This window comes from Cupressus sempervirens, chromosome 10 (assembly GCF_028749045.1).
Source record: "Cupressus sempervirens isolate cs-2001-9-10 chromosome 10, ASM2874904v1, whole genome shotgun sequence".
Lineage (NCBI taxonomy): Eukaryota > Viridiplantae > Streptophyta > Pinopsida > Cupressales > Cupressaceae > Cupressus > Cupressus sempervirens.
The window spans coordinates 510611010-510683098 of record NC_143127.1 but is presented as its reverse complement, the minus strand read 5'-3'; positions in this window follow the sequence as shown (position 1 = coordinate 510683098).

The following is a 72089-nucleotide window of genomic DNA, read 5'->3' as shown; positions in this document are numbered from 1 at the left end:
TGGCTTAGATTTGGTGACTCTTTTATCTTTAACATAATGCAACAACTTGGCATTATTAATCTTTTGATGCTTGGCACATATTGCATTGCTCAACATCAACTGTAAAATCACTTAGCATCAACTAAATTTTGACATCAACTAAACTTTAATTAGCATCAACTATTTTGCTCGGCATCCACTAGAATTTTCTTTCACTCAGCTCCAACTAACTTTTTGCTTGGCTTGCACTGACTATGGTCAACACCTACTGTCTACTCGGTCAAGCTTGATAGAAAAACTTTGTTTAACTTGTTCTTCTAAAATTTCTAAGTGTAGCCAACAATTTTGTAACCTTAAGTAGATTATCAATACATCATGTCATCACTGTCTTAACTGATTCTTGTATTTCATTATATAATCATAACCCAACCTTTCCTCTAGGTTCTATTGTTACCTCTTATTGATCAAATCCTCTTCATCAATCAACTAAGTGATAGTACTTGAATCTTATAAATAGTTGTCTTACCAAAAAATAACAGGTTTGACATTAGTGACAAAATAATGACTGAAACACATAGTCTTCTTCAATAATTCTCCCTCTTAACAATCTCTCTTTTCAATTAGATTTCAACAATGCCGAGCAAGATATATAGTATATGTCGAGTAACTAGTAACTGCTAAGTCACTCAAGTGTTCAGTAGATAATAAGTGTCAAGTCATTCAGATGCTCAGTGATTAGTGGATTTTGAGTCATTCAGAAGTTGAGTTACAACATTGAAGAGATAGTGGATGCTGAGCATCAGACACTTCAAGTTCTGAGTAAACAACTTTGGAAATAGTTATTTGTAATCATACAAACTTCTATGTAAACTATTTTTGAGCTAACTTAAGGATTGTTTTGCGATTCTAGATGATAAGGACAAATCTTTATTGAGGATCCCTATGCTAAACATGCAACCAATCAGTTGAAGGGATGTTTTAAGCAAAAAAATGGGTGAATCACAATTGTTGATTCATACCTAACCCTAAGTCACCTAGGTCTTCTTAAGGAGGAAAAACCCTAAACTTTGTATGAATGTGGAAGGAGAACAATAGAGAAGTTTGCATGCGCAAATAGAACATTCATGGTGACTAAGGAGTTGTGAATTGAGATAATTGTAGAATCAGTTAGAGGAGAATAGAGGAAATAAATTAGAGGACAGAAGAGATACATCTGATCAATGAGGATCAAGTACACATCAGGAAAGGGGTGATCTATTATGTAGCAGTAGAGTGCTAATTACAGGATCATTGCTAATACATTCTAATAGGTGAATCAGTTAAATCTCTTAACAGAGTAGTCTTAATAGACTATTGTAAATCCTTTAACAAGGTGTTTACTTCATTTTAAGTTAAAGTCCTTTAATCAGACACATTTTTAATAGGGTGTTGTAAATCTTTTAATAGGGTAAGATTTAACAATCTTGTAAGCCTTTAATAGGGTAGACCTTTTACAGGGTAGATCATGTCTCATGATCAAACATTGTAGCCTTCATTGGATACACTTTATTACTACAGTAGTAGAGATTTGTGGGTGTCATCCCCAACCCAATTTTACCTTCTCATTGGAGGGTCTCTAGGTAACCAAATATCTTGTGTCATACATGTGTTGAATGTTATTTTCTTTCATACTATGGTTGAATATGTTTATCTATAACTTCTTGTTTGTGTAAGTTCTCCTTTAACAATAATGTTGTACTTCTCAAGTTTTTTATACTCTAACTTTGTAGTCTCAATTTCAAATCTCATCTTGGTAATTTTGGATTTTAGATCCACATTCTTAGATCTCAAATCAGACTAACTTTTCTTTTCATATTCCATCATGCTCATCTTCAAATTCGCAATTCCAAGTTCATGTTTTAGAATTTCATTCTTCTTCTTAATCCTTGAAACTGCCTCACTATCCTTAATCTGATCATGTGACTCTTTCTTTTTTGATCTAGATTATTCAATCTACTCTTTCAATTTCTAAATGAAATCTCGTGCCTTGCTAAGTTTCATTTTTAGTTTATTTCTTTCCTTTGTAATTATATCGAGTTCCTCAAGATTCTTTTGTAATTGATCCATATCCATAGCCATCTTACTCAAGATGCTAGACCTCCTCTAAGTAAATGTTCTCTCATACCAATTGTTAGAAATAGGGAATACTAAGACATGAAGGGGAGGGAAGTGGGGGGTGAATCAATGTTCCATGAATTTTTTTCCAAATATGGATATTATTAACAATGTTTAAACTTGCATATATGATCAAACTAAAAAGTAAATATAACCATAACACAATGCAACTCATAACACCATTATGTGTTAGCTAGGGAAACCTTGTCAAAGGGAAAACCTTGGTGGGGATGGTACCCACAAAATGATTCACTAATCAAAATTATCTTGTGAAAGATATTTGTTAGAGTAATTAGATATTTTCTAATTAACTCTATTTAACTTAAGCAAAACTTTAGACATGTAATAATTAATTCTTTTATTAATTATTAACATGCAACCTAGGTTTTACCCTTTTAGGTTTTTGATCTCCTTTATAAGGATTGATCTCTTTATAATAATTCATTCACTTTTGATAGTAGCAATCTCTCTTTTCACTCATCAAGAATGTCTCATCTATGGATTTGAGAATTTTGGCCTCCATAGCATTTTCTTCTCTCTTTCTGTGACAGGTGTTTGCATGTAGGTGATTCTTAAAAGTTGTGGGGTTGATCTTTCATCAACTTCAACATGGTATCATAGCTCCAAATCTTCATGCCCTTGTTCTATTTATAAGAGCTTTGGTTTGGTTTTCAGATCTCAGTTTTATATTTTAGAGAGTTTTAGCTTTCAGACCTCACGGTCCTCACCGTTGGATTCATAGCATCAAAAAAATCCTATTTCCATATAAAATTTGTCCAATTTGAACACAATTGAAATCAGGGGCAAAATTATATCTCCCATATTGGGCACATTTCTAAAGGCAATGATTTTATCATTTTTTCTATGGAAATTGATATTTTGGCACACAAATCGACGATTTTGGTACGAAAATCTATATTTTTTGGTACAAAAACTAAGATTTTTGGCACACAAAATCAAGATTTTTTGGCACAAAAAATTGAGATTTTTGGTACATCATTGAGATTTTTGGCACACTTCCCCATGCACTTTTGGTACAGAATAAGCATGCTTCTCAAGCACAATTTTTTGTATAGAGCTTGCACGCTTCCTAAGACATTGTCTTGTACGAATTGACATGCTCCCTGATGTGGTGATTTTTTATTTTGCCCTTTTGGCTCTTTTTTGGCCTACTTGAGGTTTTTTGGCCATACCTTGCTCATTTGGACTCTATTTTTTGCAAACAAGCGATCGTTAAAAAGTTGATTCTGAGCCCATCATGATGGTGTAGTTTATTTGGACTTTTGATTTTGTTTGGTTTCCATTTTATGCAGTCAAAGTCATAGGTTCATTTGCACTCTAGGAGACATATCTTGAGACATTCTATTTTTCAGATTCTGCTCCAGGCACATCCCATTCAATTTTTTTTTCTTTTTTGCATTCTAGTGGATATCTTGGTTGTTTTAGGTTCAAAAATCAATTTTGTTGTTTTAGATGATTTTTCATGGGTTGTATTGTCTCTTGTATCAATGTTATGTCTCTTTTTATCTTTGTTAACATCTTTTTGTAGTATTTTTGCAAACGCACTGAGATAAAGTGTTACTCTATTGCATTTCAAGATCTTGCACATCTTTGTGTTTTGTTCTACTTGCACTACATTATAAAGTGCCTTGGGAGTTTTCATGTTGGCCATATTCACCATCTTCCTTTATTAAGTGAGTGTTCCTTCTACGACATTAGCCTCATGATGTGTTGATGACACGTGCCATTATAGGTGTTTGTACTTCTTTTGCACTCTCGATGTTCCTAGTTCTTCTTTCTATAAGAGATATTGCATTCATTTTTAGTGTTCATGTCTTACCTCTTAGTATTATAGGGAGTTATGTTGGTTCTATTGCTTTCTTTGTTCGATGGGGTGGGCTATGTATTCAATATTTGATCCTATGTACAAGGCAATTGTAGTTTTTGGATACCAATGCATTTCAGTGAGATGGATCATTTACCATATAGATATTCTTTCATTCCTATTTTTGGAGGCCATGAAGAAACCTTCGATCTTCAATTGATCAACTCTTCAGACTTAGTCTTCTCTACCTAGTCATGTTCTATACAGTGGAGGTTCTTCAGATCAACAATTTAGCAATGTTTGCAGCTTCATGCTTCAGTGGTGTTCTTCATGATCATCTTTTGTTCCTATCTTCTAGGAAATTCCCTAGTTTGGAGGTTTCTTTAGTCCTTCACTAGTTCTTTCAACATTATTTCCATCTCTTTTTGAAGTAGGGTTTTTCCCATGTGGTTTTCTCTATTTGTCCTCTTTTTAGAGATATGGTTGTGATTGGGTACCTCATTAGACTTTGTTGTTAGGACCCAAATCTACCTTCAATAGTAGTTTCTAGGTTTTTAGCTACTCTCTAAGTTTATCTTAAGGGGGGGTGTTAGAGTAATTAGATATTTTTTACTTAACTCTACTTTGCTTAAGCTAAACTTTAGGCATCTAATAATTAATTCTTTTATTAATTATTATCATGCAACCTAGGTTTTACCCTTTTAGGGTTTTGATTTCCTTTATAAAGATTGATATCTTTGTAATAATTTTTTTTTCTTGATAATAATAATCTCTCTTTTGTTCATAAAGAATGTCTCATTTATGGATATGAGAATTCCAGCCTCCATAGCTTTTTTCTTCTCTTTCTATGACAAGTTTTTGCATGCAAGTGATTCTTAGAAGCCGTGGGGTTGATCTTTCATCAACTTCAACAATATTAACTTTGTTGGGAGTTTATTAAATCGATATTGTGTATCTATCCTTGTTAAAGGACTAGGCCTCATTAGAAGCCTCAACTATGTTAGGAGTTGATATTACAATACAAATGTATGCAAGAAGAGCCCACTGCTCAAACTGTTGGTATTTGAAAATGTTACCCATTTCCAATTACCCTGATGAGAACAAAGCACATCTAGGGGCAGCTAACTCCCATTTTCAACATGCTCATTCAGACACCAGGCCAACTATAAGGCTATACTCCTTCTGCACTTCAGGCTCTGCAAAACCTAGGCGGGTGAACCTATAGATTCTTTATATGGTACCAGTTATCAAAGCATACACTGAATCTATTAAGCAGATTGAAACCCCTAATATCTCCTAATGGCTTATGAAACAACACAAATTCTACAATAGCTAGGTGCAAAACAATGAAATTCATAGGCTGAGTGAGGGCATTCTGTTTATAGCTCTTCAACATGAAAGGGAAATTCATTTGATTAAAGATGTTGATTCAACAAAACCTCAAAAATGCAACAGTATAACCAGTGATCCTATAACTGATTAGTGCCTAATCCATTGGGCAATTCCATGAATTCAAAACATACATCTGTGATGTCAGGGCGTATCACATATACCCAGACATCAGATCTATCCAACCACCTTGTAGACATCAGTGTTCATTCAGGTCTCATTCTCACAAAATATCCTTCTCAAACAACCAGTAACCTTGTTTATACATATTGACCATTTACTTGGCCCTTTGGTCCAACAGCAAAATACATCAAACATACAACCTGAAAGGGATGCAAATGGGTCTCAAATCTTTGTTCCAAAACCACATAAGATTTATAGAATGCTGAGACAGGAGACAAGAACCCAGAACAAAACTAGTGAAATTATTGCTCATATGTATTCATTTCCTTGAAACTATACATTCAGATGCATAAGATTAAAACATGAAACAACCTAATATCTCAGAACTATCTATATTATCTCTACAATGATGTTCACATGAGAGTTCTGCTGAAGAAAATGGTGTCACAGTCGTGGAAACATGTCAAAATACTGGAACCAATGGTCTCACAGTGCAAAAACTGGAATCCCCAATGGTATCACAGCAATGAACTTTTTCTTTTCAGATACTGGAACCCTTACAAAGTATCAGAGAAAGAAAGATATAGACAAGAAAGAAATCCCAGATCTATTCTGAAAATGACAAGTGTCCACTTGAAAATCAATCTTCTGGCAACTGAAAAACTTCTTTCTTCCATCCCATCTTGATCTGATTTTGTTTCATAATTTTTTGCAACTGATTTGCACAATATCTCTATTGAAATGATGAAACATTGCTGAGTCACCACAATATCTGATTTACACATTGAAAAGCTTGGCAAAAATTTTGTTGAATTGAGTGAATGTGAGAAAAGTGAACTCCAACTGCATTCTTGCCAAGTTTTACTGATCCCTTAATTGGATTTTCAATTTTTTACCCATTCCATTGAGGAAGCCCCAAAATTCACGTTTCTAGCTATAGCTCAAACCAGGAAGCACCTGTACAAAAACTAACTTCAAAAATGGAAAATTTGGATTCTCACGATTCCAACGGTATATGATAAGGCATATCTAGCCTATGAGAAATGCCTGAAATCTTTGTTTGAAAAACAGTTCCCTGCATGTCAATTTCTTGGCAAAATAATTTTAAAATGAAAATTTTAAAATCATTTTATTTTTCCTAGCCCTTCCAAATTCAAGTCAACTCTAGGTTTGACCAATGCCACGTGTCACTTTCTGATTGGCTATTATCTCCAGGCGGGACCCACGTTGCATTTTGAATCTTGCCGGATTTTCAGAATTTTTCGGTGACCTTGCTATGTTGCTAGCCGGATTTTCCAAATTTTTTCGGCAAGCGTCATAGCGACCTGCCGGATTTTTGACTTTTTCGGCCGCCTATATGCTGCTGACATCATCATTTGGGCATGCATTTTCTTTCAAAATTTACTTCATTCCTTCTAGCCGACTAGGACCCACGTGCACCTACCTTGCCTTTTCAAAGTGCTTTGTCTTGTTGACACTATATGTTTGAGTGCAAAAGCATATAAAGACTAAAAATACTTCCCACCTGCTCAATGTGGGATAATGTTCCTCAATGGTTCTTGCTCTTTGTGTTTGCTGTGATTGCTAAATGCATGAGTTTTCTTATTCCAAACGTGAAGCTCCATCTTGCTGATCGTTTTTGCTATGAATCTACAGACTTTTCATTGTAATGGTCATTTCTTATGCACATGGTCATTTAAAATGCTGCTACTCCCTTCAAAAATGTGGCTGCACCTTTAGAGAAGCCATGGGCTTGAAAAATGAGGGTTCTTTGCTTCCTTTTTTATGCACATATGGTCTTTTATTGATTGGTTGCTGCAAAAACGTGAATCACATGCTGCCTTGAGCTTTGTTTCACCAACAAATTTGTTCATTTCTCTAAAAAATGTGGATGCTTCTTCCTCTGTGGATGTTTGACTCTTTTCCTGGTGATGCCTCTGTTATGGCATGAAAGCCCTCTATTTTGCTCAATGCATCTGCACATTTTCTTAGTTTTCTTCTTGTGTTAAAACATTATGTTGTCAAAACAAATAGCCCCTAACATTTATTTGATTCTTTTATCATTGAGAAAAAGTCCAATCTCATACATTTACTGAACTAAGATAATGGCAATGACTACAGTGAAGCATTGTAATGATTGTATGTAAAACAATCAATTTAAAATTTCATTTTAAATCATTTCCGCACTAGTGTGAAATTTGTGTCTGAAGGCCCGCCAGGTGGCCGTAAAAACTAACTCAATCAAGTAACCAGGCCATGAAAATCGGCATGAGTGTTCAATCCTGCATACTCTATCACACTGCAAATTTTCAACCCATAGATTCCCAGTCGAAAGATTTTAATTGCCGAACATCCATACTTCAATTACTCTGTAGGCAAACAATGTTAAAAAACATAAACTGGGCTCGGGTTCGGCATTATAAACTAGGTTATTGATCACTTGGGGTTTTGAAAACTAGGATATAAGTTCTTTTCCATGAAGAGGATATAATTCCATGTTTTGGGCTCATGAAGAATCACAGGGCACATTTGTTGAATTTTCGAAAATAGGCACTTGGAAATTTTAACTGGCAAATGTGTCAAAAAGTGATTTTTGGCAAATGTACGAACATAAGAAAGTATGCAAATGGATTCATCATGACTTAAGAATTGGCATACTTCAAGGATTTCTAGGACACAACACAATGGTACAATCCATTTAGGCTAGCCAATCACAGGATCAAAGTTATAACATGCCGAACAGGGGTACGGATCAATCTGGATACCTTAGCCGTAACAAAACAATGCAAACTGGGTTTTTGATCATGTTAGCAAACTGATCAAATGGATTCGACATGATCTCAAAATTGGAACATATGAAGTGTCTTACCCCTAGAACACAATGAAAAAAGAATTTTTTCATTTGGGTCAACTGGGTCAAAGATATGATTGGTCGAACAGGGCTTCCCAGAATTGTGAACAACTAGTTAAATGCACAAAACAGTAAATGACCAACTTTGTGGGGTGCAAAACCTAGTCAAACGGATTTGAAATGACTTGAAAATTGAAACATAGGTTCTCTATTATGGACACTAAACATCCCCAAAGTGACTAGTCATGACACAGTCCTGGGTAAAAGATATTCAGATGCAAACTGGGCCTCTGATCGCTATTTGACACTTGGTAGAATTGCAAATTTTGACACTAGCTCAAAATGGGACTTCACATAATGATTCAGGATGGCAAAATAACATTGTGGATCATATGCATATGTCAAATGAAAGGTGTTAAGCCACTCAAACACCATCTAGGCCTCAAGCTACCAACTGACCACATGCATAAAAGGCACTTTAGGACATGATTTTCCAAAATTTTCAAAATGTGACTAAAAATGAAGCATGCAATTTTCAGTCCCAACACAAACAATAAAATACAATTTTATAATGCTATCAATAGAAATAGATACAAAAACCTTTATACAGTGTTGATATCTTCAATATCTAATCTTCTCTTTGATTCCTTCTTCAAAATTGATCATACAACCATACTGCTCTACACTAGTGTAAGCCTTCTTTCAGCACTCAAGATTGAAACTTTGAAAATCAACCCCATGGAAAGAAAAATTGTCTTGGTGTTTTGGTTGGGTTTTAATGCTAATGATGATTTTGTAGATTATGACTTGTGAAAGAGGCAATGCCTCAATATTGTGTTGAACTTGAACTTTGAACCACAAAGTTCAAAGTTTGAAGGTTGAGATGCATGATTTAGGGTTTATTGGTCCCTAATTCAAAGTTCAAATTTCAAAATGGTAGTTTTGGTGCAAGGACAATATCTCCAAATTTAATCATTGGATTTCTCTCCATTTTGGATATGTTGTTGAGAGGCAAATTTTTGAGTTTGTCACTAGAGTAATTGGAAAAAATTTATTGGGTGTGAAAGTTATTAACATTTGAGTATATGCCTATTAAAATAGATTGACAACCTTAATTTCATATTGATCTTGAACCTTGAACCATCTAGTTCAAGTTCACAGGTTCAAAATGTAGGTTCGATGTTCAAGAGTTTAGTAGTTTAAAAACTCAACTAGTTCAATAGTTTAGAGTTATTTTTCAAACTTTTAGGTCAAGTTGTCATATTAAACTTGAACCTTGACCTATATATTGAAGTTCAAAGTTCAAGTTTGAAGGTTCAAGTTTGTATGTTCAAACTGTTTAGTTTTAATAACAACTTGTAATAACAAATTTTCTAAAAATTGAAAAAATTGGTATCAATACAGACATCATAACTTTTAATCCAACCATTGCATTGAGTTAAATTTTGGATATGTGTGGCCAAACCTAATTTTCTAAATTCTATCCAAACGGTGTTTCCAGATTTGTTACAAATCAAAAGTTATGGATTTATGAGTACAACACTATCTAAACTATTAATGACAACCACATGTGTGACAAAATTGTGATAAAAAGTGGAATAAAATGCAAAAGGCTCAGCCCAAATGTATGCAAATTTATAAATAAAGTAATTTAAAACTAATATAGGTGACTTATCTATATTTAGAACAATAGATTATAAGATCACCTTTATAGAATTGTAAAAAGGGGAGACCAAAGATTATAAAGATTATTATTAAAGTCTCAATTCCAAGATTCAATTATTCAAATTGAAAAATATCATCAAGAAGGAAAGAAGATGAATATGTAATAGAAAGATAGAGAAGGAGATTTCCCCCCCTTTTTTTCAACAATCATATGGCTATAGAGGATTTAAAATAGAGGAAATCTGTGTTAAATGTAATGGGGAGTAAAGGGAACTAATATGTTTTCTTTCCATTTATTTGGGTAACTTGGTGGTGTTGCAACAACATTATAATCATATGGTTGTTATGTTTTCTATTTGGAATGATGAGTAAAAGATATCTATCTGATCTTAAGGTTTGAATATCTTTTTCTTGGATTGTAATTGATCTTATGACCATTTATCTTATCTTTCAAATGTTTTTTATATATCTTTGTCAAGTAGATAAATCTATTGGTTTATGTAGTTAGATTTTGTAGATTGAAGCACTCAAGTTTCCTCAACCTCTCTATTATAAGGAGGAATTAGTGAATAATCCTATGGTTATTTGTTGGCTTTTCTTTCATTATTCATATCTGCAAATACATTCATTTCATACTGATAAAATGAATGTCAGCAATCTTCATGTCTTCAAGTTAAAGATATAATCCAAATCTAATTCATTGAATATCTTTTAGAAGGGAGCTTAGCCTTTGTATCAAAACTTAGAGAGCACTTTGCCATAGCCATTGCAAGTGACTCAATTGTTAGTCACAGGTTGTGCCTTTTTATTCAGGTGTTCTTGAGTCATTTAGTATACATTTGCAAAAGGGATAAATCTATTTACTAACAACTAGCATCACATTCACATCTATACTGATCATAGAAAGTGTGCATTCAAACATTATATCATTACAATACAATACCACACTTTGCTAAACAAAAGTGTTCTTCCTTTATATCAAATTCTTTCATTCTTTTGGCATTGTTGCTTGATACTTTGTTAAATATTTAGAATTATTTTTTGTCACATGTAGGTTAGCATCTAGGATGTCATCCCAACATTGTCAAGTAATTATTTTGGTAGACCAAAACAATTTCTTAACCAAAAAGCCTTTATTCTACCTTTAACTCTATTTTGTCCTTATAAACCATTTCTAGTAAATCTATAATAACATTTTCTGTACATAGCCAAAATTTAAGATCTATTTATCACGTGTCATATAAATTATGTTTTTACTTCTTATAAGTACACATAAGATCAAGTGCCTCTAGTAAACTGCACTAAACAAAATAAACTAACTATACAGCTTTCTATTTATATGTACTTAGAATTTTTTCTAAATTATTATGCCTCTAGAATTATTCTTTCATTTTTCCTTCTCATGATAAGGTATATGTTTCCATAAATGACAACCCCAACATACTACCTTAGCCAAAATTCCAACATTACTTTCCTCTACCCCTATTGTTGCTTTCTTGTCTCCTTTTGATCTTTTCTTCCACTTAAAGGAAAGTTGATAACACTTTTCCACTGTATTGGGCCTTAGAAGCTATAACTCTTCTTGAATGTTCATCCTTAGTCAATTTAAATATCTTGCTTCCTTGATACATTTAGGTTCTTGGATTTTGGATCTAAGAATTAATTTATGAAACTATTTTTTATAAGCATTAACATCTATATCTCTCTACTTTAACTTACGTCTCCTTTGACCAGGAGCACTCAGAAATGAAGGAGGTGGCAGGCAGACTGTCAGAGCTAGAAATCAATGCGACAGAAATGTTAAGAGAGATCTCCTGAGGGCCCTAGCTTTTCTTGGTTGGCCTGGCATTTTGTCTTCTCTCCTTGCTTTTTACTGGTTCCTATCTTTTTTGTGGGGAGTGTTTTTTTTTGTTTGCTTTTAGTATCTGTTGCTACTTTAAGCATTCTTTTTTTGTCTAAACTATTTATTATATGGGTTTTAGGGCCATGTTAAACCCTGTTTTTCTTAATAAAAAACCTATACCTCCTTTGATGTAGTTAAACCTCATAGTCCTTAGGGATATAAGTTTCCCTAATCATACTAACCATCTTATTTTAAGAGATAATCTTGTTCTTTCCTTCACAAACCCTTTCTTTCTAGATAAAATTACACCATTTAAGGGTTGCACCCTTCATCTTGGACTTAGCCAATTTGACTTGTTTTCCCTTTGAAACCTTTTCACACTCAAATTAGTTCTCTAATACCTCAATCCACCCTAAGACTGCCTCTGCATCCATTTTACTAGTTAAGATAGGCAACTCAATGAATTTTCCTCTCAAATCCTTCAAATCTTGAATAAATGGCCTCTCATATTTAGGCACTTTGTCCTGCTCATCATATTCTTCTTTCACTTCTTTCTCCTCAACCAAGCTTTCCATTTATTCCAACTTATTTTCCAATTCTACCAACTTCTATCTCAACTCCATATTATCTCTCTGATACAACTCATCTTGATCTTCAACCTTTTTAGCTAATTATGTATTGGTCACCATTGTGTTCATTCTTATTGAAAATTATTAATTAGTTATAGAAAACATAAATCTTCCTCACTATTAGGATTAACCACGAACATAAATAAAAATTGCATGCAAATATAACCAATATTAGAAAATAATAAATCACATAGAAGAGAACACAAGACACAAGGATTTAATGTGGTTCACCTAATCCTTGGGCTACGTCCACCAACAAAAAGTCGAATATTATTATTATCCAGTGATTACAATCAACAATCTCTTAAAACTCAATACCACCACAAGAAGCTACAATTTCATCATAGATTATGAAATCCCTAACCCTAAGCCATTTTATACAAGCTTTTGCCGCTTAGAAAATTAGGGCTAGAATAAGTTGTCCAATAGAAAAATAGTAGCTGCCACTTTTTACAATAGTGAGTCATTTTTTACTTCAGTGGTGTTGCCCCTGAAAACCACTATGGGGGTGTTACCCCTCGACCCCTTGAATCCATCTTGGGGGTGTTGTCTCCAAACCTCTATAGAAATAATCTAAGGAGAAACTGCACCAAATAAACCTCCAAGTTTGATTAGGCTCCACATCACAACAATCTCCCACTTGGAGACTGATCAAACTCCACAAAAATAATCTCCCACTTGGAGACTAATCATAACACCACTAAACATGTAGCTCTCACTGGAATATCTAACCATCCTGGACTTTGTTTTTCTTTTATTCTCTTCATTCTAGAAGACCAAACAAAGCTAAAGAGGAGTTCAACTTCTCCCTTGTTACTACCTTGTTAAACATATCTGTTGGATTATCATATGTATGTATCTTCTCCAACTTTAACTATCCATCATCCAAAACTGACCAAATGAAATGGTACCACAATAGTATGTGCTTTGTCTTCGAATGTAGAGAAAAATTATTGGCAAGATGAATGACACTCTAGATGTCTATAAACAAATAATTATCCCTTTATGGGTGTCCCAATTCTTCCATGAAGAACTAAAGCCATATCATCTCCTTGGCTACCTATGTAGCAACAACATACTCTGCATCTATAGTGGATAAAGCATTAACCTTCCTGCAACCAAGAAATCTAACTCACCATTGTCCCACCAATAGTAAATACATAACCTATAATACTCTGCCTGATATCAATATCCCCTCCCAAATTTGAGTCAACATATCCCTGCAAATTGTCATCTTGGCAGAATGCCTGGGCAGAATCATCCAGATGAAGATCCAAGACAGGAGTTTGAAAGGTCTAAGGCCTTCTTCGAGACCCTCTACTTTCACCCACCATCAATTTGTGGATGACACTATCTTGGGGGGTGAAGCCTCTGTCTGGGAGGCCAGGACTTTCAAAAGCAATCTAGAATCCTACACCAAGGGCTCAGGAGAGGCTATCAATTTGGATAAGAGTTTGGTTTTCTTCCTCAACACCCCTTTGGAGAGGCAGAGGAAAATTGCTCGCATCCTAGGATGTGGCATCGGGTCCTTGCCAGCGACTTATCTTGGGCTACCTCTTGGAATGAAACCTTTGAATTCCTTTTGGATCAACATTATAGACAATTTCAATAGGAAACTTGTAGGTTGGAAAGGGGCCATCCTCAGTCAAGCTAGCAAATGCTCTCTAGTTAACTCTATTCTCTAGAACCTCCCTACCTATGCCCTCAGTCTTTTTAGGATTTTGATTAAGTTTTCAAAAAGAATGGAGAGGATTCAGATGGATTTTCTCTGTACTAAGACTAATGACCACAAGAGATACCACCTGGTTGCTTAGGACCTAGTCTGCCAGCCCAAAAGCCAGGGTGGTCTTGGTATTAGAAAAATTTCTCACCTCAATCAATCCCTTTTAGCTAAACATCCTTGGTGAATCTTCCAAAGCACAGGTGTTTGGAGGGATATTCTGGCTGTGAAATATCTAGGTAGACTATCTTTTAATTCTATATTTCAAGGGGCTGAGCTATCGACAAGATCCCATATTTGGAATGGGATCTTGAAGGCCCTCCCCCTTGCTAAATCAAAAGCTAAATGGAAAGTTGGAATGGGAGACAAAATCCTTTTTTGGTAGGATAGTTGGCTTGTCAGGAACCCCTCATTAATCACCTCATATTTGGTAGGTGGGCTGATCAATGTATTAGCAGATACAGTTTGATGGTAAGGAACTACAAAAATGGTAATGAATGGCACAATCTGGCTAAACTTTCGCAGGACCTCAAGCATTTAATGTCCTCTCTGAATGCCATCTTCATCAACTAGAATGACGACTCTTTAGTTTGGGGAGATTCTTGAAGGGGCCTTTACTCTGTGGCCATCGGCTATCTATCCCTTGTGAGTAAAGAGGAGAAACCTATCTAGGCCAAAGCCTGGATCCTTGGGCTTACGCCTAAGATAAACATTTTTTTTTGGCTCCTTATTCAAGATAAAATCCTTACCCAAGATAATTTAGCCAAGAGAGGCCAAATCTTACCTAATAGATGCTACCTCTGTAAGCAAGATCTAGAAACGGTTAATCATCTGTTCATCCACTATCCCTTCCCCTCCAGGGTGTGGAGCCATCTAACTACTAAACTGGACTTCAACTGGTGCCCTCTAGCTTGCATGCAGGATTTCTTTAGTTAGTGGAGAGGCCACCACCAAGGTTTGAATTCTCAGTTATTGAGCTCTTGGATCCTCCCACACTTCTGCTGGGGAATCTGGAAGGAGCACAACAATAGGATTTTCAGAGACAAAGAATCCCCTGAGGTTATTATAGTTGAGAAAATCAAAAACCTTATGATAGAGAACTATGCCATAACCAGAGAAGGAGACATAAAGGTTGGAGGGAATAGTAAAGCCAAGAAAGAAGACATGATCAAAAGAAGACATGAGGCTACTAGGTCTTTTCCTCCTGAGTACTAGCATAAAGCCAACTTCAATGGGGCAGCCAAGGGGAATCCAGGTCCATATGGATGCAGAGGTATCATAAGAAATAGTTCAGGAGGTGGCATTACTGCTATCTCTTCCCCAATTGGCCACCAAACCAATCATCTAGCTAAAGCCAGTGCTGCTAGGTTCACTGTTAAGCTGGCCCTGGCCTTAGGGATTGAGTAGCTATGGCTTGAAGGTGACTCTTTAAATATAATAAACTACCTTTTAGGAGTCACCAAACCCTCTTAGACCATTGAAAGCATTATTGAGGACCTAAAATCAGACTTAAGGAAATTTAAAAACTACCACGTCAGCCATGTTTATCATGAAGCAAACACGATCGCTGACTGGTTCACCAACGAAGTGGTTGCTAGCAACTCAGTGATGACGTGGGGAAGCAATAATGACTTTTCAATGGTGGTGACTGAGCTAATCCAAAAGGAGCGAATCCACGGCACCAACATAATGTCCTTTTAATGATGTTAGGATTTGCAAAATTGTACTTCAAAAAGGAAATTATTAGGAGTTATGCGAAACCCCCTCTGCTCCATAATCACATGTACAGAAGACACGAGTTGAAGAAAGCCAAAAATATACCCATAAACATGAAAAAAATTATTTTCTCTCGTAGCACCTTTTGCTACTCTGAACTCGACAATACTGCTAGTGGTTTAGGGTTAGTTGAGCAAAAAACTATAATGGTGGGTGAAAGGATCAGAAGAGAGCCATGGGGCAAAGTGGAGAGATGGAAAGAGAAGAAGAAAGTTTGGAGAAAGCTCTAGAAGGGAGGTATAACCAAATTCATAGAGAAGCTTCATGGATTTGATGTAGAGGTTACTAAAACCATGGTTGATTCCTGGCAAAATGGCAGCGTCAAAATTGATGGTGTTTCCAACCAAATCACTGAGGGTCTTATTGCGGAGGTGAATGGCTTTTCTCAGGATGGCTTGAACTTCTATAGGGACAAGAAGATGTCTTCCAACACTATCAATGACTTTGTCAAGGATGATAAGGAGAAAAGAAAATTGGTCAAGATTGACACCTACTACGACATTGACTCCATCAAAAAATTCTAGAGGTATGTTCTCAGGATTATCATTGAATATGTCACTCTTGACCCCAGGTTTGATAGAATCAAGACCCATCATTTTGTTCTATTAAATCATTTTAGACACAAAGTGAAAATTTCTTTTCCTTTTTACATTTTCACCTGCATGGCCAAGAATATAGAGGGATTCAAGAAATGCCCTGTCAAAAATCCTTCCCTCCATGAGGGTCTCCTACTTCTAATTTATGAGTTCTTGAAAACCCAAAGTAGAGGTAAAACCATTGGAAATTTGGGTAGTGCCTTGGAGGACACTACCAGTTCTGATTCTAGGGATAAGCTTATAGTGAAATCAGAGAAAATTGACACCCCGAGCAAAGCTATCCCTGTTACCCGTGATCCCCGCATCCCTAGCAGGAAGAGCCCCAGATGTCTTCCCCCTATCCCCCCCTCTCCTCATCCTAAGGAGATGAAAGAGGCCAGTGATGATGACGTGGAGTCTAATATGGAGTTTGAGCAGGAGGACTCGGAGATGGGGAAGGAAAGTGAGATGGAAGAAGATAAGGGGAGAGAAAATGACAAGGAGGTGGTGACCCCTATGGACCCCAAGGTTAACCCCAAGAAAAGAAAAGTGAACCAGGCCCTACCCCAGGATCATCCTAGTGACCCTATTGATGTGCCCCCTAGCCCCACCTTGCCCAATTCACCTCAGGAAGTTCCCATTTTTCCCTCAGAGGAGATGATTGAAATCATGGTTGAAAAAAGGGGGGAGGTAATCAGAAAGAACAAGAGGAGGGCCTGGAGGAACTTCGATGGGGACAAGGTCAGTTTGGGTATTGTTAGAGAACCTACTAAAATCTAGGTGCTGGAGGACCTTGACAAAAGTACCCACTACGATGAACTCATTGACCGAGCTCTTTTGGTCATCTCTGACAATGTGCAAGAAACTGACTTCAACTTCTTGAATAATGCAAAGAATAGCCCGATTGACAACTTTCGTTCCATCAAGTGGCTTTTTCAAGAAATTGAGGCTCTGAAGGACATGAGCAACCAACCCAACAACCAGGATTTTGACAAGGACCAGGAAGCTAGAGGAAGCAAAGACTAGGTGGGGAGCCAGGAGAAAGATAGAGGCCAGGTCTCCAGTGACCATCAAGATGACAGACTCACCCAGCTTGAGCAGAATGTCCAAAGGCTAGATTCTATCCACCAAATTATCACCAAATAGATAGTGGACACCCTTCACACCTTGAATGAGACTATTGTCAATCTGGGAGACTATCTGACTACAATTGGCCTTGAAAGGGATGTAAAGCAGAACACAGAGCAAGGATTCAATTGGGTTAAATTTTAGAAAGAGGCTAGTGACTAGGTGAATCAGGGGAACCAGATGAACACTCCTACCAGGATTCAAGAGGGCACGACCAATCAGAAGGATAATGATGCTGCAGAAACCCTGTAGGCCATGGACATGGATGGACACTAGCCTATTTTCCTGGCTTTTCTTTTTTGTCTCTGGCCTTTGTACTTTAGCTTCAGGCCTTCTTTTGTCTCTGACCTTTTGTGGCAATTTTTTGTTTGTTTAGTTTGTTTCATCTCGCTCTTTTTGCTGTAAAAATTTGGGTTTCAGGATCCTTGTAAAACCTATTTTACCCAATAAAAAACATAGCCCTGCAAATTAGTAGTAGAGCCCCCAAAATCTAAACACTTACTAGATGTTCATCTCAAATATCTGAGAATCCATTTAACTGCATTCCAATGCTCAATCCCTAGATGACTCGTATACTTGCTAACAACTCCCACTACATGCAATATCTAGCCTAGTACATACCATGACATACATTAACCTCTCTACAGTTGAAGAATAAAGTACCTTGGACATTTTAGCCTCCTCTTTTGGTGTCTTTGGACAAATCTCATTAGTCAATTTCAAATGATTGGGTAAAGGTGTGTTGACAACTTTAGCATTCTCCATAGAGAAATGTTGCAAAACTTTCTCAATATAATCAAATTGAGATAATTTCAGTTTTCTATTCTTTCTATCTCTGCAAATTTTCATACCAAGGATTTGTTTCCTTGTCTCCAAATCCTTCATAACAAATGAATGTGTTAATTGTCATTTCATCCCCTTAATGTGATCCATGTTAGACCTAGCTACAAGCATATCATCAACATATAAACATAAAATAATGTTGCTATCATCATCTAACCTCTTAAAATAAATACAATGGTCATATAAACACTAAGTATAACCATGCTCATTTATAATATTGTCAAATTTAAGATACCATTATCAAGGTGCTTGATTCAAGCCATATAAACTTTTCTTCAATCTGCACACTAAGTTCTCCTTACCCTTGACCTCAAATCCCCATGGTTGTACCATATACATCTCTTCATCCAAATTACTATGAAGAAAAATTGTTTTAACATCAAGTTGCTCCAAATGAAAATCTTAAGTAGCCATAATACTTAAAATAATACAAATAGAATTCATTTTAACAACATGAGAAAATATCTCATCAAAATCAATGCCTTGTTTCTATGCAAATCCTTTTACAACTAACCTAGCATTAAATATTTTCTTACCTCCATCCTCTTCTTTCAACCTGCAAACCCATTTATTCTATAAAACCCTTTTACCTACATGCAACTTGCATAAGTCCCATGTTTGATTTTTGAGTAGAGAGTCCATTTCTTCTTTCATTGTAGACTCCCACTAAATCTTTGTATCCACCTGCACAACTTCATCATAACATTTAGCTTCACCAACATCTGTTAATAAAATATAATACAAAGAGGGAGAAAATCTTTCTAGAGGTCTATTTATCCTTGTTGACTGTCTAAAATTCATTGGGGTGTGTGGTATTTGCTGTTGCAGAGTATGAGGAACTGTTGGAACATCATCTTTTGGAGTATCATCCAACACTAGATAATCATTTTCTTTCTTCTCATGTTGCTACAACATATCTTTGTACAACACTTTCTCATTGAATATGACATCCTTACTTCTTACAATTTTACAATTTTCAAAATCCCAAAGCCTATAACCAAATTCATCAATGCCATATCCAACAAATACACATTTCTTTGACTTAGCTTTCAGCTTGGTTCTATCTTTAGAGTCAATATGTGTAATGTTTCATAACCAAAGGTTCTAAGAAAATAATAATTCACCTTCTTACCAATCCATGCTTCCTCTCGAATACCACAACCCAAAGGAGTAGAGGGACATTTATTGATCAAATATGCATCAGTATTGATAGTCTCATCCCACATGTTTAAGGGCAGCCCAACATGCAGCCTCATGCTCCTTGCACACTCCATTATTGTCTTGTTCATGCATTCAACCACTCTATTTTCCCGTGGAGTCCTTGGAACAATTTTTTGTCTATGAATATAATTAGAGGAACAATAATCTTCAAACTCATTGCTGCAATACTCACCACCATTATTAGATCTAAGAAATTTTAATCTTTTACTAGTTTCATTTTCAACCAAGCATTTCCATTTCTTAAAAGTTTGAAATACATCATATTTTTGTCTAAGGAAATAAAACTATACTTTTCTAGCTGCATCATCAATAAATGTAATATTATAATGAGATCCACCAAGGAAAGATACCAAAGCTAGTCCCCATACATCTGTATGCACAAGTTCTAATTTCTCATTTCTCTTTTCCTTCCCACTCTTCACAAAACTCATTTTTTTTTCCATACACACAATTTTCACAAAAATCCATATTGACACTTTTCAGACCTAGTACAACTTTTTCTGAATGAAGTAATTGCATACCTTTCTCACTTACATGCCCAAGTCTATTGTACCATATCATTGTATCATAATCTATAACAACTATTTGTTCTCCCTCCTCAACTATAGCAACTATTCCTAAAAATTCATTTCTCTCTGAAATAATTAAAATAGAAGGAATAATATGACTTGTACAAAGATATAAGGTGCCTACTTTCACACCTTTTTCTACCACAAGAGAACCTTTTGAAACCTTCCAAATTTTCTCATTAAAAGTAACTATGCAACCCTCATCACCCAATCACCTTGCTAAAATTAAATTCCTACTCAGCTTTGGAACATGTCTTACCTCTTACAGTAGCCAATGATTCCCATTCAACAACTTAATCTTAACTTTTTCTTTTCCAAAAATCTAACAGGGTTCATTATCCCCCAAATAAATAAGCCTAAAATCCCCTTGGACATAATCTAGGAAATAACCTCTATGGGGAGTAGCATGAAATGAAGCTCTTGAATCTAAAACCCATGAATCATCAACACTTTCTAAGAAAAGAAGCAAAGCATCCTCTTCAGATTTACTACTTACCACATTTGTATCCTTGTTTCCATCTTGTTTGTCTCCTTATTGTTCTTTCAAGTCTAACAATATTTCTTCATATGGTCTGGTTTTCCATAGTACCAACAATCTCTTGGTCCTCTGGATTGAGACCTCTTCCCCTTTGATTTTCCTCTTGATTTTCCATGATTTCTAGAATTACTTCCTCTCTCAGTCATTCTACCTTTGCTTTGTGCATTCAAAACACTTCCTAATGTAGATCCACCTAAGGTTTTCCTATGAGTTTCCTCACTAATAATAACATCAATCACATCATCAAATTTTAGGTTAATAGATCCATAAATAGAATTACTCACAACTATTACCAAGCCATTCCAACTTTTAGGCAAAGAACACAAAATCAAGAGAGCCCTAATTTCTTTATCAAAATTAATATTTAGAGAAGATAATTTACTAGTAACTATATTAAACTCATTTAAATAATTTACAATAGATCCACCTTCTATCATCTTCATATTAAATAAACATTTCATGAGAAATACCTTATTTGAAGTAGAGGGCTTTTCATACAACTTTACTAGGGTTTGCATCAACTCCTCCATCATCTTTAGTTTTGTAATGTTAAATGTCACTAATGGTGTTAGGCATAATCAAATACTTCTAAGTGCCTTTCTATCCAAAATTTCTCACTCCCCATCTATCAAAGTTCCTTGTTTCTTGGCTTTTCTTTCCAATGGCTGCCATAAATCCTTATGATAAAGATAGTCCTTCATTTTCATTTTTAAAAACTAAAATTTATGCCCATTAAAATTCTCAACCTTCAAATTACCCTCATCTACCATCACTTCCACTCAACCGTGGGATCTTCCTACAGAGGATAGCTAAAAAATGATAACAATTTGGGCTAAAAAAATGACAATAGTCTGGCTCTTATACCACTTGTTACAATTAACCATAGACATAAATAAAAATTACATGCAAATGTAACCAATATAAGAAAATAATAAATCACATAGAAGAGAACACAAGGATTTAATGTAGTTCACCCATTCCTTGAGCTACGTCCACCAACATCAAGTCCAATATTATTATTATCCAATGACTATAATCTGCAATCCCTTATAGCTCAATAATGTCATAAGAAGCTACAATATCATCATACATTATGAAATCCCTAACCCTAAGACATTTTATACAAGCTTTTGCCTCTTATAAAATTAGGGCTAGAATAAGTCATCCAATCGAAAAGTAGTAGGCAATGCCTTTTACAATAGTGAGTCATTTTGGCTTCAAGGGTGCTACCCCCAATAACCCCCATGGGGGTGTTACCCTTTGACCCCTTCTTTAGGGTACCCTCAAACCCCCATAGAAATAATTTAGGGGAAACTACACTAAATAAACCTTCGATTTTGATTAGGTTCCACATCACAACACTCACCAATTAATGTCTCTAGCTTTGATACCACAAATGATGCAAATATCAAACCTTGGAAACATCAAGAGGCTAACTCACTCAACTGGGATGCATCAAGGGACCAATGCACTAGTTAAGGTGAATATGTTGAACCAATATGCTTCCTTTGGATCCATATTATTATCTCACTTTGAATTCATATAACCAACTAATTTTTGGGTACATTCATAATAACTTATGACCTGGCACATCCTTGATGATCCCCAAGTTGAATTCTACTCATAGGAGAAAAAATTGAAAACATTTTAGAACTGATGAACTAAACTAAGAGATGTTAATAAGGACATTATAGCAACATGTTAGATTCATCGATACAGGCCCATAACTTTGTAAATGCATGTATGACTTTCTAGTTGCATGGTTTTCTAAAAGTCTTATAAAACCAATGTTCTACCTATAAATTTTGATCGAGGAAGAATTTAGGGAAACTAAGAGAAGTTTGGAGCACCCTTTTTGGAGTTCTTTAATACTTATAAGCCTCAAGATCCAAGCATGGATCAATAATGTAAACATTTTAGGCTTGACACTCAACTAACTCTCCTATTATAACTTTTCTTAGTTGTCTTTGGAATTCCCTAAATGACCATATAAAATAATCAGAGATTAGGATACCCTTTTTAGGATTCTTGAAGATCACAAGGTCTAGACTCTCATTTACATGATGGGTATGATTGTCCTTACAACATGCAAGCATTCTAAGAGGCCTAATGTGTTTGGTCAATGAAGGAGCTACCATTCAGACTTATAATTAAAGATTCTAACCACTTGTATAATATCAAGGATCATGAAATGAAACTAAATCCATGATTTGGGCTCTTAAAACATCCTACAACAAAGATAAACTTGTTGTCTCCATTTATGCTCTAGGTAACCACATAAAGTTGCTCACATAGGGCCTTCAATTTTTTGCACATGCCTACATAATAAGAGATATAACCTACATGAAATGAAAGGGAATACATAGAGCTTGAGATCCCCCAAAGTCTATAATGAAGTACTAGAGGATCTTCAAGAAAACTCCATCTAAATGATAAACCCTCAAAATGACTAGGGTTCTGGAGTAAAAGACAATACAAATGAGACATCTTTGTTAATATCACATCCGAAAAATTCAAACCAATTGCATTAGGAAGACATCAAATAAACCTAACACATGAATATGCTGATCCCAATAAAGGACCCATTAAAAATCCATACAATGGAAGAGAACAAAAAAAACATAATGGAAAATTACAAAAAAAACATTCTATTGCATTCCAATATCTCCTTTCCACCATGAATCCCATCCTTTTGATATATCTTTGTAAAAAATTGTTAGAAACTACAATTGAAATAATTTTTATGTTGTCATTGATGTCAAAATTTATTGGTAAGATAGTTTTCTACTTGATTTGAGTGCCATATCTAGATGATTGTTGAAGATGATTTGAGAAGTTGGTTATAATGAAAGTACTTAGAGGAAAGGTTGATTTATGAGAAGAAACTACAAATGGGAAATTGATTAGTTAGACACTGAAAAAATAAAGTGATTGTTTAATCATAATACAAGTGAATAATATAGTTACACTAAAGCCTTGAAGAAGTGATCAAAGAGTGACCAAATGCATAGGCTTGACCGAGCAATAGAGAAGAAGATTAAGGAACTTGAAGTTTGTGCTTAGTGATGCTAGTGTTGATTGAGACATAGTATGTGCTAAGTAGTAGTGTTGATTGAGTTGTATTGATTGAGTATTAGTATATGTGCTGAATAGAATGTTGGTAGCAACCAAGTAACCTAGTAATGATCGAGTGCCAAAACACAGTATTGGTCGAGGGACAATATTTTGAATGTTCATGAAGAAATCATGATTTCCAGTCGACAAAATTGATTTCTTGGAATATTTAAAACATGTTGAAGATAAAGATAAATGACCTAGAACATTTAAATAAAGGGAAACTATTTTTGTGCATTTTTATGCAAGGATTCGAGAAGTTTCTAGAAGAGAAAAGAAGAGATGAAATTTTGGAAGGATTTGATGAATCTAACCTAAACCTAAGATCTGTGGTGGTGTTTAAGTGGAAAAATATCACAATTACCTATTTAAGGAGGTACAAGGGATAATCTAATAGGGTAGGGATAGTTGGATTCTATTGATTTACTAACTTAAGCAGGAGGCTAAGAAGAATTTAGAAGAGGTGAAGAGAGATTCCTTGAAAGGTTGCCAAGTGAATTAGAGACTGAGGTGAAAATGAAGGCCAATCAATGGATCAACATGTGAACCAAACAATGATCTATATTTACAAAGTGAGTTGTATTTTCTAGATCAAAACCTGCTATTACTTTCTAACCATTGTATTAGTATTGAAATCCTTTAATCAAGATTGACCTAAAAGTCATATGTAAATCCTTTAATCAAGGTGGCATTCTCATGGAATGTTTCTAAATTCCTATAACAAGGCCATTGCTTGTAAGGTAATTAAATCCTTTAACAAGGTCAATTTTAACTGTGTAATTTGTAATCTTTAATAGGGTTGGCTCCTAACAGAGCTCACTTCAAAAGAGTGAAAAGATTGGTGACATGTTGCTGGTGGTTTTTCCCAGATTGGGTTTCCATGTTAAATCCTAGTGTCAAACTTGTGTGGATGTTATCTATGATGCTTTACTATTAATATTTACATTTTATAAGTCTATTATATTTAGGATAGTGGACTACTAGTTTATGTTACTAAAATTTTACAATAGAGGCCAAGCCAATGGATGTTCAGATTTAAAGTAGTTTAAGTGTTTGTTCAATTGGTACATCTAGAAATTGAGTATATGATTCACCCCCCTCTCAGTTATTGTAAACATTCTAACCAAAATATCCAATAATACATCAAAAATAGTTTCATAGCAACTCCATATGAGCTCAATGCATAAAGACAAAGATTTTGCCAAGTTTTACTTGAGTTACATAAGGTAATCATGCAAGATTCCTTGTTTTGGAAACTGTGATGAAATATTGCACTTAACAACAAAATTTCTTTGATTTGATGCTATTTCTATCCTTAGACTCATGCCTATCTCTAGAGATGATTTTAAAAAATAAATTAAATAAAAATAAATAAGTCCTAAGTGGCTAAAGATAAATTGAGCTTATAGGGATGCCACATTGTCTTTGCCACCACACATAGGATTTTATTTAAAACCAAAACACTCTTGTAAAAAAACCTTCACACACCAATAACTAAATGTTTTAGATGCCTTATATCCTTTGATTTAGAATTTCATTCTTGGTTTGATCCAAGTCCTCAGCTTGTGCTTGTGCACCAAAGATTTAGGATTTTTCAAGTTAATCTTCTTCATAGATAAATTGTATTTCCCTCATTGAAGGGAAACCACAAGAGTCCACCATCAAGGAAGAAGATCATACAACAAGAATCATCTACATACATTCAATATCCAAATATCTAAGTCTCCATTACTTCAAGTCATCTTTCTCTCTCTTCATCAAGTATTGTAAAAACTAAAATATCCATTAAATAAGGTTTTATCTTTTATGATTTTCTTTTGTATTTTTGTGTGGACAGAAATATATTACATTGTCATTCCTTATCACATTCAAAGAGGAATTCACATTTCCTAGATATATTACATTTCATGATTTAGATCTAGTCTATACTCTATGTTAGTACCTTTTTTATTTCACTTAATTTAAATGATGATTCCAAATTGAGGTTTGGCTAAGGAGAGATCCTCTCTATACAATAATTCTACTTTTTTTGTGTCTACGTATAAGTACACTTGCACTAGATTAGATCTAGGAAATTTGTAAACTTCTAGATAGTTTGTGATTCAAACCATTAGAAGTGTAGGAAAATTTTCAGCCTAGGTGACCTCTTCCTAGGAAGAGGTTTTCCAATATGACCTTATCCATCCAAAACAACACCAAATAAAATCATCTAGATCAATGATATCCTTTGGTTCTTATTTTTGGAATTCTTATTGAACTCTATATTTTATGTTAGACTATATATTTTGTAACTTATAATTATTGTTTATTTTTCCTCTATCTTACGTTACTAAGTCACATTCCCCTAAACAACCCTTCATTTAGTAAATAATCATTTCTCTCACTCATAGTGAAATTTTTGTTGAGCCTAGTGGGACATATTTCTTTTGAAGGTGCTATATGAAATAATGTCATTGTCAATATACTTAAGGTCCAAGATTACTAAAGGGAGTGAAAAAATAATCTATTAGATTCATAAAAATTAACCACTTATCAAATAAAGATCAATCAAAATAGATCTTAACCATTCAACCATTCACCATATGCATGCAGTGTAAACTTATAAAAATATAAGTAAGATAACTAATAAAACATCTATGCAAGTAATACAAGGACACCGATATTTTCATGTGGAAACCTTGGTTGAAGGGAAAAACCATGGTAGGAATTAGTACCCACAAGTATTTGTCACTCTTTTAAAATGCATTTGGTTAAAGGCTTATCCCCATCAGGAGCTTACAACAATGCCATGTTAGAAGAAGACCCCATTAGGAGTCACTTGGTTAAGAGATTTTCCTCTAGCCCTATTAGGAGCTTTACCCTAATAGGAGTAATCTCATAGGAGGATTTATAACTCAAGATAATGAGATACCCAATTAAGAAACTTAATCTTTAGATCTATTAGGATCTACTCACCCTATTAAGAGTGACTTGGTTAAGGGATTTATACTTGAGAACCTATTAGGATCTAACAAGGAAAGTGATATGTGTATAACACTTCACAGTTGCTTATACAAATCTAATTCAACTCAACATCATCTTTTGATTGGAGGAATTCAACTACTGGTTTAACCACACACACCATTCATGGCTGATACACCTTTTATTGCAATCTTATATCTTATAAATACACTCTTCAATCTTTAGGGTGGTCATTGCTAGCCACAACTAATATTGTAATTGATAGTGGGAGATTGTTAGATTATGATGATATGAATGTCTGTAAAATAGTCATATAAGTTGTTATATTGTCCTTGATGTCAAAGTCTTAGCTATAGACATTATGCTAATTTAGTAGAGTACCATATCATTAGATTGACGAAGAAGATTTGAGGATAGTATGATGAAGATATAAGTGATATGTAGGGTATTCAATAGGTACTTGAATGAGTTGGACATTGGTAATGTAATATTGGTTGGATTTTTTTACAAACATGTATTATTGGAATGTATTGAAGAATTCAAGCTTAACTGAGTGACAAGGGTAATAAAGGGAGTTTGAATTCACTGAGTGACTACATTTTTGTTCAAGTGATTAAAAAAGAATAAGAGAGAAGCATAGTATTTCCTGAGTGAGTCAGTATTAACCTAGTGATATGTTTCCAAAGTAAATGTTATGTTTATCGAGTGATAACTAGATGAACAAGATTGGAAAATTGGAATTTGAGGCCAAATTTTGATTAAATTTTGGAAAGTTCGAGATGGCCTAAGATATGAGTCAAAATTTGTTACAATATCAATGATTGGGAAAATTCAAGAAGGATTTGATGATGGAGATTGAATAAAGATAAGGATGTGTATGAATTTCTATGAAAGTTAATTTTGTTAGTGTCTAAATTCATTACATGAAGCTTTTTAATCTAGAAATTTAGTATGAACCTAAGATCGATGATGGTGATTTAATGACAAAAGATGGAAGGTTCTAGAAGCATTGAGAAAATTATTTAAGGAGATAGTCAAGACAATTTTAGGCTGTTGGTTGTCGTGTTTGTTCCTAATCATATTGATGGAGTATTAAGTTATTTTAGACGCAAAGTTGAGGATGGTAAAATAAGATTATTGAGCCAGGTGAACTTAGCAGTGAAATAAGAAAAAAATGTTAATTAGCCAAGTCAAATAGTACAGAGTGAAAGGAGATCTAAGAGAGAGATAAGAAAAAGACAAGAGCAAGAACAAAGATTTGAACAAGAAAAGATAATTTCTATTCTTAATAGATCATTTTAGATGATAATATTTAACCATTGTAGCAAAAAATCTCAAAAGTACTCAGTAGACCTAACAAGTTTGTGAAATCCTATATGGTAACATTGATTAGTGGTGTTTGTAAGTCCTTTAAATCAGGCTAGTCTTTATTCTGGAACAAGGAGTGATAAGGTCTATATGATATCTTAGTGAAATCCTCTAATAAGGTCACATTAAAAATGTGTATGTAACATTTAACAAGGTTGGATCCTAGAAAAGCTCACTTCAGAAAAGTGAAATTTTTGGGTTGTTGGTCCTAGGTGGTTTTCCCTACATATGGTTTCCACATTAAAATATTAGTGTCAAATGTGTGAATGTTATTTGTGTTGAAAATTATTTTACATGTTTTTATAGTTTATTGCAACTCAATAACAACTAGGTAATAATTGGAAAATATATTGATCCTTGGTAAAGCAAGGAGTAGTTAGTTAACAATTTGAGATAAAATGATTGAAAAAGTTAAGTGTTAAGTTGAATGACTACACCAAGTAGCTATTGATAATGTTTATGATGTTTTTTTGGTACTAAAATTGTTTGAAGGAATTGCATGATAACTGGGAATGATCTGACACTTGATAAGTTAGTTTGTTAGATGACTTCATTAGAATCGAGCAATTATGATAACAATATGGTTTACAATGGGAAACACATTTAAGTCTTCACTAGCCATAAACCATTCAAAGAAAGAGAAGAAAAGTAATGAAGAAAGTGAGTCTAAAATGAAGATGATTTGGATGAGCTTGAAGCATTACTTGTGAGAAGGTTATCAAGAGGTAAAGGTAAATGTAAAGGTAAACTACCCCCGGTCTGTTTCAAATGTAATGAGGTTGGTCATTTTTCTTTTGAATGTCCTAAAAAAAAAAATTATAATAGAAATGATAGAAAATACAATAAAGATTTCAAGTACAAGAAAAATAGGGATTACATAGATAAAGGAAAGAAGTAATACTACATTGCTAGCGAAGAGCATACCAAGTCTAGTTCTGATGATGATAGAGAGGTTGAAATGGTTTATGTTGCAATCAAGGAAGATCAAAATGGTGAAAGGTATGAAAATGAAATTGCCCTAATTTCACATGATAGTAAGAATTACTCATGGATTATTGATAGTGGTTTCTCACATCACATGACTGGCGATTTAAGTAAGTTTGATAATTTTGAAGAAATTGATGATGGTGGAATTATTAAGCTTGGCAATGACATTCCATACCCAGTGAAAGGTAAAGGATCACTAATGTTGAATGATAAGATAAGCTATGGTAATGCATATTAGGTTCAAGGACTTAAATATAATCTTTTGAGTGTTGCACAATTGAATAACTTAGGCCACAAACTAGAATTTGAGGAAAGGAAGGAAAGATCTTTGATGATGAGGGAAATCTAATTGGAACAAGAATGCAAAAAATGATAAATAATTCTACCTTGATCCTACTATTGAGACATGTTTATTTTCTAGAATTGAGGATGTGTGGTTATGGCAGACAGGGTTATGTCATCTCAGTAAGATGACAAATCTTAGTTTCTATAACAAGACACAAACTTCAAATAATATCCTAGAATTGATACATAGAGATTTGTGTGGTCTAATTGAAATTGATAGATACTATGGTGATAGATACTTCATATTGTTTGTAGATGATTATTCAATAATGATGATTGCTATATTCATGAAAGTTAAATTACATGCTTTTGATATGTTCAAATGGTATATAGCTAGAGTTGAAAAGGTAACTAGAAAATCTTTGAAATTTTGAAGATCTGATAGAGGTGGTGAGTTTATGTCTTTTGAATTCACTAACTTTTATGTTGAGAATGGTATTTTTTATGGTCTCACAATGCACGACCCATTTTGAGTCATAAAATGGGGACCCCCTATTCAAAATTCTCTACGAGACATCTAGTCTGAAGCCTTAATCATTTTGGACCCTCCCCAGGCTCTAGGTCAAACCTCGATTTCTCACTGAAAAGGATTAGGTAGTCGGACAAAAGAAAAAATCAAGGAGTAGACTTCATGTGTGCCAAGTGTGCACAAGTGCACTTCACCCTACTCTAAGGATGCATACATGCACATGTGTGCACCCTTAGAGGTACGCACTAAGCTTCCCCCTTGAAGCCTATAAATTCCCCCTCTTTGCACAAATGTGTTGATGCGTATGTGTGCAGTTGCACACATGCACACCTATTCAAGGTGTGCATGTGTGCTAGTTCATGACAACACACTTAGCCACTTAAAATGAAAGCAAGGTGCATACTAGCACACCCTGCACAATTGTACTAGTGCACAAAATTGGCTATTGGGGGGGAATTTCACTTTTTGGGTAGTCTGGCTAGTTTTGACATAATTTTTTGTCAGTCTAAGTCCCGTGGAGCCCTCTTCTACATCATTCAGCACAAGATGACTAATGTTTGCTTCTTTGTGTAGACAAAATGGCATCCTCATTATCCATAGAAAAAAAAATCCATGGTATTGCATGTGCATTTTCAAAACAGGCACCTTGGGATTTCAAATAGAAGAAGCAGAAGGAGTTCAAGTCTATGACAATGTTGGGCTATAAAGAGGGTATAAATAATAAAAAAGGGAAAAATAAATACACTAGAGTGCTCCTAGACCTCATCTGAGAAAAATCTAGAAACTATTTTCAAAATTGAGAGCTTTGATTTTTTTGGTGAATTGAACACCTTGCACAATTCCCTAAAGGTGTGCATGTGCACAAGTGCACATGTGCATAAGTACATAGGTGGGAAGGTGCATAATTTGAATATTTTGTGAATAAATTATCTCCAGAAGATGTGTAGGTGCACAAGGTATGCAAATGCGTATTGTAATTTTGAGATATGCATAAGTTGAAGGACTCTAGAAGGTGCACATGTGTGAAGGTGCACAGGTGCACATTTTACAAGTTTTGAAGAGAAAAGTACATAGGTGCACAACTAGGTCTAAATCATCAAAAGGATAAAAATAAGTACACAAGAGTTATTTAAAATCCCATTTGAGAAAAACCTAGAAACCATTTTCAAAACTGAGAACTCCAATTTTTCGGTGAATTGAGTTGAGCACCTTGCACAATTCCCTAAAGGTGCACAAGTGCACAATTTGAAGATTTGGTGAATGAATTGTCTCTAAAGGTGTGCAAATGTGCATATCTAAAACATCTAGAGGCCCCCTGAGGTCCTAAACATTACCATGGCTTCCTTGTCTTTTGCAGCAGCTAAGATCACACTCAAACCCATGACATTCAAGTTCCAGGAAATTCCCAAGAAGTCACACTTCATGATTTCCATAGGGAAGTGATGGAAAAGTTTGAAGCTTTAGACTAATGATCTCCTCAAGAAATCACCTCTTCTATCCAAAAGTTCAAAGGGAAACATCCATACATCATTTTGGTATAAAGGGGAAGAAAACCTAGATGCTAGAAATCAAGTTTTGTCCCTTAGAACATTTTTTGGATTTTTTTGTCCTGTCACCAAGGTGTGTAAATGCACAAGTGTGCTTTTCTTAGAGGTGCACCGATAATTTTCAAGAAGCAGTGTGTTGATAGTTAATTTCTAGTTGCTATTTTAGAGCATTCCATGCATATAAACACGGGTGAAGACCTACTTTGCACCATTTAGAGAGTCAATTTGTATATAATTAGATTTGTTTTATTATTTTTTAGCATGAGTTGCATTTTAAGAGCTCTAACTCCTAACAAAAGGTGTTGGAATTATAAGAGGAGTAATTGAGAGGGGACGGGTGAATTAGTTACCACAAAATAAATCCTAGATCCCTTAGATGTCAGTACAAAACAAATTCTATGAAACCTCAACTTTACTAAAGCTCAACAAACACAATGACAAAATGTTGTAACTCGATAAACACTGAAATAGCTTGGTAAATGCTTAACATGCAAATCTTAAGATATTAACTGTGATTAATATTACTTTAAGTTAGTTTCAAACACATAGGAGAAATAGCATGAACACACTTCAAACCAAGATTTAATGTGGAAATCTAATTTGGAAAAACCACCAATTGCAACTAGTTATTGATTTTCACTCTTCTAAAGTAAGCCCTGTTAGGAGACAACCTTGTTAAAGGTTAGAAAATACACTGTTAGGTGTAACCCTATTAAAAGATTTAATCACCCTATTAGGAGTGGCCTTGTTAGAGGTCTTTAAACAATTCAATAGAAATGTCACCTTGTTAGATAATTTACAAATAGCTATTAAGCCAACTCTGTTAAGAGATTTAGATCATTGCTACAGTGGTTAGAGAGTAACAATAAGATAACCTAATTCCTGATGTAACTAAATTTTTGATTATAGATCTCAATTTTGGCTTGTATACTTGATCCTTCTTGATTGAATGTATCTTTTCATCTCAACAAGGATATTCTTCTTATCCTTCTAATTTGCTTCCTCTTGGCATCATCAAATCTTCAATTCTTTTCCACACATTCAATCCTCAACTTGACCTTATATTTATATCTTTCATATTGTCAAGTCAGCTTGAATACAACTTACAATAATTAATATTCATCTTCTTAGTCGGCTAGAACCAACAGATAATTCAATTGAACTCAATATGCCAAAAAAAAAAAATCCTTTGTTAGCCAACCTTGCTTGGTAGACACTAACTCAGAAATAATTTTCCTATGTTAACCAAGTGAAATCGGTTAATAGTGCAAATTTAAAAAGTTCATTTGGTAACTGAGTGAGCTCAGTTAACACTAGTTCCATCCAATATTTCCTTCATTAACTAAGTGAGCTTGGTTAACACTCAACTTTCACAAAATTTCCTTTAATGCTCGAGTGAATTTGGTAGACACTATCTTCTAAACTAGGAAAACTTTGTAATGCTCGACAGACACAGAAAACTATCCTCAATGCCTAAGTGAGCTTGACATACACTGATTGGAAATGATATGACATTTTGTGTAACATCAAAGACAATACATAATTGATCCTTTGTTTTCAACAATCTCCCTCTTTGGCATTGATGGCAACACAACATGTCATAATGCAATTAAATTTTTAGAGCAAGAATAAAGGAACATATCCTTAGTTTCATTTTGATTCTCATCCATGAGAACTCCCTCTATCAGTGTGAAGTCCTTTACGTTCAATTTCTCCCTCTATTAGAAAACTTCTATCTTCAACATCTTCTTTTGATAGCAAACTCTATCTTTGATATCAGACCAAGTTCATTCTCCCTTTTTGACATCTCTTTCTCTTTTCCTTTATAAAATTTCTATGAGATATGATATCAGACTTCTCCTTCTTTGATATCTCATGCCAAAGACAATATTCAGTGAATATTAGTGTACCTCATGTACTGATTCATTTTTAATATGCCCTTTGTCAATACCACACCAACTAATTGATCTTTAACATGTTTTGGTTGATGCATCACTAAACTTCATCTAGTGAGCTTTAGATAGGGGAATGACCTCTAGCTTACCTCTTAGATACAAAAATTCATCCTTAGGTAATGGCTTGATGAATATGTCTACAATTTGTTCTTTAGTATTCACATATTCTAATCTCACTTCTTTATCTTGTACCAATTCTCTCAAAAAATATAATTTATAGTAATGTGTTTTGTTTTGGTATGCATCACTAGATTCTTTCATATATTAATTGTATTGGTGTTATCACAGTATATAACCATTGGATCATTGATCTCTATCTTCATACCTACCAAAAATTGTTTGAACCAAACAATGTTGGAATAATTAACTGTTGCTACCACATTTTTTGCCTCTACTATGGACAGAGAAATACAATTATGTTTATTGCTTGTACAAGACACTAGTCTTTTATCAAGAAAGAATGCTCCACCATTGGTGCTATTTCTATCATGAATACTTCCTACCCAATCAATATCCATGAATACTTTTAAATCCAAATTGCCTCCTATTTTGTACCATAAACCATAGTCTTTAGTACCTTTCAGATATCTCATGATTCTTTTGATTTCCATCATGTGATTTTCTTTGGAATTTTTTGAGAATCTTGCCACCATACCAACTTCTAATGCAATATCAAGCCTTGTATGCACTACAAACTACAACTTTTCAATCATTGATCTGTATGTGGTTTGATCTACCTCTTTGTAATCATCATTTTTGGAAAGCTTATGTCCAGTAGACATAGGGGTTCCAACTGATCTTGAGTCTTCCATTCCAAATTTCTTTAGTATCTCCTTGATATATTTAAATTGAGTAATATAGATACCATTGATGAGGCATATTAATGTCTCAAATTTGATATTTTTTTTATATAGTTTGAACTTACTCTTTGAGCCTTGTGAAAAACATTTCCAACATATTTGTCTTATGCTAGATGAGGCTAGAACTTATTAAACTTATGGATAATGGATATGACATATTGTTCTTAATATTATATATAAAGTGCAATATTTCATATAAATATTTTAAGCTATGTTCTAATATTTGAATAAGAGTAGAAATGTTGTTGTGCATATGTGTTCGAATGTTTCTAATTTTCAAGAAATGGAGAAGTGGTGCAAAGAGTCGTGAACAATGTATTAAAGGAGTAATGAAGATCGATCATAGCATGAGAAGCATAGGTTAGTTCTGAGTGTTAAGCTATGTCTACGAGAAGAGTTATTCTAGGAGACCCGACTTGCTACATTATCTACGGACTATTATTTTGTTGCTCAATCAATGTTTTAAAATCATGGTTGACATTCCACCTTTTTCTTCTGATAATGTTTGCTCACAGTTTTTATGTTATCTTTGTAATAAGTTCCAATCCTCTATATATATAAGAAAAGAGGGGAAAATTTAGGGAGTTAGTCAGAGGGATTTTGAAGTTTCTCTTTTATGTTCTCTACTAATTATTCAGTCATGTAACAAAAGAAGAATTCTAATCAGAGAGTGATTTTGGAATACCTATTGTGTTCTTAGTTAGTTGAAGCCAACCAGGGGGGCCCACTTGGGAGGTGGAATATATTTAGGTAGAGTAGATTCATTTCTTGCAATTTCCTATTTTAAGATAGATTTACTGTATTAGTCCTGCAACATAGTTACTGTGAAAGTTCCTATAACACTTGTGGAAAATGATCATAGTGGATGTTTGAAATGTTAACTAGCTTATAATTCCTTTTCCAAAGTTTTCTATAGTTATCTGTTGTTACTCCAAGCATGTTTACTATTTTGTATCAGTAGTATAGATTCATTTCATGCATTTTACTTTCCTATAGCATAGGTGTTAAGACTTAAAGGAACATAGTGCACATACTGTGCTGACCCATTTCAAGTTCTATGTCCCTGGGTTGTCAATTCAAGTGTAGTTCACGATGGAATAGATAATTCTCAAAATAGACATAGTATCCTCAAGAGGAATAATAGTGTGATTATCTTTATCTATTGTGGAAACCCTATATTTTTGATGTCATTGCCGGGGATGGTGTCAAACTAGGAACCTTCATGAGTCCTTTATTTTTAGATTAGTTTGTTATTTAGAAACCATAAGATTGTGTGCTTGATTAACAAGTCACCAATTCAATTGCATGCATCGAAGAAGATGACAAGGAGATGAATATGGGAGATTTCTTCCAAGGGAGTCTATGGATCTAAACCAAGAAATTGAAGAAGAAGCTGAGTTTCCTTTTGAGGATGCAAGCCTTATTTTTCCTATAGAATCATCCTCAAGAGCATAACCTCTAGATACAAGTGGTCTTCAACCTTTTGCTAAAATTTTGGCCAGTTTTCTTGATAGAACTACTCCAAATCCACCAATTGTTAACAATCTAGTACTAAATGTTCCTTTTTAGCAACAACCTCATAATCAAATACCTCCAGTAATGGCACAACATACTTTTCCATTTCCTCTCCCAAGCCTTGTAACCAATGCTAATCTCAAAAATATACCTCCAAATGCTCTTCCAAAGTTTTATGGCCTTGCAACTAAAGATCTTGATACTTTATTGTTTGAGTTTGACATACTCTATTGTAGCTTTGAATACAACACTAATGTCCATAAGCTCAAGTTGTTTCCAACAACACTAAAAGAGTTAGCTTTATGATGGTTCATAGGCTTAGGAGCCATTGTAGCAGGTACTTGGGATGAAATGCAAACTCTTTTATTGGACAAATACAAAGAGTATTGCAAAGAAAATGATTCAAGAGGAGATGATATCTTTAGAATATCACAAAAGGAGGAAGAAACATTGGAAGATTATGTTTCACATTTCTTGTATACACATCAGAAGAACCCTCAACATGTGTTGTCAAAGGATTCACAAAATCTAGTTTTCTTGAGAGGTGTGAATGATAATTGTCTAGAAGCATTACACTTGATGGCTGGTGGAGATGTATATCAATCTTCTTGGGATGACCTTAAGAAAATATGTCTTAACTACTCAAGGTCAATAATGAAGAAAGGAAAAGGACACTGGATTACAACTACTAAAGGAATTGGTCATGGTATTTCAAAGCTTAAGATATCTAATATACTCTTAGATTTCAAGCAAGACATCATAAATGATGTCACTATACATCTTGACACAATGACTATAAAGAAGAAGTATGTAGAAGCTGAGGTACAATTAGTTGAGTACTACCCACATTGTCAGAAGTAGAAGAAAGATTGCCAATGCAAATTGGTCGCTAGCATGGAAAACCAAGGTCTTCCAATTGAGTGCATCAAAATAGATGGAGAGGATGAGCAAGTATTTTTTATTGCTCAATGCCGAGCATGGGCCCAATGTCAAGGTATGCCTCAGGACCCTTTGCAAAATTCAAATCTATATGGTAATCAATGGAAAAACTATAATACCCAAGGTCCTCCACAATATAGTCAACCTAATTGGAATAATGCTTGGAAAAATAATCCACAACAGCCTCAATGGCCTCATAATTCCCAACCTTCCTAGCCAAACCAATAGAACAATCAATAGCAGAATCAACAGAACCAAGGGCAACCACCCCAAGGGAATTGGCAATCTACAAATCAATGGAGATGACCTCAACAATGTCCTAACCAAAATACTAGTAATCCACAAGTACCACAATTACCACCTCTAGTCTAACAACCTGCACTAATGCCACCACCTGCAAGTCCTAGACCTCAAAAGAAGAGCTAGTTACCTGTAAAACCTTAGCCAAATCCAAATAACCAATAGTCACAACAACCAATGTATTTTGTTGATGCTCAACAATACCCTACTTATGCTCTAAATGTTGCAAATATACATTTGAGATCTGGTACAACACTACTAGTTCCTAAACCGCCTCTTATAACTAAAATGCCAGATACTCCTATAGGATCAGAACCCATAGTTTCTAAAGAGGTTGACCCAACTAATGCCACTAGCTTAGCTCAAGCTCAACTAGTAGTTGAACCTCCTTTTCCAAAGAAGCTCATACAAAGTAAACCTGCACAAATAGAGGAACAATCTTTTGATATTATTGATTAGTTAAAGAACATGCATGTCCAAATACCCCTATTTCAAGCTATTAAATATGTTCCTATCTACGTTAAAGCCATTAGGGAAGCCTGTCTGAAAAATCCTGAGAGGAAGAAAAAAGACCCAACTACAGTCCATGTTGTAGGACAATTAGCTGACATTATGTTAGGAAAATTGATCATTCCTAAATATTCTAATCTAGGAAGTCCAGTTGTGAATGTGATTATAAATGGTTAGTCTGTTAAAAATGCTTTAATTGATCTTGGTGCTGCTATAAATATCATGACTAATGATATTATGAAAAAGTTGAATATAGAACGATTAAGGGATACCCCAACAATTCTACAACTTGCAAATAGTTCTATTGTCACTCTTGATGGGATGATAAAAGACATAGTCATAACCCTAGACTCTCTAGAGTACCTTATAGATTTCATGATTCTGTCTCCCAAAGTCTAGTTACCCTGTCATTCTAGGATGACCATGGTTAGCTACAACTGATGCAAATATAAGTTGCAGGTCAGGAAATATGACCATATCTAATGGTCAAACAATAAAGAAATTTGATCTATATCCTCCAACACAACCACAACCAGATTTAAGTACATATGTATGGCTAGATTTAGGGGATGGAGAAGAACAATAAAACTCTAGCATAGCTTATGATGTTACATAGACAATCTTTTCTAAAGCTATAGGAAGAGGATTTAGTAGTTTAGAGTATTCTTAATAATACTTGTGTGGTAGAAAAAGATGTATCTAATAGTTATGTGTTAGAATTAACCACAAATGAGGAATGTAATGAGAGTTGTATTTTTCTCAAGGAGCCAGACATTATTCATCAACTCTTACCATGTGAATTAGATACAAGTCCAATCTCTAAAGCTACTATAATTAATCCTACAACTAGTTTTGAGTTGTCAAAAAGTCATAATCTCCATGTCAATCCTAAATTATCTTCTACATAGATGAAACAGTTAATAGAGCTTCTTCAAAAACATGAAAAGGCTTTTGCATGGGACTATGGGGATATGAAAGGGTTGAGTCCTACATTATGTACTCATAGAATATACATCAATGAAGGGTGTCTGCCACTCTATCAACCCTAGAGAAGGATTAATCCAACCCTTAGAGAAATAGTTAAAACTAAATTGCAAAAATTGCTCAATGCTAGTTTTATATATCCTATATTTGATAGTCGATGGGTGTCACCTCTGGTCATAGTTTGTAAAAAGGGAGGGAAATGACAGATTTGTGTAGATTATAGAGAATTGAATAAGACAACTAAGAAGGATCACTTTCCTTTACCATTCATTAATCAAGTTCTGGACACTCTAGCTGGAAAGAAGTATTTCTCTTTTCTAGATGGGTACAATGGTTATAATCAAATAAGTATCGCTTCTAAAGATTAAGAAAAAACTACATTTACATGCCCATGGGGTACTTTTTCATATTCTGTCTTGCCATTTGGCCTATGTAATGCTCTTGCAACATTTCAATTAGCTGTGATCAACATTTTTGCTAATATATTGCATGATTGCATGGAAATATATATGGATGATTTCACAACATTTGGAGTCACCTTTGAAGAAGCGTTGATGAATCTTGAAAAGGTTCTTATCCAATGTAAAAAACATAATCTATCACTCAATAGTGAGAAATGTTTCATGCTCATGCAGGAAGGAGTGGTGCTTGGTCATTTCATATTAGTTGCAAGATTACAAGTGGATCCAACTAAGATAGAGGTGATTCTAACACTGCTCATACCTACAAAACAAAAAGATGTAAGATCTTTTTTAGGTCATGCTAGATATTATAGGCATTTCATAAAAGACTTTAGTAAAATAGCTAGTCCTTTGTATACACTATTGACTAAGGAAGCTAAATTCATCTGGACACCATAATGTGATGAAGTCTTCTTGCAGCTTAAGAAACTCCTCACTATAACACCAGTTTTAAAGGGACCTGATTGGTCAATTCCATGTCATATTCATTATGCTGTTGAACCCTTGGTATTTGTTCTTTGATTGTTGTCATTGATGTCAATAATGAGCATATGGTATGGCTAACATTATGTAATTATCTTATTTGATGTCCTTAAATATTGTTCAAAACATATTTAAGACATATACTTAAGTGTTATACAATTAACACTTAATGTTCACATTGTTTTTGAAAACGGGTATAAAAAATAGTTTTGGTCTATTAGAAAGTCAACAAGTTTTTTTTTTTTTTTTTTTAAAATATCAAAGATACCCCAACTATCATACCTTTTTGGAAAGGTCTCGAAGTTAGCTAAAATGGGTCTTCATTAGTTTTTGCATGTCATTGTATGGAAGGAGAAAAAGTTTGTTTATCAGAAATAAGTACCAAGTTTTTATGACAGTTTTGGCAGTTTTGAGCAGTTTTGGTCCAATGGAAGTTTGGGGTATGTAACTACCTCCAAAATTTTGACTTTCTTGGTTTATAAGTAGAGGATACATTCTTCTAAACATCCAATAGGTGGTTTTGATAGAAGTTGCAAAATTGGTGTGGAATTCCTCATAGACCGAACAATTTGTAGGCAAATTTTTAACATCAAAGAAGAGGGTAATGCTTTATGTTTCTATTCTCATATTTGTGATTTGATTTTTATTGTAGAAGTTTATCAGAGGTAGAAGAAGAGTTATATATTGCTGCTTCATTCATTCATATCAGTATTTGATCATATCTTTTAATAGAAAAAGAAAATATATTTGCATATTGGATGTTTTGAGAAGAATAGAAGTATATCTTGCATTGTGTTGTCAACAAGAAAGTTGAAACTAGTGATTCATGATTTGTGTTTTAATAGAGATGTTCCTCTATTTTATATCTCATTTATTCATTTTGGAAGTTGGTGCTTCTTGTATTCATGAAGTTGGTGCTTCAGGTGCAAGGAATTGGTTCTTTGAAATTGGTGTTTCTAAAACAGGGTGTTGGTGCTTCCTAGAGTTGTAGCTCTAAAAGATTTGTCCAAGAGGCCAATAAAGTTGTAGATTCAAAGTGGATTTTTACCCTAAGGTGTTTTCCATGTTAAAATATTGTGTCACTTTGTTATTCATTAACTATCTTGTTCATGTGTTAAATTTTTATAACTTGTAATTGTTTCAAGTTTTTAAAAGCATTTTAAACTACTGATTCACACCCCCCCCCCCCCCCTCCCAGCGGTGTTTTTATTCCAACAAGTGGTATCAAAGAAAGGTTCCCTATATCAAGTTTAACAACTTTGGGTAGATTTTGGTTGAGTAGAGTACTTATCTATTATGGCTCAAGATAGTTCTTCAAAGGTTCCTATTTTTTATGGATCAGATTATGCTTTTTGGGAAGTAATGATGCAAATATATTTGTTATCTATTAATGTTGATGTTTGGGCTTTAGTTGTTAATGGTTATAAAGTCCCCAATACTTTACCTATAGATCCTAATGAAAAGAGAAAGTATGAAACATATACGAAAGCTAAATTTGATATACTTAACAGTTTATCTAAAGATATTTTTGTTAAGGTAATGCATTGCAGTTCTTCTAAAGAAGTACGGTACAAATTAAAAAACACATATCATGGTAATGATAGAGTTAAAGAAGCCAAGATACAACATTTGAAATCAAGATTTGAAGACCTTAAGATGGGTAATGATGAAAAGGTAGAAGACTATCTCCTTAAGATAGATGAAGCTATAAATGGCATAAGAGGACTTGGTGAAAAAATTGATGATATTGATGTTGTAAAAAAAGTTTTGAGATCTCTTCTTGATTATTTGATTCTAATATATGTTCTATAGAAGAAACTAGAGATATTAACAAGTATACAATGGAAGATATTCGTGGAGCACTTGTAGCTTATGAAATGCAAAAGTTTGGCAAATAAGAATCCACAAGCAAAGATGCAACATTCAAGGTGGAAAAGAAAGTGAAACAAGTCTCTTTAGAATAAGAAGATATTGATGTTCTTGAAGCGCATTTATCAAGGAAATTAAATAAAGGAGTAGGTAAATACAAAGGCAAACTTCCTTTCAAATGCTTTAATTGTGGTAAAATAGGACACTTTGCATCTAAATGTCCTTATAATATTCATGAGTTGGGAATTAGTTTAGTACTCCTGACTTAACATGGAAATCATTTCACTTCGTGGGATATGCAAATGAAATGAGACCTCCATACTCTAGGCCGGCTCCTATTGAATATTTTTGTGATATTTCCAAGATCCTAATCTAAACTTCAAGGAAAAGGGAAGAAACTGCTGAAAGTAAACCTAAGATCTATAGTCTAAATTAAGAAAGAGGTGATACACCAAAAGGATATGGAAAAATTAAACACACTTAATAGAGAAGGATCAGATAGCTACTTGGAGTACATGCAAAACACATCTTCCTATAAAGATTTGCACGAATAATTTATAATAAGGTTTTAAGAATGAAATAATAAAAGGAGGAAAATAAAAACCTCATTGTAATCAATTTCACCTTTAAATACACATATTATAACTTGTAAATAAACTTACTTTCCTACAAACAGGTGCTGAAATGAGACAGAATGACAATGAGTAATGAAAATTCTCAAGTTATTCTACCAAATCACTCAAATACACATATAGAACTTGCAAAAAGAAAGAAGGCTTAATAGTGAACACAAAATAACATAATCACACTGCTATCACTTGTATTGTATCTCCAAAAAATGAATTACAGATTCTACAACAAAGTTTAGGACTCAGAAAAGAAGTCACAAAACTCTCTCATAAAATTAGAACTCTTGAAAAATGAGTTAAAAAACTCATTAAGTACAAAACCCAACTTTGGGTCGAATATAGAATAAAAGCCTCAAAAAGAGGTCTCAATAACTCACATAATGAAGTCCTACCCCTAGGGAAACTCCATTACCTCATAAAGAAACCAAAGAGTCACTCATAACTGCCCTAAAAATGCTCTAAGAGCCAATAAATCTCCTCCAACTACTAAGGTAAAGTCAAATTTGACCCAGAAAGCCTATATTCCCTCTAGATGTTCCCAACTAATTTTTGACTTAAAGACCATAACATAGGGATATAATGACTCTCTTCTTTTACATGACAAATAGAAAAACATTAAATGACTTATAAGGATATCATTTAAATATTTTTCCTTTACAATATTATACTCATGCAAAAGAAAATAATTAAACAATACCTTTTTTTTGCATTTTAACAAGAAAAATATATTAAACGTTTTATTTGCATCATTTAATATTATTTTTCCTACATTCACAATATGAAAAAAACACAAAAAACCCCCCAAGGTATAACATAATTTAACCCCTCCCTCAACTAGTATAAATTTTTTTTTAGAAGGGATTAAAATCCCATTAAAAAGCCAAGGAATTCAAAACTTAATGAAAAATACAACAGGGCATGTTTGAATACCCTAAAAGCCCTTTTCATTTTCATATTTGGCATTTGATGAATTTGGAATGAGGAAGGAGGAAACAAAGAGGTTTCACTGGTTTTTGGTAGCTGCCATGTTTGAGATTTATTGTGACACTTGAGGGTTTCTTGGTTTTTAATGGTTGCCATGAATGAGCTTTGCTGGTTTTTTGAAGCCGTAGCCACCATAGAAAGGTATTTGAAGCATTTTTCAGTTGTATCTAGCATTACTATTCACAACATTCTGTATGAACTTTTCTCATTGAGAAACCTTTAGTGTGCTCAATATTTCCACTACAGAATAAATAGATGGGCTAATATTTGCAACTACTGTGGTTTTTTTTGAATTTCCACCAAGAGAATCCAATTTTGCATTGTATGGAACAAGTAAAATGCTATGTGGATGGCTACTTTTTCTTTTATGATTGTAACAACAACTTTCCTATTAGTAGTACCCTTACATAGCAGTGTAACTGCATCTCGAATAGACATCACATCTACTTCACTAAGATTTTCCACATAGACTCTACATGAATATTTGTTAATATAGGCTCAAAAAGGTCTATAACTTGTTCATTGTAGATTTCCCAAAAATGAATATTTGCAGGAATACTTCAGTCCTTCATTTATTGTTCTCATCTTTATGCATACATTTTCATTTCTACTTGGTGACATAAGAAGGATTTGCTGTCTTCACCTTTTTTGTGTCTTCTATTCATTATGTTGCTGCTATTAATGTATTGTTGGGAAGCTACAAGATGAAGTCGCTATGATTACTTTTTCTATTTATGGCTTGAAATTATTACTGTGTTTAAGGTTTGAGGCCATGACTATGAAATATTCACTATGTTTGGAAGGGTTTTCTGGCACCCATTAAACTATTTGCTAAAGAAACAGACTCGGGTTGACTTCTTTGCTAAAACTAACTTGCAAGTTTTGATAGTTCCAAAACACCACTCTTGCATTCTCTATGTTATCAATGGCTATAGGAACCCATTTTGGCTTGGAAACTTCTAATAAGGAATGAGGAATATCCATTTCCATAACTTTGGAGAGATTTTGCAAAATTGCTTGCTAGGTTGCTTGTATCTTTCTTAGTTCATCCATTTTCTTCCTTTACTCTTTTCTTAAGATTGATGAGACCTTTTATTGTAAAGCTTCTCAAAGTGCCTCCAAATTTAACTGTGGTAGGAATAACATTATGCCCCTCACCACCATTGATAAACCCAATGGTAAAAATAATAGCTGTAACAACACCAACACCTAATTCAGATACCATATTGGCTCCCACTAAAAGTTCATGATGGAGATCATTTTGAGGGCGTTGAATTTTATTTTTATGCTCTTATAGCATCATTAGATCCTTTCTTTTATGATGTCATGGTCGAGGGTCTTAAGAAAACCTCATTGGCGTATCTCTCATTTGCATTTTGCTTTCATTTTGAATGAAGAACATACGTTGCTGTGTTTTAATATGAAGCCACTTTGGTGATTTTCTTCCTTTACTGGCGGCTATTGCATATACCATTTTTGTTTCTAATGGATGCATCTGATACTTACCTCATTTTTTAATTAAAATCTAGTACTCAGATGAAAAAGCACTTGTTGTTTGGTCTACCATACTTTCATTGTTGCTAATACTTTCTTCTTAGGATTCATTGTGGCTCTCAATAGAACAATGGGGTCCAAGGATATATTTTGGTGTGACTCATTTATAGACTTCTAGAGATGAATTAACTTGACTTATGTTCAAAATTTTGGAGTACCTTCATCAAATCATTTTCATTCTACAATACATGTTTTTCATGTAAAACTTTTGATGCTTTGAGCCACTGACAGTAGGCCGGATTTTCGAAAACAAAACTTGAAGGGAACCAGGTTTCCTAGTTCTCCTCATCCAAAGTAAATTGAACATTTATATAGAAACAATCTTTGGGAAATTCTAAACCATTTTATGTAGCCAAAACTGTTTTGATTCTTGGAAATCCTTGTTTTGTGGAGGCATTTACTTGTATCTACTTGTTTGGATTCTTTAGATATTCCAGCTTCCTTTCCAACTACAAGGTACTTTTGGTTTCATATAGTAACTAGTACTCAATACCATTATAATGAAACCAAAATATTTGCCTACGTGCTCGCTGATTACTTCTAAATGTCCATTTATTGAGTCATGTAAACAGTGAACTTAGTCTTACTGATTTGTTTTCTGATTGCTGATTGTGCTTATTTTTCCTTTAGCAGTGCATGGTGGTCAACTTTTAAATCTTTGCTAGCACTTCTCTTTATGCAAAACCTTGAAACTAGTACTATTATTGTTTGTTCATGCCTTTTGCAGTAAGTTATATATATCAATAGTATCAATCATTGTTTCTTTGCCAAAATCTCTTGTATCCTATAGCATATTATTTATGAGGTTCGAGCATGAGCTCACGAAACCCATAAATTATCTTTTATTTCTTTGGAAAGATTGCTGCAAAATATCTTTCAACATTAGATTTCAATGTTAGTACTTACTTTCTTTTGTAACGAAATGCATCAATAGATAATTTGTGTAGTAGTAGAGATTATGCAGTCATTGCTTAGATCCTTTGGGATCTAATATCATCTCTCTTTCATTTTTTGTAGTTGTTGAAGAATTCAACTTAGAGCTGGACAAGCATGCTAGGGAATTCATAACTAGTCAAAGCAAAATGCAATGACTGGTTATCTCTATTCTTTCTTTTTCCTTTTAAACACATGTTATCTATTTGTGCGTTCCTTTATGAAAGAAAGTTAGCTAGCTATACTCACGGCTTGTGTGAGATCTTTTCTTTTCAGCATATCAATTCATTTCATTTTTTTGAAAACATCAATTGTTTATTTGAAAATGAATAATACAAGGACATTTCTATTTCTTAAATGAAATTAATGGCATTTATGTACTTTCCTTATATGAATACTTAAATTTTCCACATGTGCAAAATTTTAGTAACAATAAAATTTCTTGCTAAATACTTTCAAGTAACTTACATTGGTTTTGTAGCCATACCATAGTTCATAAAGAGTTTGAATTGAGTCTTTCTTTCAACTATACTCTATTCAAGGTGTGCGCTGCAATATTGATTGCTTCCTTCTAGTATTTGATTGCAACATTTTTTCTATCATCAATGTTCTTGCACAATCCATGATGGATCTGTTCCTTCTTTTAGCTATACCATTCTATTGATGTATACCGGGGGCTGATACTTGTCTCTTAATTCTTTTTTCAATGCATAATTCATTGAATTCTTTGGAGATTAATTCACCACCTCTATCTGATCTCAAACATTTCAGCTTCTTTCCAGTTTCTTTTTCTACTCTTGCCAGATACCACTTGAATTTTTTAAAAGCTTCAGATTTTTCTTTTAGATACATTATAGTCATCAACAAAAAGAATGAAAAAACTTATCTCCATGGGTGATCCCACAATAATGGGTTCCACTTTTTGACCAATTTTGACACTGAAATCAATATTTTTAAAAAAAATCTCATGTTCGAGTGACTATATCTCTAAAATTATGAATAATTTCAAGATGGCATAAACTAGTGATTTCTAGTACTTTGTTCCTACTTTGTAACCATATTTTTAAATTTAAACAAAATCATTTATGTCAATTTTTTCTTCTCCTCCAAAAAGTGGTACATATTAAAATTCAATATTTTTAAAATAGTGATAGTCTATTTGACACACATAATTTTTTTTTCTAGAAAAGATAATGAGGTAATTCTTTTGGTGTTGGATTTGTAACATCGATATCTAGAGGATGCATTTGGTTGAATATTGTATAGTTTATGAAGTTTTGAAGTGATACAAATCGTATTTTAGACATACATTTGTTTTGACACAGATAACTTGAACTCAATTTATCATAATTTTTTTTTTTTTTGAATAGAAAGCTATCTCAATAACCTATTTTTTAGATATTTAAATTTTTTTTTGACCTAATTTACTAATTTTTTTGAAGTGTCGAAGTTAGTTGATGCTCAATTGGTAATGAACCTATAATGCGTTAAACTAGTATTTGAAAGTCTTAATGAATATAATCTGTATTACAATTATAGTCATTGGAAAGCTTACTCCAAGTAGCAAAAATTGGCATTTTTTATTTTATAGTAGGAGATCAATCATTTTCAATTTTGGGTGTCAAAAGAGCCAATTTTATTTTTTTCTAAAAAGAGGGTCAAAAATTTGTAATTAGACATGTTCACTGCGAACATACATAATGGGTTCGCTATGAACATGTGTTCGCACGAACACACACCCTTAAGTTTTGTGAACATATTAATGAGGTATGTTCACAACAAACATATCTAATATATGTGAAATATGTTCACTGCAAACATTATTATAATATATGTTCATATTGAACATGGTTAATATGTTTGGGCGAATAATTGATAAATGAAATTTGCAGATTTTGCAAATTTTTTGAATTTTCTTCATCCCACAAAAGTGGAACCCATTATTGTGGGTTCACCCCCTAGGTTGTAACTTTCTACTTCTATAGGTCCACATAAGTCTATATGTACAAGCTCTAAGATTTCTTCAGAATGATAGTTCTTGCTTTTGAAACTAGTTTTTCCCATCTTACCCATTTGACAATTTTTGCATAGACAGATACCAAGTTTCCTCAAGCTAGGAATACCTCTCACTCTTCTATATTTTCTTATCTTAACTAGGTTATCAAAGTTCACATGATATAATCTTTTGTGCCACAACCAACTTTCTTCTACTTGAGCAATAAAACATGAACTTTCACTGAGATCTAGATATAATAGATTACCTTTTACTTGTTTTCCAGATCCAACTAGATTTCCTTTTTCATCCAGCAGTTTGGCCTTCCCATTCATAAATTCTACCTTGAATCCAATGTTATTCAAATATGCCACACTCAGTAGATTATGCTTTAGTCCTTCAATGAAATAAGCATTGTCACATCTAAGTTCATTTGTTAATGAGATACATCCTTTTCCTTTTGTGTCTCTAGTCATATGATGTGAGCAACCACTATCAATAATCCATTTATCATTTTTTTTAACATGAGAGATAAGTGCCATTTTATCTCCTTCATCATCAGATTCATCTTTTACAACAATATATACCATTTTATCTTCACTATTATCAAAATATTTAGCCATAAAACAAGATTTCTTACCTTTGTCCTTGTAGTCCTTGTAGTTTTTGAATTCCTTCTTTCCTTTGTACATATTATTTTTCTTTTTGTCCCTATCTTCTCTGTTTGGGCACCTTGCAACAGTGTGTCCAACTTCTTCACAAGAAAAATAGATTAGAAGAATCTTACCTTTGTACTTTCCTCTGCCTTTGGAATATTTCTTTACAAGTAGGGCTTCAACAACTTCAAGATCACTATCTAAAGTTTCTTCTTCTTCTTCTTTACTTCTTGATTGATTGGCCTTTGATTTCTTACCCCTTTTATTGAGTGAAAGCTTGGCTTTAAATGTAGACTCAATACTTTTGGAATTAGGGACATAGTTATCATAGTTATCCAACTCAAAAACTATCAATCATCCAACTAGAGCATCCAAAGTTATTTTTATATTTGGATCACATCTCATCTCTTGAGTAGTAGACATTTTAATTGCATAGATAAGAAGAAGGGTTTTGAGTACCTTTCTTACAACTATTTTTTCATCAATGTCTCCTCCAGATGCTTTGATTGCACTCACACTTGCTTTAATTCTCTCAAAATATTTTTCAATGTTTTCATCTTCTCTCATCTTCATATGATCAAATTGTCCTTTGAGACTTTCAGCTTTAGCTCTTCTTTCATTATCATCTCCTCCATAGATGTCTTACAATTTGATCCACATATCATAAGTTGTAGTACAATTTTTGACTTCATCAAATTCAACATAATTAAGAGCAGAAGCAATGTCAATCATCATGATGTTATGAATTTTCTTTTCAAAAATATCTTCAACTAATAATGTTCTAGTAGGATTCTTGTATTCATTATCAAGATACAACCTAAATCACTGCTAGCCAAATGTAACCTCATAAGTCCTTGCCACGCTACAAAGTTGTCTCAGTTCAACTTGGGAATGTCTCTTCTGTAAGACATATTGATCTTTAACTTTGGTCCTTAAAACCTTCTCTACAAGAACCAAACACTCTGATACCAATTGTTGGAAATATAAGAGGAGTAACTGAGAGGGGAGGAGTGAATTAGTTACCACAAAATAAATCCCAAATCCCTTAGATGTTAGTACAAAACTAATTTTGTGAAAACTCAAGTTTGCCAAAGCTCAATAAACACACAAACAAATTTTGTAACTCAGTAAACACTGAATAGCTCAATAAATGATCAACATAAAAATATTAAGATATTAACTATGATTAATATTACTTTAACTTAGTTGCAAACACATAAGAGAAATAACATGAACACACTTGACACCAAGATTTAACGTGGAAACCCAATTTGGAAAAAACCACCAATTGCAACTAGTTACTAATTTTCACTCTTTTGAAGTGAGCCTTGTTAGGAGAAAACCTTGTTAAATTTTACAAAATACAATGTTAGGTGTGATCCTATTAGAGGATTTAATCACCCTGTTAGGAGTGGCCTTGTTAGAGGGCTTTAGACAATTCAATAGAAATGCCACCTTGTTAGAGGATTTACAAATAGCTGTTAAGCCAACTCTATTAAGAGATTTATATCACTACTAAAATGGTTAGAGAGTAAAAATGAGATGACCTAATTCCTAATGCAATTGAATTGCTGATTACAGATCTCAATTCTGGCTTGTATACTTGATCCTTCTTGATCGAATGTATCTTTGCATCTCAACAAGGATATTCTGCTTATCCTTCTAATTCACTTCCTCTTGGTATCATCAAATCTTCAATTCTTTTCCACACATTCAATCCTCAACTTGACCTTATATTTGTATCTGTCATATTTTCAAGTCATCTTGAATACAACTTACAATAATTGATAACCATCTTCTCAATCAGCTAGAACCAACAGATAATTCAATTGAACTCAATATGCCAAAACAATAAAATTCTTCATTAGCAGACCCTACTCAGTAAACAATAACTTAGATATGATTTTCCTATGTTAACAAGTGAACTCAACTAACACTACATATTCACAAAGTTCCTTTGGTAATCGAGTGAGATCAGTTAACACTGATTCCATCCAACATTAATTGAGTGAGCTCAGTTAACACTTAACTTTCACAAACTTTCCTTTGATGTCTAAGTGAATTTGGTAGACACTGTCTTTTGAACTAGGCAAACTTTGGAAGGCTTGATAGACATAGGAAACTATCTTCAATGCCTGAGTGAGCTTGGCATACACTGACTAACAATGATATGACATTTTGTGTAACATCAAAGACAATACACAATTAATCAATTGTTTTCAACAAAAGGGAGGAGATAATTTCTTATAAATACATGGGTATATGTAATCTAGGCCATTATTTTGATGCAATAATATATGCTATTGGTGTTCTCATTTAGACTATAGTTATTCTTGCTAGAGTGTGTTATTTTTGTGAATGCATGCTCATGAATAATAATATATCCAATGTTTTTATTATGTTTTTACGATTGTGTGACCTTTTATTTGTGGTGTTTTTCTTTTGTTAACAAATTTCACTAATGTAACAAATTGGAGAAAATATCACCTATTGTTCTTGGATAGCATCTTGTCTCGCATGAGCACACTTCTCGTGGCCTTGCAACTTGATGAAATGTGAAACATCTTTTGGTTATTATTGCAATCAACTAAAAGTGGTTATCTAGACTATGAGCCCCATTTCTAGCATTTTTTCATAATTTATCTAATGGTTATTTTTGATCAAATCCTCAAAAATCTATTTATTCGATTATAACCTATAGTATGACCACTTTATCCCAAGTTCATATTTAATTAAAAGAACATGTCCCCCTTTTAATTAAATAAAATTCCCTAGTCATCTCTTATCCTAAGTGTGCACACATAAAGCATTATTCCTATTTTAGAAATAAAAGAAAAGGTATTTTTGTCTACACATGAATGTATAGTTTCTTATGTGAGAGGACTCTTTTATTTTTAAAATAACTTTAATTCTCCTCCACACATTTCAAACCCTCTAAAAAGTCAACCATTAATTGTGATTGGTTGAGATGCTTGTGCACATGGATCTCTCCCACTTTCAAACTCCACCCTTGATTACATTCATCTTGCCTCTTAATCTCTACGGTCTCTTTTTATTTAAAAGGGAGGGCTCTCTCCTCATTCAAAAAAATCTTAGTCTCTCATGTTATTGTTATGCTGCAGGTTTTCTTGGTGATTTTGGAGACTTGGAGCACTCTTATATTTTTGCAAATTAGCTTAGCTCTCATTCTACTTACATTATGGCATAATTTTTAGCTTTGTTTCATTTATGCTTTAGCTTAGTTATCTTTGTTAGCTTGCATTTCTTTTATAATCGCTTGCATTTGCATTGCATTTTATTCTAGATTCTTGGATATTGGCACTATTGCCTCTACTCTTTAAATCTCTTGTTCTATGGTGCACCTTGCAAGGGTTGCATAGTTTGGTTCATTTGAGAGCCACCATCTCATAGCCTTTGCAGGTCATAGATAGAGAGTTGTAAGATGGCTCTTGATATTCTCTCTTCCATGGGTTCTCTCAAGAATAATGATTTATAGAAGTATGACACTTTTATGTACACATTTTTGGCACCTGTCGTAGGGCTTGAATCAAGTTTCTAGCTCTATTTACTTTCATTTCTCATTTATGGTTTTTTATAGTAGCATATTGGATATAACAAGTGGTTTTATAGAGTTCTCACTTTGGTTTTAAGGCTATCCGATATGAAAATTAGTTTGAAGGCCAAATCCCTAGGTTTTTGAAGATTTGATCGTATCTCCTAAACCACTTGGAGTTTGGTTCTAAATTTGTTTTTGCAGGTTTAGAATGTGTCTAAGATGTCCCAGTCTAATTTTTAGATCATTTTGGCTTGATTTGTGTTAGTTATGATTTTTTTTCATAAAAAAGTTGTTTCTAGTTGCAAATCAACAACTTTTTTTAGAAAAAATTACATTTTGAGAAAGGTTTTTGAATTCTATATGGGGTATTTTCTTTGTGTTTTGAATTTTGAGGTCATATTAAAGATCAAAAACTCGATTTGATAAATCTAGTCTATTTTGACAAAATGGGTCCCTAGGGCACAAATGAAAATATTTTTTCAAATTTCTTTCATTTTTGGAAAACTCTCTAGTTTTTAGTAGGGGTCTCTTCTTTTCATTTTCTATTTTTGGATCTGAAATCATAAGAAAAAAGTCCAATCTTATTGACTAGGTCAAAAACAAAGAGTAAAAATGAGAGCATTTGTGATTATCTTGCAATTTCTTTGCATACACTTGGTCAGAAGATAAATTGGATTTTTGAGGGAACTAATAACTTTATGTTGTATGTCTTACTTGGTTGTTATGCCCTTACCTTGGTTTCTTTACAGGAAGTTTCTCATTTTCATTGCTAAAAAGAAAGCATGTGAAAGCTTCAAATGCACAAGGGCCAGTAACACTTGTTTGCAGGGCTGCCCAATGCATAAAAACCCAACTTGCTTGCTTTTTTTATTTCATGTGCAACATCAACTAGTTGTTCATTTTTTGTAGGCACATTAAACTTGCAATTGGGATTCCTTTGTGATAGGAGAGTATGCTGTTCACCCTTGCGGTGAATCAAAAATCTTGACTCACCTTTGGATTTTGAAAGAAAGGGGATAATTGAATCTTCTTGGTGTGTTTAGGGGAAGCAATCAAGATAGGAGAGTATTCTCTTCACCCTTGAGGTGAATCAAAAATCTTGACCCTTGAGAGTGGATCCATTTTATGGTAGTTAGAATCCTTTAGAGTGCTTGCTCTTAAACAACCTAAGAGGAATGACCCAAGTGGGGACAAGAAAATTGCCAAGCTCTTCCAACCCACTATAAACTCAAGGCTGTCAAGGACACAAAACCTTGGTAGAAATAGTGTTTTTCTTTTGTTAGTGTGATTTTTTATGGGATTTTGACCATAAGGAGATTATTAGGAAAGAACACTTAAGGTGCTCTATGACCGTGAGGTTTGTTACTCATCACAAGGTGAGGTGTCCCTTGATTGGGTGCAAGAGGAACATTACAAAAAAAAATCATTTCTAAACACCCTAGGTTAGTATTTACCCTATTTTGCTGCTCAACTTCTTGGTGCAAGGGTCAATCCTAGTGGACTATCGGGATCACCCAAAGATTTTACGCTCACCATTCATGTTCCCTTGGTTATACTTATGGCACTTTCATGACAAAGCCAATATCTCTTATGGGCAACCACTTAATGTGAGGCAAAGGAGCATCAAGCATGGGCCAAGTTGTTGAGTAATGAACCGTGAATTTTAGGTAGATATTGCTTGATGTGTTCTCAAATGTGCTAGACCTGTGGAAATCTTTTGAACATACACATGACAATAGTTCTAGGGATTTCTGTTAAGACCTCACATATTCTTATATCATGCAAGGTTGCTTTTTCCCTTGCTTGATTGTTTGAAGACTACTCCATGTGTCACTATCTTGCTTAGAAAGAAATTGCTTTTGAACATCAAACTTTCTATGCTATCAACTATTGTCAAACTTTGTCAACCAAGTCAAAGCATCAAGTCTTAATATTTTTCATGTGTTACTTGCTAAGGGGAGTCTCATCATTTGATTTTTCTTTTCTATGTCTCTAGTGTGTGAACATGCTTAAAGTGGCTCTTTGGTCTTAATGCTCTTGGTCTTTCTATCTTCATGGTCTATGTCCTCTTGCTAGTTATCTTTTTGCTGAAATGGTTACCTTGATTTCTTGACTACACTTTTAGGTTGGGAAAGTTGTTCACTTGTCACCCCATTTGCTCTATCTACTTAGCTATTTGACTTCTTTCCTAGATCTTGACTTGAGTCACTAGTGTTGTAAGTTTCTTGAACACTTTCTTGACAAGCCACTTTAATCTATCTTTACTATTGTGGCAAGTGAACACTCTACCTCTCTAGTTTGGACATCAAGTTATCTTGCATCACCTTCTTTGCTTCCTCTTGTCTCCTTCATGCTTGATTATCTATCTACCACTATGGAATTCAAACCTTGTGCTACCAAACCTCAACTAAATATAGATGATCATGATATCCTCCATGCCACTAAAGATTTTTAAGATCTATACATTCAATACAAAGAACTAGAAGAGACAAATGATCTTTCGTGCCTTCATTTCTCTAAGCGTATGATAGAAATGAATTCTAAACTTGAGAAAATATTAGAGGAGAAGATTTAATTCTTAAATGAATCTCCCTTAAGACCTTTACATACACATGGTTCATCTTCTTCAAGGTCTACATATTCTACTCTAAGACATCAAATGTCTTCATCTTCTAGATCTAAAGACCTCCTTAGAGAGAAAGAAAGTGATACCACCTTTGAGCCTATTTCAAGCTATCATGATGGACCTATCTTTGAACAAGATAATGATGAAGACATGGATGCATACCATTCACTTGAGAAACAACAAAAGGACTCTAGACATACTTTTGATAGAACTTGTGCTCCCTTGGAAGATTCTTATGATGACACTTTGAAAACACTTCTTGGCACCAAGCTCATCACATTACCTAAGTCTAGCTCACATGGAAACCCATTCTTGGATATCTATTGTGCTTATTATCAACATAATGAGCATAGTACTTCAAATTACATTGAGCTGAAACATAAAATCCAAGATCTTATTGATAATGGGATTATTGATACCTCTAATGACTCATGTGATGAAGATACTTTTCTTGAGAAAGATCATATTAATGAACCTATGTCTAGTGATGGTTTCCTTGATATCTCCACTTCTTCCAAAACTCATGAACCTCCCAACACTTCAAATCTTTCCATTATGCCTCTATCAAATAAATAACCTAATGCTTTTCATGTACACTATACCTATCCTCAAGGGCTACCTCTAAAAGAAATTGAAGCTAACCTTCACTTGGCTGCAAACCTTTTCCATACTACTAAGCCTAAAGATCCAAGCACTACTCCATTCACTCTTCATTTTCCCTTGTCCTTAGAAGTGGCTCCATTTCAAGAGGACTCTCAAAAAGAAAAATCTATAAATTTCAAGAAAGATCAAGAGCAAGCACCCTTTAACCTCCTTCAAAATTTCACTCCTCCATATCCTATGTCTTTTCCATCCCCCAAGTTTTTTGAAGATACCACTTCCATTATCTCCCTTGAGCTTACTGAAAATTATGAGAAAAGTTATCTTCCTATGCTATCCATAGCTACTTGTCAAGATCAAAGTGTCCCCTCATGTTCTACTTCTCCATATTCACTTCAAAATTGTGCTCAAGCTTCAAGTGCTCCTATTAAAAATGTTGTTCCTATCAAAGCTACTCATGAGTCTATTGATGACTTTGACACTATTTCTCACTTCAAAGATGTTTATATCCCTTTCCACTATCCATTCACATATCCTAACTCTATCCTTGGTCCTCATCCATCAAAGTTAACCCTTCAAACCTTCCATCTATATTGGGACCTTATGTTCCTTTATCTCCTACACTTTCCACTCCTAGCTATCCCATCTTACCTCAAGATCAACAAAGACACTCATCCTTGATGACTTTTCACCCATATATCCATCTAAACTAGTAATATCAGCCTTATTCATCCACAAATTCAAAGTCCTTTGGAAGTGAGAATAAACATAACAATCCATTGAAAAATAAAGATCACTATGTCCCATCTAAATGACATGTGAATGCTAAGAAGGAAAATGTGCAAAAGAGATCACAAAGATCCACTATTAAGAGAGCTAAATCAAAGAAAATATGGGTTCCTAAGCCCATTATTGAAGAGATATGCTCTAAAGTATCCAAAGGAAAATCTAATGCTATATGGATTCCGAGTCTCTTTTGAAAGACTTGAATATTGAAAATACTTCAAGGTTGACATTTAAGCTTCCAAAGGCTTCCATTCCATCTTCTTTCTAAAATCTTCCTAAAAATATTCCAAAGCCTTCCACTCCACTTTTTTCCAAATCTCTTCTACCACCTCATACATCTAAACCTCAAGTTATTTCATCCATGGTTCCTCCATCATTCCAATACCCTACAAGGTGTGTGTCAATGTTGATCTTGTCCAATATTTTAGCTACCCTCATGAAATCCTATAAATCTTACACTTACTTTCTATACATGAACTCTTATCCTCCATATACTCTTCCTACTACCATTTCTCTTTCATCACCCTATCAGCATCTTTGAGCATACCTTCCTATGGTCTTGGCTTATCATGACTTATCTTTCCTATAGGAGCACTATCTACATTCAAACAACTTGAGCTCTTTCTAAAAATTAAAAATTCAAAAAGATAAAAATTCAAAAAAAAATGTGCCTTGGTGAAAACCCCTTCTTGTGGCACCTTGGATAAGTACCATGATGAAAACATGGTAAATAGGTATCGTGCATAATTCTTCCATCATTCATCTATCCCCCTTTCCCTCTTCCTCTTTGATCTTGATGTTGTTGAGCTATCCTTGCTTATTGGCTATCTTATCCATGAGATTCTCTATTGTGCTTGCTCATTTGTTCATATCCTTCATATCCAACTTCATTCTTATTTCTCTATACCATTGCTATCCTATCTAGTTGACCCCTTGGTCTTGATCACAATAAATAAAACATGGTTCTCGTAGGTCTCTTGATATGGCTACTCTTTTAGACTACATGCTTCATGTTATCTCACTTATTGGCTTCCATTACTTATCCCATATGCTTTCTCAATTAGTGGCTTCCATTGCTTATCCTATATTTTATCTTACTCATTACTTCCATTACTATCCAAAACCTTATTCATTTGTCTATATTTTACTAGCTTGGATACTCTTGAGGAGTCAATCCTTGAGGATCACTTTCATTTGCTTCATATTCCTTGCCTATCCATCTCTGTCTATCCTCTAGCTTCCTACTCCATATTATACACCTTGCTAGACATTGGGAGAAAATGATGTGATATTGCTTGAGAACTAGTGATCTCTAAGTCATTCTAAAATATCTAAAAAATCATATATGATGCTAAAAAAATCCTAAAAAGCACAAAATGTCTTTAAAAAATGATCATCTTAGTGAAAACCTAGCAATAGGCACTTTGATGTATCACCAATTTTTTTTCTTTCAAAAATATAGTTTTTTTTTGAAAAAAAGTCCTAAAAGATCTATTAAGTGATGAAAACCTAGAAATAGGCATTGCTTGAGACCCTTGCACCTATGTCTATCAGTCTTAATCACCCACTTCGCAACACATTTCCTAGCTTGGGATTGTTTCTTGTCCTTGTCTCAAGGGCACAACTACTTAGCCTATTTGAGGTCTCCTTGTGTATTAGGGTTTCTTTGGCAACTCACAAAACAATGTTTCTCAACACTACTCCCCCAACTTGACATCAAGTGTTTCTCAACACTTTTTAGATTGTTTACCTACAGTCTTCGATGTTGGAATATTTCTCACTATTAGATTCAAGTCTTGAAGAAATGGCCAAGTGACTCACACACATGCACTTAAATGCTTAAATGACTGAATTATGTTAATCTTTATTTTCTTTGTGTGATGTTTATGCTGATTTCTTTGCTATATGTTCCCTCCCTAATAGTCTTTTGAGGATGTCATTGACTAGAAGACTGGGGGCATGAGACATGTTTTCTTGATTTCTGCTTGTGGGTATACCTTGTTATCCTATAGTGTTTCGAGCATTCATGCTTGTCCTACTTAACACTTTGGTTTACAAGCATGTCATACCTGACTATTTATTTGCAAGACCACACTCAGGGGTTACCCTAGTGCTTATGCCTTGATATAGGTGTAATCTTGCTATACTAAACTTATGAAATCTAATTGTATTAGTCATCTTGACTTACATGTCTTTGATGCTTAAGTTGGATTCCCACATTTCTATCTAACATAGATCATATTCATATCCTCATATTTTTACTAGTGATTATTGTATGATCTTATGATGTCCCTAATAAGGCTCGATGGTAAAAACTAGGACCTACTTATGTAACCCTTGTAATTGCACCTTTTCATACTAGCTTGCATTCTAGGATTCATTCTAGCTTAGAGTTTCATTTTACATGTTGAGAGAGATCTCTTCTTTATCTTTCATGGATGTGTCAGCTAACTATGTTCATCCTTTCTTGCATCTTCTCGATCTTATCTCATCTCTTCTTTCCTATTTATTGCTTCTTTTCTATCTTACCATCTCATCTATGCTTTTGATCTATCTTTTCTAATCTTGACATCTTGGATCCATTTTTGGGATCAAAATCCAAATTCAGGTTCATTTTTCTACTTAAAATTTCTTCCTTCTTCTCTATAGTTGGCTGACCTATTGAGGCTTAATCTTTGAATCTTGTTGGGGAAATAAAAATTTCTTCATTTCTTCATCATTTCTACCCTCTTCAACTCTTTTCTTTCATTTCTAGTTCATCTGATTTCATCTTTCTTCTTTCTTTGACCTAATTCTTATGCTTTATCTTTCTTGGTCAAAGTTAGTCAAATTGGGGCATATCTTCATTGCTTGGTGGTCACTCATTGGTATTAATATCTTATCTATCATCATGAACTTTTCTTTGTTCTAAATTGATCAAATCTAGCTTATTTATGCATCTCCTCTATCTCATTTTGATTTCAATCCCGAGGGAGCATGAATATTCTATCATTGTTGCAAATTGCTTTTTGCTAAAACTATTCTATTTTCTCTTGATCTATCTACTTTTCTTGGTGTTAGTACTCTTCTTGAGTTTTGATATCATCTCTATCCTAGTGTTCAGAACTATTGCTATCAGATTGTACATTCAGGACTTGCTATCTCTTTCTCCATTTCATTCTTCATAATCAGATTTCTCTATCTATTGTTACCTACTTGGATTATCTATTCTTTGATGTCACATGTTCCTAGATCAATCACACCTTAGTCAAAGAGGGGAAAATGTAATCAACTAAAAATGGTCATCTAGACCATGAGCTCCCTTTCTATCATTTTTCCATAATTTATCTAATGGTTATTTTTGATCAAATCCTCAAAAATCTATTTATTCGTGTAGGACCTAGAAAATGGGCCAATGTCTAACATACTATGAGAAAATCACAAACTCAATAAACATACATTAGCACCCTCTAGTCTACCATGAAAGCCAAATAAACAAAAGAAGAAAAAAAAGTTAAAACTCCCTCTTTCATTTGTAGCTCCCATGCCCTTCTTTCTTCTCCACATGATGTAGCTCCAAATTGCCTATAGTGCACACAATGTTGAAGAAAAAGTCTATGATAGGGATAATGCTATGAGAATACTAGAAGATGTGATTTTAGTGTGAGAGATGGAGGGAAAATACTTAAGAGCTAAGGATTGAAAATGAGAGAAAGAATACTCATTTTATAATCAACAAAGAGGATGAGAGCATTGGAATTGTCACCTTGGATATGCGACATGGCAAGAGATTCCTTGGTGAATCCATGATGCATATGACACAAGATGCCAAATGTTGGATTGTATGATGCTTGGAAGTCAAACTTGGCTAAAGATGGAAGAGAATCTATGACACATCATATGACACTTCAAACCCACTTAAAGCCAAGAATCTATGACAATGGAAGCAAAATATGGATGTGTGTAAGAGAATAAGAATATTGGATTATGACATATCTTAGCCAAGTGTCAAAGGAGAATCCACGAGGTGTCACACCCATGTGTTATGATGATGTCAATATTTTGTGGAATACTTGATTAAAAATCCCTTATTCCACACAAGTAGAAATTAGTGAAAAATAGAATTAATGGTGGAAAATATGACTTAGGAAATTAAGAATTTCCATGGTTTCTGAATGATGAACCAATTAATTAATAAAATATTAGTTAATTGATAAGGTTAGTTAAGAAGAATAAGTAGTAAACTGGCATAGGATTAAATTATGGGTTATTTAATCCTATAGAGAGAGTTAGTAGATGATTGGCCAATTTGATTAAATAAGTGCGATAGTATCCTTTGATGAAGTGTGATGATAATGGGGATTGACTAGGATGATGATGAATAGACCAAAGCCATGGTAAAATTTATTGATTGATTGAAACTGATAACATGCCAAGGACACATGACATGAATTAAAGATACATAATATTTAACAGACATTGTAAAATGCTATAGGAATGAGATTGTTTGATAGGGTTGATCATAATAACATCAACAAACACTATCAATGTTATTAAATGGTTGAAAATTCTATGATCTAACACTGAGAGACTTGAAAATGTCAAAGATCAAATGACATGAATGATAGTTCGACCTAGCACTAAGAGCCATGAAAGTACCAAGGTCAGGTTGATAAGATTTGATAGATTGATAGGTTTCCAAGGCACTGAAAGCCACAATAATGCCTAGGATTAGACAAATGATGATAGATTTGGGATGTTAAACATGTTTTGGGTTGATTAGGACTAATTTTGGGTAGATTTGGGGTGATCCTGAGTTGATTTGATATGATTCTGAGTTGGTTTGATATGATTATGAGTTGATTTGATATGATTTTGAGTTGATTTGAAATAGTTTCTGATGACATTGAAATGGTTCCAAAATGATGTGAAAGAGGATATGAATGATGATAGACACTATTGAGATACAATTAGGTTGGCCAAAAGATTAAAGTTAGTGGAATGAGAAAATGGGATGAATTAGTATGAAAAGTGATGTTAATTAAGGGGCTTGAGAGTATTTTCAAGGGTTACCACTCAAGATAGTGACCAAATAACAAAAATGATAGCTCAATTTGTTCACAAAAAAGATACAAATTCAACGCAACTGATGTTTCAAAAATTAGAGTTGAAACACAAAAGTTATGGCCTCTAGAGTGTAACATAGGGGCTCTAGGAGCAGTTCTGGGCATATTATTGCCCCAAGTGCACCCAAAATCCACCCAATTGCACCTAGTGCATAGTTGGTAAGTCCAAGTGCACTATGATAGTACCAAGTGCATTCTAAAAGTGTAGACTATGCCCTAGAAGGCTTTGGGGGCCAAAAATAACCCGACAGGACTCAGAATGACTTGAAACTTTACATGCATGTCCAAAATGATAGAAAGAGGTCATATCATGGGTGAAATTAGTCGAACATGGTCAAATTTGGTCAAAATTGGTCAAAGAAAGGTTAAAGTGAGGCTAGACTAGGTGGAAAGACCTAGAAGGTTGATAGACAATGTAGGATGATGTACGAATGAAGGAATGCAAGATGAAGATGACTTGGTGTATCAGAACACATGATCATGGTGGTGAATGAAGATATGAATGAAAGAAAATTGAAGAGATGAGATGAGGACTAGTTAGAATGAGGTGAAGACTTCTACTTTCAATAAGTGCACTATATATCAAGTGGAGCTTCATTTTGATGAAATTGTAAACGCAAACCATTTTTGAGCATCTATATTTTGCCCCTCTTTGATACATTGTGATTTAGAGCATTGTGTTAAAGAATACTGATGAGAAGGCCATAGCAACATGCCCCAGTAGGAATGATATATATGGGTACCCCCTCAAGAAATTGATTGAGATATGCATATGATAGGTCAATTTATCGATACTGAGATGACAAAGTCATAGGAACTGATGGATCACAAATCAAAGCTAAAATGTGAAAGTTATGATGTCCAATGTGTAGAATGGGGGTTGATGGGGCTGATGAGGCCAATGTAGATAGTAGAGGCATCATCCTCAAGGCTGAATAGAGGCTGCAAGGCTAGGCACCATATAGGTTGATACAAATATGCTCATGGATATGTGACCAAGGTAGTGGATGAAGAAGACACAGAAGATAAAGGAGACAAGATGAGGAATAGTTAGTATGATGGGAAGACTTTTTCTTTTGTAAAGTGAACTATATGTCAAATGGAACTTTGTTTTGATATGGCAAATGAAATGCAATGCATCATGGCATAAAGGGCCAGAGCACAAAATGCAAACCTTTTGCATAAATAAGCACGATGCAGATAGAAAATGACCTTACCCTTCCTAAGACATATATACATGCCCTAGACTCTCAAAGGTACATTTTAATAGACAAAAAATAAAAGATGACCATGAACCATCCTGGCCACTCTCATAGATTAGTTTATATCATTGAGTAGCATAGGATCATGATCAAAGAAAAACAAAGCAAAAAATAAATCGCTCACTAAATAGCATGAGCCAATAGCTATTCTTGTCCATTATTACTTGATTTTTTAGTGTTTGAGGTCTTCAGATAGTGTTTGATAGGTTGATCATGCGATGGTTGTGATTGTTGATTCAGTTGATAGGGTCATAGTGACATAATAGATTGATTGTCGGGTTGCATTGCTCAGATAGTGTGATTGTCATTGAAGTGCAGTGCTTTGAGTTTCAATCTATGAAAGTGCAAGTGTTTATGTAAAATGGATGATTATGTACAAGGTTTATTACAATTTTTTGATGGGTTTTTGGGATATTTGATGTTTTTGTGTGATTGGTTTCTTCAAGACATTTTATGATTTTTAATGATTATTTCAAGACATTTTATGATTTTTAGTTTTTACTTCAGGACATTTTATGATTTTAATAGATTTTTTCAAGACATTTTATGATTTTTAGTTCTTTTTTTAGGACATTTTATCATTTTTAGAATTTTTTTAGGATCATATTTGAATATTTAGGATTATTTCATTATCATATTTGAATTTTTAGGATTTTTTCAAGATTGTATTTGAATTTTTAGGATTTTTTCAAGATCATAAAAGCATATACAAGTGTTAGCTCCAATTTGTTATGCAATAAGTCCAATGAATAAAAGTGCATAGGGATATGCACCGAGTTCAAGTTCAAACTCATGCACTGTGTAGGTAATATGCCCCCAGACAAGACATAGACTATGTAGAAATGCCAATGACAGAGTATGTACAGACTAGTGATGCTTTAGGTAAGATAACAATGGATATTAACCAGTTCATGGGCCATGATCAAGGACTAGGAATGTCTTGCAATATGAAGGGTATGATCAAGGAATAACAAAAGGGGAGAAAACCAAATGTAGTCTTGATAGATGGAGGAGCAACAACTTATTACACATGGCACTTGTTTACTAGGTTTTTACCGTGGTACTTGCCCAAAGTGCCTATTTGCTAGCTTTTCTCTTTTGGACATAATTTTTCTCTTGACTCAAATTTTCGTGCCAAGATGCTTGTTTGCCAGGTTTTCATCAAGGCATCCATTTTTTCATGAATTTTTTCATGAATTTTTTCATTTTTTTCATGACTTTTTGCTATTTTTTTGATATATATATTTTTAGGACTTTTTTTCAATTTTTTGATTTTTTTTTCTTGAGGACTTTTAGATGTAATCAAGAATGTTACTGATAAATGCTGAGAAGATATCTATTGTTGGTGCTGCTAACTAATAATCTTTGGACCCACAACTGACCATAACTACACAAGAGTCATTTTGAGTCTATAGCTAAGATCAAACCACTGGAAAGGCCTCAAGATATACTTGTACACTCGAAAGTGTCTCACTCTAAACCCTTCTATCCAAACGATTCCATGAGTTTGGAATGTTTGAATGCCGACTTAGAGCTCCCTATCCACAAAGTGCAAGAGAGTATATTTCAAGAATAAGAAAGCTCTCAGATGAGCCTTAGAGATACTCTTCTTGCTAGTAAACCATGCAATGGGAGGTTCCAAAGACAAGATGCAAGAATGAAAATGTCTCAAGGAGTTCCTCAAGAATGCAATGCAACTAAAGATTCAATTAGAATGAATATGAAAAGTGCAGCTATCCTAAGCATGGATGAGAGTGTTACAATCCAAATATTAAGCTATGTGAGATATATTATTTCAAAATAGAAGCTAAACTAACATGCAACATGAATCTAAGCTAAATTGCGATGGTATGAGAGAATGTAGACAAAAAAGAGAAGTTCTCCACAAAGCTCCAAAGAAACCTATTAGAAAACTTGCAGCATAACAATATTCAAAATGATGAGGATCATTTGAGGGGGAAAGCTCTCTCTCTTTTAAAGTCGTATGGATGGTAGAGATCAAGATGAAGATGGTGGATGATCAATGGTTGAATTCGAAAATAAGAGTGATCCATGTGCACACACAAGTCAACCAATAGAATATAAGTTGACTTGTCATATAAGACAAAAGTCACAAATCCTTTTATTTTAATTGCATATGTCTCTAGTGCTTGAACATGCTTAAAGTGACTCTTTGGTCTTGGTGCTCTTGGTCTTTCTATCTTCATGGTCTATGCATGCTTGCTAGTTATCCTTTTTCTGAAATGGTTGCCTTGATTTCTTGACTACACTCTTGGGTTGGAGAGTTGTTCACTTGTCACCCCACTTGCTCTATCTATTTGGCTATTTGGGCATCTTGCCTAGCTATTGACTTGAGTCATTCATGTCGTAAGTTTCTTGGACATATTGTTTGACAAGTCACTTTAATCTCTCTCTACTATCTTGGCAAGTGAACACTCTACCTCCTATATTTTCAACATCAAGTTATCTTCTAGGCTATTTTATGCTTGGCTTTGCATCTAAAACTATGGGATCTAAACCTTGTGCTACCAAACTTCAACCAAATCTAGATGATCATGATATCCTCCATGTCACTAAAGAGTTTCAAGATCTATATGCACAATACAAAGAACTAGAAGAGACAAATGATCTTTCTTACCTTCATCTCTCTAAGTGCATGATAAAAATGAAGTATAAACTTGAGAAAAGGTTAGAGGAGAAGATTGCATCATTACATGAATCTTCCTTAAGGTCTTTACATGCATGTGAGTCACCTTCTTTGAGGTCATCCTCTTCTTCTAGGTCTACATGCTCTACTTCAAGACATCAAATGTCTTCATCTTCTAGATGTAAAGACCTCTTTAGAGAACGAGCAAATGATACATCCTTGGAGCATACGTCAAAATTTCATGATAAACCTATCTTTGACCAAGACAATGATGAAGAAATGTATGCATGCTATTCACTTGGGAAGAAACCAAAGGACTCTAGACATACTTTTGAGAGAAATTTTACTCCCTTGGGGAATTCTTATGATGACATTTTGAGAACACTTCTTGGCACCAAGCTCATCATGTTGCCTAATTCTAGCTCCTATGGAAATCCATTCTTAGATACCTATTGTGCCTATCATCGATCTAATGACCATGCTACTTCAGATTGCATTGAGCTAAAACATAAAATCCAAGATCTTATTGATAATAGAATTATTGATACCTCTAATGATTCATGCGACGAGGATACTTTTCATGAGCAAGATTACATTAATGAACCTATGTTTAGTAGAAGCTCTATTACATCTTCCACTTCTTCCAACACTCGTGCATCTCCCAACACTTCAAATCTTTCCAACATGCCTCCATCAAATAAAGAACCCAATGGTTTCCACATAGACTACGTGTATCCGCAAGGGCTACTTCTAAAAGAAACTCAAGCTAAGCTTCACTTGGCTACAAACCTTTTCCATGCTACTAATCCTAAACATCCTCAACCTTCATGCACTACTATGCCTAATCCAAGCACTAATCCATTCACTCTTCATTCTCCCTTGTCCTTAGAAGTGGCTCCATGTCAAGAGGGCTCTCAAAATGAAAAAGCTATAAATGTTAAGAAAGATCAAGATCAAGCACCCTTTCATCTCCTTAAAAATGTCACTCCTCCATATACTATGTTTTATCCACCTCCTAAGTATGATGAAGATACCACTTCCATTATCTCCCTTGAGCTTATTGAAAAATATGAGAAAAGTTCTCTTCATATGCTATCCAAAGCTACTTGTCAAGATTAAAGCATCCCCTCATGTTCTACTTCTCCACATCCACTTCAAAATTTTGCTCAAGCTTCAAGTGCTTCTATTAAAAATGTTATTCCTACAAAAGGTACTTATGAGTCTATTGATGGCTTTGACCATGTTGCTCATTCTAAAGATGTTGATATCCCTTCCCACTATCCCTTTGCATCTTCTAAATCTATCCTTGGTCCTTATCCATCTAAGCTAAAGCATTCAAACCTTCCATCCATATTGGGGCCTTATGTTCCTCCATCTCCTACATTCACTCATAGCTCATTCCCTAGCTCTCCTATAATACCTCAAGATCAACAAAGACACTCATCCTTGATGAATTTTCACCCATCTATCCACCTAAACCAGTCATATCAGCCTTATTCATCCACAAATCCCAAGTCCTTTGGAAGTGAGAATAAACATAAGAATCCATTGAAAAAGAAAGATCACTATGTCCCATCTAATCGACATGTGAATGCTAAGAAGGAGAATGCACAAAAGAGACCGCAAAGGTCCACTATTAAAAAAGCTAAATCAAAGAAAATATGGGTTCCTAAACCCATTATTGAATAAATGTGTTTTGAAGTATCCAAAGGAAAATCTAAAGCTATATGGATTCCCAAGTCTCTTTTAAAAGACTTGAATATTGAAAATACTTCAAAGTTGACATTCAAGCTTCCAAATGCTTCCATTCCATCTTCTTCTAAAAATATTTCTAAAAATATTCCAAAGCCTTCCACTCCAATTTTTTCCAAATCTATTCTACCACCTGATACATCTAAATCTCAGGCTACTTCATCCATGATTCCTCCATCATTCCAATACCCTTCAAGGTGTGTATCAATGTTGATCTTGTCCAATATTTCAGCTACCCTCATGAAATCCTCTAAAGCTTACACTTACTTTCTATACATGAACTCTTATCCTCAATATATTCTTGGAATGTTTGAATGCTAGCTTAGAGCTCCCTATCCATGGAGTGCAAGAAGTTAGTATTCAAGCATGAAGGCTCTCAGCCAAGCCTTAGAAATGTACTTCTTTCTAGTAAACCATGCAACGAGAGGTTCTTTGAGACAAGAGCAAGAGTGCAAATATCTTCAAAGAATCTCTCAAGAATGCAATGCAAGTATGTAAACTAAGCTAAGATGATAATGCAAAATGCAGCTATACTAGAATGTGAATGAGAGTGTTGCAATCCAACTATTAGACTATATGATTTAAGCTACATGTAAAAATGAAATCTAAGCTAAGCTAGAATGCCATGGATGAGAGAATGTAGACAAGAAAGAGAAGTTCTCCACAAAGATCCAAAGAAACCTGTTAGAAAACGTGCAGCATAACAATATTCAAAATGATGAGGATCATTTGAGGGGGAAAGCTCTCTCCCTTTTAAAGTCGTATGGACGGTAGAGATCAAGATGAAGATGGTGGATGATCAATGGTTGAATTTGAAAAACCAATAGAATATAAGTTGACTTTTCATATAAGAAAAAAGTCACAAAGCCTTTTCTTTTAATTGCAAAATAGAAAAAGGACTTTATGTGTGCACTTTAAGTGGGCTAGAAGAATGGGGTGTTTTATTTAATTAAAAGGGGACATGTTCTTTTAATCAAATAATGAACTTAGGATAGCATAGTCAAACTATAGGTTATAATCAAATAAATTGATTATTAGCAATTTGGTCTAGATAAATGATTAAATTAAATTAGCCAAAATGCTGAGAAGGGGGCTAATAGTCTAGATGACCATTTTTAGGTGATTACAATACTATCATGTACCATATGTAAGATAGTTTCTGCCTCTTGCAAATCAAGGTATCTGAGGATAAACGGGTCAAAGGATTCTTTTGATGGGATGTCACTAATGATGACATGTGCAAAGGCTTATTCAATAAATATTTGATCTTGGGTGTTGGGAAAATTAAGTAGCTAGATTTTGGGATAAAAAATTAGATATAAGAGAGGATTGGGAGGATTGAGATCAATGACATTCCACATGAAGGCTGATCGAGAGAGCTCAAAAAGACTTTGTGGCATGTTGAACACCAAAACACTTATATTCATGGCATCAACTTGTTCATCTTGTATCCTTGGGAGCTACTTAGCTTTTGATTTTTCATGGTCTAATGGTGCCTTTCAGTTTTCACCAAGAGACCTACTTTTGTCATTTTTTCCTCTTTTGTGTTCAACTTTTCATCTAGAAAATAGAATTGACTCCCCAAAATATGCCAATGTGTTCACTTTAGGAGAAATTGCTTCTTTATGATCACCAACTTTAATGCCTTCATAGATTTCAAAGTCTATTGTGAGAGCATCATCATTTTCAAATCGATCAAAGATGGGTGGTCCATGTTGGTCCCAATCCAACAGTTCAGGATAACTTGAGGGGATGTCATCATCAGTGTTGTATGGACTTTGGTTGAAGGTAGATATATGCGTATTTGATTTAGTAGTATCATTGGGGTTATTCTTAGAAGTTGGAGGACTATTGGTTTTTGGTGGGGTATCCTCAGATGCCTTTTCATCATTCAAAACATCCATAGTCTTACACATAGGTACCATAGTACTAGGAAGACCTATTCACAATGGTGTGAATCCAAGCCCCAAACTAGGAGGTCATCCTTTTGTGGCAATAGGTTCAAATATTCCTTGTTTCTAACATCCAAGACAACTATAGCTATCATAGCCTTGTTTCTGCATGGTAATAAACCCAAGTCCATACTTGTTAGGAGATACCAAAGTGGGTTTTTGTTCGGCTTTTTCTTTCTCAATACACATAGATGTATTCTCATTGATAGAAGTGGCATTTTATGTATTGATTTAAGAGTGTTGTTCTTGTAATAGATGTGATTTACCATAAGATTGGGGAGACAGTGACAACTCCCTAATGTGGGATACTTGAGACATAAATTACTCTCTACACCCATTATCTTCAATCTTCATCTTTTCCTTCGCCTTGCTGAGGAGTATATCTGCATCCACATATTTAGAGGAATTTGTGGGTTGTGCTTCATTGTTTGTTAGGACTTGGTATGCAATAGCATCTCTCAGATTTGCACAAAACTGGAAAGGATCTAGATCACCAGGGATGGCAACCTCTACATTATTATAGGAAAACTTTAGACATTTATGATATGTAGAGGGCACTACTTGCATAACATGGATCCAAGGGTGTCCTAGTATCATGTTGCAATTCATTTCAATATCTAGGACATGGAATAATGTGTCTTCATGTTGCCCCACTTTTTAACCATATTCCAATTTTTCAAAGTGGAGGATTTAACTCATACTGTGATTAGTCCGATCGAGTCGGTTGGTCCTTCCTTTTTCCTTTTCCCGCATTATATAATTGGGTGGGTGTTCCTTATTATCATGCATCATGCAGGTAGTCTAGATACTTACTTGATGAAGATTCTTGAATAATGCTACCTCAGATGAATTTACTTGTAGCTCATTTGATTCGAGTATAAATAGAGTTGAACTGGCAAAAAATCAAGTTTCTTCTTCTCCTTAGCGGGTTTTCACACCTCGAAGGTGAAACTCCGCAGAGATCTATAAATGCTATTTATAGGCTGAAACAAGGAAAGGTGAGTCATAATATGGATGGAACATTCAAGTATTATCATGTTTTCATAGTGGGAATCACTCAGAACTCACCAGGATGATCAGAATAAGCATTGATAAAAAACTCAGAAATAGCTTCTCCTTTGGCGAGTTTCGAACCAAGAAGTAAGTTTTCTGAAAAGGCCTAAATAGAAGGGTAAAGCTACTAGTGGGCCCCATTTTTTTTTTTTCTTGTGAAGCCTTTTTTATGTTTTCTAAAGGTTTATAGTAAATTGCTTAAGGCAGAAAAGGTAAAGCAAAAGCGTAAGCAAAAAAATGGAAATCGCCTTCTCCATTACGGGTTTTCTACCCTCGAGGGCAATTTTTTGCATTTAATGAAAAATCACTACTGCAAGCTGTACACTCGAAAGTGTCCCACTCTAAACCCTTCTATCCAAACGATTCCATGAGTTTGGAATGTTCGAATGCCGGCTTAGAGCTCCCTATCCACGGAGTGCAAGAGAGTATATTTCAAGAATAAGAAAGCTCTCAGATGAGCCTTAGAGATACTCTTCTTGCTAGTAAACCATGCAATGGGAGGTTCCAAAGACAAGATGCAAGAATGCAAATATCTCAAGGAATCCCTCAAGTATGTAATGCAAGATGGAAGATTAAACTAGAATGGAGATGCAAAATGCAGCTATGCTAAAACATGTATGAGAGTGTTACAATCCAACTACTAGACTATATGATTTCTACATATAAAAATAAAAGCTAAGCTAAGCTAGAATGCCATGGATGAGAGAATGTAGACAAGAAAGAGAAGTTCTCCACAAAGCTCCAAAAAAACCTGTTAGAAAACTTGCAGCATAACAATATTCAAAATATGGATTGATCCTTTGAGGGGGAAAGCTCTTTCCCTTTTAAAGTCGTACGGACGGTAGAGATCAAGATGAAGATGGTGGATGATCAATGGTGGAATTTGAAAAGAGAAGTGATCCATGTGCACACACAAGTCAACCAATAGAATATAAGTTGACTTGTCACATAAGACAAAAGTCTCACAAGCCTTTTCTTTTAATTGTAAAATATAAAAATGACTTTATGTGTGCACTTTAAGTGGGTTAGAAGAATGGGGTGTTTTATTTAATTAAAAGGAGACATGTTCTTTTAATCAAATAATGAACTTAGGATAGCATAGTCACACTACAGGTTATAATCAAATAAATTGATTATTAGCAATTTGGTCTAGGTAAATGATTAAATTAACTTAGCCAAAATGTTGAAAAGGGGGCTAATAGTCTAGATGACCATTTTTAGGTGATTACGTTTGCCCCTCTTTGACTAATGCGTGATCGATCTGGGAACACATTATGTCAAAGAAAATAGAAAGCCAAGTAGGCAGTGATAGATATAGATATCTAATTTTGAAGAACGAAATGTAGAAAAAGATAGCAAGTCCTAAATGTACAACTTAATAGTGGTAGTACTGAACACTAGGAAAAGATGATGTCAGAATTCAAGAAGAATGCTAACACTTAGCAAAGTAGATAGATCAAGAACAAGTGAGAAGATCAAACAAATGCTCCTAAGAAATAGATAGTTGTAGCAATCAGTGATAGAGTATTTTTGCCCCCTCAGGATTGAAATTGAAATGAGGTAAGGGGATGAAAAAATTGGCTAGACATGAGAAAATTAGAATATAGCAATGTCCAAGATGACAGATAGATGATTAGAACCCAAGAATGACTATAAGAAACTGATAAAATGCCCCAGTTTGAATAGAGTTGACCTTGAAGGATATAGCATAAAAATTAGGTCAAAATGAGTAGAAAGGTGATTTTAGACATGAAACGGTGAATTGAAGTAGATATGAAATATGGAAATGATCAAGACACAAAGAAATGAAGATGCCCCAGTGATGATTCAGAGATTAGACCTCAAAAGGTCAGCTAACTGCTTAGAAGAAAGTAGAATTTTGACCATCAAGATGAACTTGAATTTGGATTTTGATCTCGAAAAGGAATCCAGGACATCAAAATTATTTAAGAGGTCAAAACTTTATATAATGTGATGATAAGATAGAAAAGAGATGAAGTGAAAGATTAAGAAGGTGAAAAGGCATGAACAGAAGAAAGTAAAGAAATATATGAAAGGAGTTAGCCGATATGTTTGTGAAAAGATGAAGAGAGAGCTCTCCCCATATGCAAGAATGCAAGACTAAGCTAGAAAATAAACCTAAAATGCAAGCTAATATGCAAAGTGGTTTACCAACAAGAAGTGCATAACATTTAGACTTCTAATTTCATCATTGAGCATATATTAGGGACATCATGAGATCATACAACCATCACTAGTATAACTTATGAGGATATGAATATGATCAATATCAAAGAGGTATGTGGAAATCCAATCTAAGCATCAGAGACATGTAAGTCAAGATAACTATGTGATTAGATTTCCTAAGTTTAATTTAGCAAGATTACACCTATATCAAGGCATAAGTGCCAGGATAAACCCCAAGTGCAGTCTTGCAAAATAGTCAAGGATGATACATTTGTAAGTCAAAATGTTGAATAGGACTAGCATAAATCCTTACAACACT